Source organism: Triticum urartu, chromosome 5A, assembly GCF_056163025.1.
Source record: "Triticum urartu cultivar PI428250 chromosome 5A, HENAU_Tu73, whole genome shotgun sequence".
Taxonomy (NCBI): Eukaryota; Viridiplantae; Streptophyta; class Magnoliopsida; order Poales; family Poaceae; genus Triticum; species Triticum urartu.
Window position 1 is genome coordinate 362,029,015 of NC_141877.1, and position 72,089 is coordinate 362,101,103.

Here is a 72,089-nt window from a genome sequence, read left to right on the forward strand (position 1 = left end):
ATATGATCTATGAATCATTGAGATGCATTAACAGTTACTTATTTCTCTTCGCTCAGTGTTTACAAGTTACTGATCGACCACTAGCTAGCCTACAAATGCGCTCCTGGCAGTTTTATTTGCGACGCAAGATGCGAAGTGGCAGTTTTTTGAATAAAAATGCCTTCCTATGAAGAAACTGACAAGCTACACTATCGATCCTACACGGATAAAAATGCCTACCTCTGAAGAAACTGACAAGCTACACTATCGATCCTACACGGATAAATAGCGGATCACGCACGTACTACCTCCTTTCCGGTTTGCAGGGCTCAATTCAAGAAACGACCTACTCGATCCTACACGAATAAATAGCAGATCACGCACGTACTAGTACCTCCTTTCCGGTTTGCAGGGCTTAATTCAAACCTCTCACCAACCAAGGTACTCCCTCCGTCCGGGTTTATTAGGCCCATGAGCAAAGCAGCAAGACCAAGGCATGGCAATAATTAACGGCATGCAGAAGTTTAAGCCTAATAAATTCCAGCGATTTAAGTGGCTGCATGCGTGCCCTCGGCATGCAGAAGTTTAAGCCTAATTAATTCCAGCGATTTAAGTGGCTGCATGCTGCTTCGCGTACTGCCTGTGAGCGATTCTGAGTGCTTGCATGCAGCCGGCCGTAATTAAGGCAGCTAACTGATGCGAAAAAAGATATGCTTTAAATCCATGGAATCATTATTGACAAGGAGGGAGATGATTCGAGTGCACTCGTTTGACCCAGACGGGACGGGACGACACAGTCATAATTTCAGTTTCTCTAGTTTTCCATGGCAAGCTGGCTCGCTAAGCCATTATGCATTGAATTCCGATGACCGTCGCGCTACCTTCCGCCTATAAGTACAGTTTTCTGGCCTTCTCAGGTGCCACCGTGACCCAACTCGCCATATCCTCATAAGCCCCCACTGGCCCGACGTCGCTCGCCACGTCCGCCATGCCCCCGCCCATCCGTGGTAGGCAACGCCGGAGGCAGTCACCGCCGGAACTAGTGTTTAGGTTTTCACCGGAAGGCAGACGGAGGGAGGAGGCATTCTATCTGTCTTTAGATGGCAATGCGGAGATCGAGGAGTTGTTGGAGCGCGACCGCATGGCGGAGGAGGAGTGTCTCGCCGATTTGCGCCGCCAGCGGGACATGGAGCAGCAGCGCACCGACGCTCTGAGTCGCGAGCAGAGCGCCCGCAACTAGGCCGACTACGTGGAGGCCGGCGCCCGGCAAATAGCCCTGGAGGCTGTCGGGCACGCACGTGTTCGCGACGCCGATTTTTACTACCAGCTCGTCAAGTGGGTTTCTCGCTTGGAAGCCGAAGCTTCAGTGGACCACGCCGGCATGGAAAGGGCCAACGCGCGCGAGCAACGCGCCCTATCGCACCTCTGGCAAGTCCGAGGCGAGGCGGAGGACGTCGGTGTCGGCATTTAGCATGGACAACAGATGGCGGCCGGCATCGTCTAGTTAGCTAAGAGTAAGTTAGTACTTGTACGCTACTAGAGTGTTACTGGGAGTAGATAGTTCACTTGGCTATGATGATTGTCAACGTGGAAGTTCAGTACTCTATATGTGGATCAGACCTGTTACTTTGCTCTGAATGTTGAACTTTTCGTTTGAACGTATGGAATGGGCTGTTATTTTTTTAAATGGGTTGTATTTGTCCTCCACGGTTTAGAGGCTGACTTGTGGGCCTAGCAAGTTGACGCGTACACAATCAGGAGATGATTGTACGAGGAGAGGATGGCAGCAGGGACCCGCCAAGGTCATGGCAGTACACAAGCAAGTGCCTCCTTATTTCAATCCAATAAAAAATGGCTCCTCCTAGTGGATTTCTGACATCTGGGTCCCATGCCATTGTCAACGTAGTTAATAAACGAGAGAATTGCACAACGAGCAGCTGACACCAGGGACCCAGCAGCTCGCCCAGTTATTTTTGTTTTGGGTTAATTTGATAAATGCCACTCCAAATCTGGTGTATCCGAGAAATGCCACTGCAATTTCCAAACTTTGAAAAATGCCATTTCATGCCATTTCTAGTGGCATTTTTCGAAGTCTGGAGTGGCGTTTTTCAAAGTTTGCAAACTGCAGTGGCGTTTTTCAAAGTTTGCAAAAATTGCAGTGGCATTTTTCAAAGTTTGGAAATTGCAGTGGCATTTTTATGAATCGTCATAATTGGAGTGGGATTTATCTAATTTATTTTTGAGACGGAAGCAGGGTGTCAACTGGGCTGTGCGGGACACTCTGGCCTGTCTAGACAGCCATTTCTTTTATGTTTACCACAGACCAGCCCAGTAGTTTTTTTTTCTTTCTGAAAATGGCTAGCCCAGTTTTTTTGTGATTTGTCAAGTAAGTCGCTTTATCAGGCCTGTTTGGCTGCAAATCTTTCAAGACGAGGAGAGTGGCCTATCAGTAATGAGAAATGGGCTGTACATTTTTAAAACACATCAAACCGGCAATTATTTTCAAATATCTTTTTTTTTCATTTCGAGATTTTAAATTGCATTCATTTTTATGCGTGGACAATTTATTGGATTTTATATTGATATACATTTATTTTTAAAATCAGTCTGAATGTGACTCGAAATTTCGGGATTAAAAACAGTTCAGACCGCACCGACATATGCAAAATTTCGTATAATTTTTTAACCGTGGCCACAATATGGGCTGTAATGCTAACATAAAGAATATGGGCTCCAAAAAAAACCCGTAAGAATTAGCAAATGGGCTGTAAATTATTTGAAATAATGGCAGATGGGCTGTATGCTGTTTTCCACATATTTGTGGCTTTCCACAGATGACCTGTATACTGTTGGATGTCCATCCAACGACCGTCGTGCTTCTTCAATCTCTGCTCTTCCTGCTCCAGCCGCTCAAACAAGCGCCGGCGGGACTGCCTGCTCCCTCCTCCCCACGGCCGGCTGTGCTGCCGTGCAGGCCTCACCGCCCCACCATACTCCCATCGCTGGCCTAGCCATCCCTCTACTCACCCACACCTGTTGTTATTCTCCAGCGACGGCAGACGAACTAGTAAACCCTCGTACAGTCGTACTCCCCTTCGCGTGGGAAACAAAAACAACGGCCGAGTCTTCTCTGCCTCTGTGTCGTTCCCTTCCTTGGCCTCGCCGTCGTCCACTGCCCTGGTGCTCTCGACGTGGCGTGGTCAGCGTGGTCAACGACCGACATGCATCTGAAGTGGATTGTACGTGGAGAGGCTGACAGCTGGGTCCACGGCCGCACGCAAGGAAATGCCTCCTTATTATGCGCAAAATAATGATTTCCTCCACCTGACATCTGGGACCCATCGAAACGGCCTCGGTATTTCGCGAAAAAAATGTTGTCGTCGCTGACAGCTTGGACCCACCAGCTATATCTTCGCACGCAAGGAACTGCCTCCTTATTACGCACAAAAAAATGAATACTCCCCCTGCTAGCTGGGACCCAGTATAGTGGGCCTACTAAGTTGACGGGGACGAAGGGCTTTGTCAACTTAGTCAATATGCACGATTCTAGCTCGACTGACCGTACGATGTCCATCCAATGGCCGTAGTGCTTCTTCAACCTCTGGTCTTCTTGCTCCAGCCGCCCAAACCAGCGCCGGTCGTGCCGCCTGCTCCTGCCTCCCGTGGCCGGCTGTGCTGCCACGGAGGCCTCACCGCCCCCATACTACTCCCACCGCTGGCCAGGCCATCCCTCTACTCCACTCACCACACCCCATGTTATTCTGCGGCGATGGCAGCGCAGCCGAACCAGTGAACCCTCGCACTCCTCTCCGCGTGGGCATCCACTGCCGCGTATTCCCCGGCTCTGCATCGTCCCCTTCCTAGGCCTCGCTGTCGTCCACCGCCGTGGTGCTGTCGGCGCGCCGTGGTCAATGTGGTCAACGACCGAATTCCATCAGAAGAATACTGTACATGGAGAGGCTGACAGCTGGGTTCACGGTAGCCGCAAGGAAGTGCCTCCTTATTACGCGGAAAATAATTATTCCTCCACCTGACAGCAGGGACCCACGGGACGGGCCACCAGTATTTTGCGAAAAAAAATCATTTCCCCTGACTGCTGGGTCCCACCGGACGGGCCACCGTATTTCGCAAAAAAAATGTTCCCCCCGCTGTCAGCTCGGACCCACCGGAAGTGCCTCCTTATTACGCACAAGAAAAATGAATACTCCCCCGGCTAGCTGGGACCAACCTTGGTGGGAGGCTGACTTGTGGGCCTACTAAGTTGAAGGGGACGTAGGGCTTTGTCAACTTAGTCAATATGAACGATTCTAGCTCCAGTGACCGTATGATGTCCATCCAATGGGCATAGTGCTTTTTCAACCTATGGTCTTCTTGCTCCAGCCGCCCAAAGCAGTGCCGGTCGTGCCGCATGCTCCTGCCTCCCGTGGCCAGCTGTGCTGCCGTGGAGGCCTCACCGCCCCCTACTATTCCCATCGCTGGCCAGGCCCTGCGGCGACGGCAGCCTCACACCGCAGCCGAACCAGTGAACCCTCGTACTCCTCTCCGCGCGCGCGGGCTTCCACTGCCGCGGGTTCCCCGGCTCCCCATCGTCCCCTTCCTAGGCCTCGCCATCGTCCACTGCCCTGGTGCTCTCGGCGCGGCGTGGTCAACGTGATCAAGGAACGACTTCATTGGACGTGGACTATACACGGAGAGGCTGATAGCTGGGTCCACGACCACAGCAAGGAAGTGCCTCCTTATTACGTGCAAAATAATTATTCCTCCACCTGACAGCGGGGACCCACCGGACGGGCCACCGTATTTCGCCCCCCTGACTGCTAGGACCCACCAGCTACATCTTCGCAGGCAAGGAAGTGCCTGACAGTCGGGACCCACCTGGTCAAAGCATACGTAGCGTTGTCATTCTGGTCGCGAACGTGTACGTACATATATACTGGTGGATGTAGAGGCGCGCACATGTCGTAGTAGAGGCGGCCAGGGTGCAAGAAAGAAAATACGGCCACGTATGTGTACATACGGGCGGGGTCTCGAACGCCTACTCGCGCATACATACGGCGAGGGCTCGTGTACATGGCTGGGTCGGAACGGAGAAACAACGTCATCGTCGTGTTCATGGGGAGGCAACGGAATGCGTGGTCGTGTTCATCGGGAGGGCTTGGATGGAAGAGGCGATGGAAACGAGGCCTGGCGTACCGCACAACGGAGGAAACGGACCTCCTACGGTCGAAAAGGGGGTCCTATTGATCGGGAGGGGTGTGGCGTACCGCAAAATGGAGGAAACGGACCTCCTACGGTCGAAACGGGGGTCCTGTAGATCGGGAGGGGTGTGGCGTACCGCAAAACGGAGGAAACGGACCTCCTAAGGTCGAAATGGGGGTCCTGTTGATCGGGAGGGGTGTGGCATACCGCAAAACAGAGGAAACGGACTTGTGTTGGAGCGCTACGGTCGAAACAGGGGTCCTGTTCATCGGGAGGGGTGTGGCGTACCGCAAAACGGGACTCCACGGGATACTGTTCATCTCCACCGTCGACCCCCTCCAGCCTCCACGAGCTACTGTTTATCCACCGTCGACCTCCTCCAGCCTCCATGGGTTCCTGTTTATCCAGCCTCCACCGTGCGCTACTCCACCGGCTACTGTTCAACCACCCCTCCACCGTCTACTGTTCATCCAGCCCTCCACACCACGGGGTCCTGTTCAACCACCCCTCCACGGGCACCCCTCCACCGTCTACTGTTCATCCTTCCCTCCACACCACGGGGTCCTGTTCATCCACCCCTCCATGGGCACCCCTCCACCGTCTACTGTTCATCCAGCCCTCCACCACACCACAGGGTCCTGTTCATCCAGAGGCAACGCCACCGCTCACTGTTCATCCAACCCCCTCCCCCCGCAACACTCACTGTTCATCCCATCGATCGGCTTCAGTTAGCACCCATAGCCAAGGAATCGCTCGATCGGGTTCAGTTAACAGCCATCGATCGATCGCTCGGGTTCAGTAACGCGTAGCCTGCAGTGAAATCGCTCGGGTTCAGTTAGAGCCCAACGCCTCGCTCGGGTTCAGTTAGAGCCAACGCCTCGCACACACGCGCATACGTGTACGAGAGAAACGCGCATCGCTCGGCCCCCGACCTCCCACCGTAACCGGGAACTCCCCGAAATTTTCCTCCCCCTCGCTTCTACCACGGTTTTTTCCGTCATGGACGGACCAAAGAATGTCATGCAGCCGCGTCTCCGGCCCGCCCAGGACGAAAAGCCCATTTTCTGTCATGATTTTTTGTCATAGAAGTAGGAGCCCACCACATCTACGATGATACTGGGTTTTGTCACAATTATCGTCATAGAAGTGTCATATGTATGACAGAAAAAAATTTCGTTCGGCCCAAAATGTCACGGATGTGTCTTTTTTTGTAGTGACTTGACTTGTTGTGAAGCTCTTCTTTATCCTTGAGTGACATCTCATGAGGAACAATTCTATCAATGACTTCTGTTGGCTTGAGATCTTTGTAATTGGGCATCATTTGGATCAATGTGCACACGGTATAATATTTTCCATCCAAGGCTCTTAGGATGTTCTTGATGATGAATCTGTCGGTCATCTCTTCACTTCCTAAGCCGGCAATCTCATTTCTGATGAGAGCAAGACTAGAGTACATTTCAGCGACACCTTCACCATCCTTCATTTTGAACTTGTCAAGCTGACTTTCAAGCACATCCAATTTGGATTCCTTGACAGAGTCGGTACCCTCGTGCATATCAATCAAAGTGTCCTGAATTTCCTTTGCATTCTCAAGATGGCTGATTTTGTTGAATCCTTCGGGGCACAATCCATTGAAGAGGATATCGTAAGCTTGAGCATTATATTGCAACATCTTCAATTCTTCCATAGTAGCTTCACGATTCGTTCTCTCCCATCAAAGAATTCACCTTGCAAGCCAATACACACAATAGCCCAAATGGCGGGGTTATGTCTAAGAATATGCATTTTCATCTTATGCTTCCAACTAGCAAAATTAGTACCATCAAAGTAAGGAGCTCTACGGTGGTAATTTCCCTTGCTAGACGCCATACTCTCCTAGGTTGTGAAACCAAGGCTATGATCACCAAAGCTATGGAAATCATGGCAAATGGAGAACAAAACTCTTATACCACTTGTAGGATCGAAAGTATGTCTAGAGAGGGGGTGATTATTCTACTTGACCAAATAAAAATCTAGCCTTTTCCCAATTTGATATCTTCGCAGATTTTAGCAACTTATCACAAGTCAAGCAATCAACCTACACATCCAAATCTAAGAGTATAGCAGCGGAATGTAAATCATTGCATATGAAGGTAAAGGGGAGGAGTTTGGAGAGATCAACGCAATGTAGACACGAAGATTTTTGGCATGGTTCCGATAGGTGTTGCTATCGTACATCCACGTTGATGGAGACTTGAACCCACGAAGGGTAACGGTTGCGCGAGTCCACGGAGGGCTCCACCCATGAAAAAGCAACCTTGCGCTACAAAAAAAGACACATCCGTGACATTTTGGGCCGAACAAATTTTTTTCTGGCATGCTTATGACACTTCTATGATGATAATTGTGACAAAACCCGGTATCATCATAGATCTGGTGGGCTCCTACTTCTATGACCAAAAATCATGACATAAAATGGGATTTTTGTCCTGGGCAAGCCAGAGACACAGCTGCATGACATTCTTTGGGCTGTCCATGACGGAAAAAACTATGGTAGAAGCGAGGGCGACGAAAGTATCGGGGAGTTCCCGCTTACGGTGGGTGGTTGGGGACCGAGTGATGCACATTTCTCTCGTACATGTACACGCGTGGGTGCGAGGCATTGGGCTCTAACCGAACCCGAGCGAGGCATTCGCCTACTGAACCCGAGCGATTGCACTACAGGCTACGCGTTACTGAACTCGAGCGATCGATCGATGGCTGTTAACTGAACCTGACCGAGCAATTCCTTCACTACTGCTGCTAACTGAAGCCGACTGAACCTGCTGCCTCTTGATGAACAGTGAGTGTTGTTGGGGGGGGGGGGTGGATGAACAGTTCCCGGTGGGGTATTGGATGAACAGGACCTCGTGGTAGTAGAGGGCGTTGCCGCTGGATGAACAAGAACCCGATCGAGCCGGTTGGGGGTGGATGAACAGGACCCCGTGGATGGCTGGATGAACAGGACCCCGTGGAGGGCTAGTTGAACAGTAGCCGGTGGAGGGCTGGATGAACAGTAGCCCATGGAGGAGTGGTTGAACAAGACCCCGGGGAGAGGGCTGGTGGAATAGTAACCGGTGGAGTAGCGGTGGAGGCTGGATGAATAGGAGCCCATGGATGAAAAGTCGTAGGTGGAGGCTGGAGGAGGTCGACGATGGATGAACAGTAGCCCGTGGAGGCATTCGATGGTGGAGATGAACAGTATCCCGTGGAGTCCCATTTTGCGGTACGCCACACCCCTCCCGATGACCAGGACCTTTTGACCGTAGAGCTCCAACACAAGTCCGTTTCCTCCATTTTTCGGTACGCCACACCCCAACCGATCAACAGGGCCCCGCTTCGATCGTAGGAGGTCCAAGAGAAGTCTGTTTCCTCCGTTTTATGGTACGCCAGAACCCTCCTGATGAACAGGATCCCGCTTCGACCATGGCCGGTCGAACACAAGGCCGTTTCCTCCATTCTGCAGATCACCAGGCCTCGTTTTGATTGGCTGTTCCATCCAAGACGGTTGGATCCCGATGAACACGACATATTCTGCTACCTCCCGATGAATATCCCGATGAACACGACGACGACGTAGTTTCTCCATTCCGACCCAGCCATGTACGCGAGCCCTGGCCGTATGTATGTGCGAGTAGGCGTTCGAGACCCTGCCCATATGTACGTACGTGGCCATATTTACTTTCTTGCACCCTGGCCGTTGTATGTACGTGTACACGATATTAACGGGACTGCGTGACATGCTACGTGCGTCCCTCTACTACGACACGTGTGCTCCTCGACGTGCGCGCCTCTACTACGACACATGCCCTTCCTTACACGGCCACGGTTCATCGTTGTAGCATGCAGACAGACCGATCAACCAGTATGTACATACACGTTCGCGACAGAATGACAATGCTACGTACGCTTCGACCATGTGGGTCCCAACTGTCAACCACTTCCTTGTGTGCGAAGATGTAGCTGGTGGGTCCTAGCAGTCATGGGGGAAACATTTTTTTGCGAAATACGATGGCCCCTCCGGTGGGTCCCTACTGTCAGGTGGAGGAATCATCATTTTGCGCGTAATAAGGAGGCACTTCCTTACTGCGGCCATGGACCCGACTGTCAACCTCTCCACGTACAGTACTATTCCGATGGAAGTCGTTTGTTGACCACATTGACCACGCCACACTGAGAGCACCAAGGCGGTGGACGACGGCGAGGCCTAGGAAGGGGCCGACGCGGAGCCGGGGAAGACGCGGCAATGGGTTTGTTATCCCAACCATTCTTCCCAGCCCTGATACCGATCAGGAAAGGGGTAATTTCTAACAAAGTTTTTCTCTTGTTGATTCCTATTTCTAGGTGTAGTGCTTTTCTCCCCTATGCTGCATGAATATGGATAGAGGAAGGAAATAATGAAAAAAAATTCTAGTGCACTCCATATCTTTTTTACTATTCTTCTTTCCCCAGGGAGGGGGTATTTAAAAAGAAAAAATGGATAAAGGGTTAATTCGTTCTTGATAGCCATTTCCTTAACAAGTGAATGGGAACATACTCTGGATCGGAATCCGAAGAAAGTACTACTTGATAATTTCTACAAATTGCAAGTCCTTATTATGATTCCTTTTATGGGAAAAAATCTCTAATGTTTTAGATTTCTACCTTTTTGACAGCCCATCTTTTTGTCTCAGTAGAGTCTTTCAGTGGCATGTTTCAGTCCTATTGTTTATAGGTCTGGAGATAAAGTAGTGACTTCAGACATTAATGAACTTTATAAGAGAGTTATCCGTCAGAACAACAATCTTGCCTATCTATTAAAAAGAAGTGAATTAGCGCCAGCAGATTTAGCCGAAATTGGATTTCCTTTTCGTGCCATATGTCGCTTATACTTTACTTTTTCCCCTCCTCAGCCTGGGGTTCCGCCCGAAGAAGCAGGGGCTGCAGTAGCTGCCGAATCTTCTACTGGTACATGGACAACTGTTTGGACTAAGGAATCAAAAAAAAAGGAAAAAGGAATCAAAAAAAGGAAAAATTGGGTCTATGTTCAACGGAAAAAAATTCTCAAGAGCAAGGAAAACTATTTTGTTTCCGTTCGCCCTACAGTGGCATATGAAATGGACGAAGGAAGAAATTTAGCCCTACTTTTAGTAGATGGAGATGCGCACCTAGAAAAGACGGATGAAAGAGAACCTTCCCTTCTGACTTCTTCTCTTGTCTGTCCTTTACGCAAAGCGATCTATGGTCTCAACAAGCCCCGCATGGAGAGGAAAAAGGGGTATCTTGTAAATTCAAGGGTAGGGCTTGCATTCTGATAATACTGAATCAATTCAATATTACCCATCAAGTGCGGTGTTCAGTGAGTCAAGTTTCTGACAAGCTTTTTCCGGAGACCCGGGAGGTGAGATGGAAAGCAGATTTCTAGTGCTATAACAGAAACTGCCCTTAACGCGCAAATGAAAGCCCTCACAACACTCTTTACCTGCAACTGCTCCCGCTTATGGTAGTAGATAAACAGGTGGTGGACATGTATCTGCAGCCTCTGCTGCTCGAGGTTGAATCTAAAGGATCTACTGCTGGATAAATACCCTTGGAAGCTAATCCTCTGGAAAGTACGGTAGTAGCATCCAAATGTGCAAATGTTGTGGCAGGGGCAGGGTCGGTCAAATCCCAGGGCTCAACCCTGGACAGGCGGTGGAAACTACCAAGCTAGAGAATGGTACTCTGCTTCAACCACACGGTATGGCTCCCTCGTTTCAAACCAAGCTGTAGACCGAGTAGGAAACAGCTAAAGGTTCCGGTCCAAAGGTAAGAAGATCCATTGGTTGACCACATGGACAGGACTATGAGGGTTCACTGGTGCGGCTATGGTGTGAGGCTACCGTCACCGCAGAATAACAGGGGGGTGTGGGTGAGTAGAGGGATGGCCTGGCCAGCGGTGGGAGTAGTAGAGGGCGGTGAGGCCTCCACGGTAGCACAGCCGACCACGGGAGGCAGGAGCAGGTGGCACGACCGGTGCTGCTTTGGGCGGCCGGAGCAAGAAGACCAGAGGTTGAAGAAGCACTACGGCCGTTGGATGGACATCGTACGGTCACTGGAGCTAGAATCGTTCATATTGACTAAGTTGACAAAGCCCTCAGTCCGCGTCAACTTAGTAGGCCCACAAGTCAGCCTCCCATATGGTGGGTCCCAGCTGGCAGGGGGAGTATTTGTTTTTTTGTGCATAATAAGGAAGCACTTCCTTGCGTCCGAAGATATAGCTGGTGGGTCCGAGCTGTCAGCGGCGGGAACATTTTTTTCACGAAATACAGAGGCCCTTCCTGTGGGTCCCAGATGTCAGGTGGAGGAATCATTATTTTGTGTGTAATAAGGAGTCATTTCCTTGTGCGCGGCCGTGGACCCAGCTGTCAGCCTCTCCACCACAACTGCAGGATGCTACTAACGCGACACTACGATCAGAGGCCCTTTGAGAAACCGTGTGCGATGCAATAATCGCAAACGGTGCTATATGAAAACCGTTAGAAATGTATAAAACGTTTGCGATGATGGATGCATCAAACACGGTTCAGGTTTTAGTTGCGTGTGCGATGAAGGGCATATGGTTCAGTTCAATTAACTGTTTGCGATGAGGAGGAACAAAAGAAACGGGCAGCCAGATGAAGGCGTGTGCGATACACAACATATGATTCACTCGGATGAACTGTTTGTGATTAGGCAACACAAAAGAAACGGTCAGCCAGATCAAGGTGTGTGTGATTGAGGGCATACGCTTCAAAAGGATTAACTGTTTGCGATTAGGCAACAGAACAGAGACGGGTCAGCCAGATCAAAGTGTCTGCGATTGATGGCATACACTTCACATGGATGAACTATTTTTGATTAGCCACAACAAACTCAAATAGTTAGATAGATCAACGTGTGTGCGCTAGACGGGTACACACATTCTAATTAAAAAAATGTGTGTGATGGTGCTGACATTGCCTATTGCGGTGCACCCTATGGTGCAAACGCCACGTACGCGGCCGGGAAGGCGTACGTGCCCACATTACGCCTTCCGGGCATAGTACCACACTTATAACCGTCAGTAAATTTTGAGCATGTGTCCCGTCACATTCCAAATTTCAAACCTGTTCACACCGATCAAAACCTAAACGGTTTCCCACTTAGGAGCGTATTACTACGCGGTTATAAATACTACTACTCCAAGATGAATGCACATTCCTCCTCAACTCCTCATCCACAAAAAGTCAAAAACAAACAAGTCATTCATCATTGTTCCCTTGCGTCCGCCATGGCCAGCGTGAGTTCTGGGTCGAGAGATTGCCACTAGGGAGAGGCGATCCTGGAAGCGGGAGCACGAGAGATGTCCCGCCTCGCCATGAAAGCAGCCAACATGTCTCGCCGCACGACCGTAGCAGCAGAGAGGTCCCGCTGCACCGCTGAAGCAGCACGGAGGACCCACCGCACCGTCGATGCAGCAGACTGGTCCGGCCGTGCCGCGGAAGCAGAAGAGATGTCCCGCCGCGCCGCAAATGCAGCAGAGATGTCCTCCCACACCACGGCGGCCTGGGAAATTGCCTCGCGGGCAGGCGAGGACTCTTACAGGCGCATGCGTGCCCTCGTCCTTAGGCAGATGGATCAGATCTCCAGGTGGGTGAGGTTGCAGGATGACCTACAAGCCTTGTTTGGACAGTCTACCGACATCATCCAGCAACTAAATGAGAGCAATGCGAAGCTCTGGGCCGAGCGCGACCTACTGAGGGCGAAGATCGTCGGAAGTGCGGAGCAGCAGGAGCAGACCATTGCCTTGTTGAAGAGGACCGACGTCATCGTCGAGAAACTTATGGACGAGAATGCCATGCTGCGCATCAAGCGTAGAAGGCTGGTGGAGGAATCCGTGGATGCTCTCAACCAGCATCTTGAGGACAAGAAAGAGCTCGTGTTGTGGCTTCCTTCTTCTTTTGCCCTTGTGTATATCGGGCATTGCCGCATGTGGCTTTTTTGAATTATGTTTATAAATATGTAAGACAATTATTATCCAATGTCATCATCGTTATATTCATCATGCTTGCTATAAGTCGCAGTCGATGCTATATAGGTCCGTTGGATCTTACATCAAGATCCGTGCAAAACTTTCTTTTTCAGATTTTCATTTCTCTCTCTTAAATCTCAGTCGAGTGAGACATATAGCCATTCCGTAGAACAGGTGCTCGGGCGCCATTAATGGAGACATTGGGAGGGAGGTGCGTGGTGGGTAGCGGTCAAAAGGGCTCTCCTCCTGATGAGCACGCCCAGGGGTCTAATCGCGAGCCTCCGGTACTCAAATAGCTACCCCTCACGGCACCTCCTAGCCAATAAAAAATGGGATGCGTGGCCGCACATAATTGGTAAGTCGAACGCCCACGGTTTCAATAATACTTGCTTTTTCGGTTTGTAACGTGACAACACTTGTTCCAAAATGACTTTGTTGATTGTTAATGTGCGCGCCTTTGCAAATCGGACAAAAAAATTACCACAACATGTTGGTGCCATGTCATGAGACCATGCCAAGTTTCATGATTTTCAGGCGTGTTTCAGAATTACAGGAATTAAAAACCAAGTTTCTCAATCTTTTCGGCCGAGCCATGACGCCCAGATGTTTGAATTTCACTCCCATCTCTTGCATGGGACCTAAAAATTCACCCAAGGATACACATGTGATTTTTCAAACAACTTTGGTGCACTGGAGCATGTGCTTGTAGTCCAAATTTGAATTATGCACATTAAATACCCAGAAACTCAATTAATGTATTTAAAATGCGAAACGAGCCCGCAATAATTCCAAAATTTAGCACGTTACTTCTATTTGGTCTAATCTGACTATGTAAAAAAATTAAGCTGGGAGAAAGTAGTGTACGTATGTCGTTTCGCACACGGAGGTGACATGTTCCCTCTCGGAACCTCAAGCCTTCTTGAGGGAAGCTCCGGTTTGCAAGAAGCTTACACCAAAGCTTGTCCCAATTCAGCCAAAAAAATTACCGCAGCATGTTGGTGCCATGTCATGACACCATGCCAAGTTTCATGATTTTTAGGCGTGTTTTGGAATTACAGGAATTAAAAGACCAAGTTTCTCAATCTTTCCGGTCAAGCCACGATGCCCAAATGTTTGAATTTCACTCCAGTCTCTTACATGGGACCTAGAAATTCACCCAAGGACACACATGTGATTTTTCAAACAACTTTGGTGCACTGGAGGTTGTGCTTGTAGTTCAAATTTGAATTATGCACATTAAATGCATAGAAACTCAATTAATGTATAAAAAAGGCGAAACGAGCCCAAAATAATTCCAAAATTTAGCTCGGTACTTCTATTTGGTCTAATCTGGCTGTGTAAAAAAATTAAGGTGGGAGAAGGCAATGTACGTATGTCGTTTTGCACACGGAGGTGACACGTTCCCTCTCGGAACCACGAGCCTTCGTGAGGGAAGCTCCGGTTTGCAAGAAGCTCATACCAAAGCTTGTCCCAATTCGGCCAAAAAAAATTACCGTAGCATGTTCATGCCATGTCATGACACCATGCCAAGTTTCATGATTTTCAGACGTGTTTTGGAATTATAGGAATTAAAAAAACCAAGTTTCTCAATCTTTCTGGCCGAGCCACGATGCCCAGATGTTTGAATTTCAGTCACATCTCTTGCATGGGACCTAAAAATTCACCAAAGGACACACATGTAATTTTTCAAACAACTTTGGTGCACTGGAGCCTGTGCTTGTAGTTCAAATTTGAATTATGCACATTAAATGCCCAAAAACTGAATTAATGTATAAGAAAGGCCAAACGAACCCGAAATAATTCCAAAATTTAGCCGGGGTACTTCTATCTGGTCTAATCTGGCTGTGTAAAAAAATTAAGGCGGGAGAAAGCAGTGTACGTATGTCGTTTCGCACACGGAGGTGACACGTTCCCTCTCGGAACCACGAGCCTTCTTGAGGGAAGCTCTGGTTTGCAAAAAGCCTACACCAATGCTTGCCCCAATTCAGCCAAAAAAATTACCGCAGCATGTTGGTGCCATGTCATGAGACCTTGCCAAGTTTCATGATTTTCAGGCTTGTTTTGGAATTACAGGAACTAAAAAACCAAGTTTCTCAATCTTTTCGGCCGAGCCACGACGCCCAGATGTTTGAATTTCACTCCCATCTCTTGCATCGGACCTAGAAATTCACCCAAGGACACACATGTGATTTTTCAAACAAGTTTGGTGCACTAGAGCACGTGCTTGTAGTTCAAATTTGAATTATACACATTAAATGTGCAAAAACTCAATTAATGTATAAAAAGGCCAAACGAACATGGAATAACTCCAAAATTTAGAACGGTACTTCTATTTGGTCTAATCTGCCTGTGTAAAAAAATTAAGGTGGGAGAAGGCAGTGTACGTATGTCGTTTCGCACACGGAGGTGACACGTTCCCTCTCGGAACCAGGAGCCTTCTTAAGGGAAGCCCCAGTTTGCAAGAAGCTTACACCAAAGCTTGTCCCAATTCGGCCAAAAAATTACTGCAGCATGTTGGAGCCATGTGATGACACCATGCCAAGTTTCATGATTTTCAGCCATGTTTTGGATTTATACAGGAATTAAAAACCAAGTTTCTCAATCATTCCGGCCGAGCCACGACACCCAGATGTTTGAATTTTATTTCCATTTCTTGCATAAATTCGCCCAAAGACACACATGTGATTTTTCAGCAAACTTTGGTGTATTGGAGCATGTGCTTGTAGTTGAAATTTGAATTATGCACACTAAATGCCCAGAAACTCAATTAATGAATAAAAATGCCAAACAAACCTGAAATAATTCCAAATTTAAAAACGACACTCATGTACTTGTTGCATGTTCACTATACGTAAATGTTCTAGCAATTCAAACACCATCCTGTCCCTCTATAACACCATTTTGTCTTTCAAAACATAATGAAAAAATCAGGTATACCACAAAAAGTTTACTAGAAAGAATCATGTGGGATGCGATATAAAATATCTTGGCGCACCGTCTTGTCTGGCTTACACAGGAAGCTTTGTCGTCTACAGTCCACCGCCCCTGCTTGAACCACACTTGCGCACCAGTTTCTCGCGATACCGAGCGAATTTTTTTGCCACCGCGGAAATATCTATCTCCCCGCCCCCTCCCTCCTACAAAAAGCCACATTTCCATTGTTCCTCCTTGCTTTCCAAGTTCAAACCTTCACTGCTGCTTACTGGCAGCTCAGCCTCCTCGTTGGTGACCCTTCTTATTGCAGCGCCTCCTCCTTGTCGGCTACCCTTCTTCTTGCAGTGTCGCCTCCTCGCCGGGGACCCTTCTTCTTGCAACGCCGCCTCCTCACCGGTGACCCTTCTTCTTGATGCGCGGCCTCCTCGCCGCCGACCCTTCTTCTTGCTGTGCGACCTCGTCGATATGGTCAGGTAATCCACACCCCACCCACACCATCCTCCTCCTTTCCCGTCTCACATGCCCCAACTGACGGAGCGACACCTTCCACCGAAATCACTGCCCCCTCCTCCAATTAAGCGCCGCCCACAGCCATTTTACACACAGTATAACATGGAGCTGATTAGCATGCGGCCGCACGCGCGAACGAGGTCGCTATGGCTGACATGCGTGTCGACTGCCAGATCTTGGAGGAGCACCTCGTCTTCGAGGCCACCGTCGACACCGCCGCGCGGTTGTCTACTTTAAAATATAGTTCGTGATGTTTTCTCGAGGCCACCGCCAGTGCCTTCTAGTGATTTGTCCTCTGTAATGTTAATATGCAATTTGATGTTCAGTTAACAGTTTGGTCCTCTAAAATGTAATGTTCAGTTGACACTTTGGTCCAACAATTGCTACATTTTGTAGTACTGTTCTCAAGCATTCTTTGTTTTGTTAACTGTCTTATCTTCTAGTACATGTTTCTATTCTGCAATGTCGTGCTTAGTTAACTATTTTGGTTCATTTGGTCAGCTGTCCATTTAACTGTTTGGTTCAGTTCTGCAATTTGATTTTCATTTGCTGTGGGTACAATTTTGTATTATTATCACTACTTCAGGATGCTGCTAACCGGCACTACGATCAGAGACCCTTCAAGAAACTGTGTGCAATGTAATAATCACAAACGGTGTTGTATGAAAACCATCAGAAATGTATAAAACGTTTGCGATGATTGATGCATCAAACACGGTTCAGGTTTTAGTTGCGTGTGCGATGGAGGGCATACGGTTCAGTTCAATTAACTATTTGCGATGAGGAGGAACAAAAGAAACGGGCAGCCAGATGAAGGCATGTGCAATACACAGCATACGCTTCACTCGGATGAACTGTTTGTGAGGCAACACAAAAGAAATGGTCAGGCAGATCAAGGTGTGTGCAATATACGACATGCGGTTCAATCGGATAAACTATTTTCTTTGAGCCAAGAGAACAAAAATGGTTCAATATAACAAGATGTGTGTTATACGCGGCAAAGAGGTCTGTAATCAGAAATGTGTGCGAAGACTGATAATAACATAGATGATTACTGCTAATAAGTCATGTGTGTTGTGGGCAAACACTTGGTGGTATACAATTGTTAGCGATTGATGAAATCATCACTGACGGGTTCCCCAGTATGCTCCTTGTGCGATGTCATTGCACAGAGAACAACAGCATATGTACTTATAACTTATAAGGACTTGATTCCATAAACAGATTGAACATCCAATTACATATGTGGCTAGTACACACATGACCTTTGCTCACACCAAAGTACGTTCCAAAATGCCTAGGAAACTCAAATAATGTATTAAAAGGCAAAACAAACTGTGAATAATTTCATATTTTAGGACGATGCTACTATAGTTGCATGTTGGCTCTGTAAAATAAATCAGCAGGAAGAGACAGCGTATGTCGTTTCACACACATAGGTGACAAGGTCCCTCTGGGAACCATGAGCCTTTTTGAGAGAAGCTCCGGTTTGTAAGAAGTTTGTACCAATTTTTTTCCCAAATTGGACTAATTTTTTACCACAGCATGATGGTGCTATGTCATAACACCATGCCAAGTTTCATAATTTTGAGGCGAGTTTTGGATTTATAGTAATTTTAAAACCAGGTTTCTCAATGTTTACTGTCGAGTCGGCACCGCCCTGGATAGGCTTTTTCCTTGTGGGTCCCAAATGACAAATCCAAATTTGTCACTACCATGCATCTTTTCTTATTAAGAATTATAGCCCACTTGGTGTGCTAGCTGAAAATAAGTTTGTGGGTGCTGGTGGGTGCTAAGAACTTGCGGTTCTGTAATGAACAAAGATCTCAAGGATCCTGCGAGAGTGGGGCTCTTTCCCTATGTTGTGAATGCTTATAATATTTATGTCTTAATTAAATAAATGGCAAGCCATTGGCCCAGTATGAAAGAAAATGTGGGTCAAACCCTACTTGAAAAGGGCAACAATGTGTAACTCCATCTTACAAAAGGTATGAAAGCACAAGGATTAATTGTTCATCAGGTTTACACATAACCCAAATTGAATTGGACAACGACAGCTAACTCAACCAAAGTTTTCGACAGTTACAATCAAATGGATCAGTCTGATCCATAAAATCAAGATCCCAATACAATAATTCTACTGCTCCATGATGACCACAAGCTGTTGTAAATAGAAGCCGAACACGATCAGAAGCCCTTAGGTCCACCTGAAACTTCTTTTTATGCTCTTCAACACTTGCAACCGTGAGTAATTTCTTGTTTAAAAACTTAATCCTCACGGACAATACTGCCCTCACATTCAACACGAAGAATCTGACAAAGCTAGTGTTTGCACTGTTGGATGAATATCGTTCCAGCATTACTGTCTTCAAATGAATGTCTTGATATCTGAGAAAATCCCCGTGCTTCATCAACCATTGATTGGTTATACCTTCTTCTCCATGTGTTGTTGCCTAAATAGAGATGAAGATTGAAAACAGTTAATGTCTAAAAAATATTATGTTGAAAGAGTGATAGCTGAACGATTAATTATAGTACATTATATATGGGCTTTCAATGTGCGTGAAATCATCACGTTTATATACAAATTCTCCAGACATGGAAAGCATTGCAGCAAGGAAATAATGATGTTGAGATCAAAACACCACATACTGGTATATAAGGTCTTGACAGAATCCACCACCACTGATAGGATGGACAAGCACTTCCTTGAGCATAGAACATAATATTAGCATGGAAAGTGTACTCCAAGATGATACTTAACTTATGCGCACAAATGAAAAAAAATGCAAATTACAAAAGTGTACTTGAATAATATACAGTACCTCAGTAGGTGTGGAGGCAAACACCATCTCGGACCATTTAAACGGATCACGAATTGCACCCAAGGTCTCCAGTTTAGGCGCAGAGACAACCTTTATTTGCTTAGGTTTATAACAACAATCAAGGACCAACCTTTGAAGTGAAGGGGCATCTTCGATGATGATCTCATGTCCTTCAAAACTAATTCCAATGCTTACAAGGTGAGGCGACTTTATTTTGAGACAAGGGATATCGATTCCTACTCCAAAGAAAAGCACCAAACGCTCCAGTGCAGGGCAGCTGGAGTGGATGATGTTGTGTAGTGAGGCCTCTGACAGATGAACCAACACAAACACAAGTTTTTTCAGGAGTGGAGTCGAAGCATTTATACCAGATTGTCTGCTAGATGGCACTGGGTCAAGGTGGTGGTGCAGAGAGAGGAGGAAAACCATGAGATGGGCATCAGTGGTGAGGGCACAGATGCAACTATTGGTGGTAACCTATCGCTGTAGTAATGGTAGAACTCAAGCTGCTAGAGTTTATCGAATTGACGGGATGTCAGCTAGGAGTCCACCGTGCAGGGTATGTCCAGCAGGTAGCATGCCGGATGCAGATGCATTGAACGGAGCCCCCGTGGGAGGAGATGATGGCGCTGGGGAGTTCAGAATCATCATCGATAGATAGCTGACGACAGTCGAGATTAAGTGGTGCGGTGCGCCACAGAGTGCGTCGCCGAGATGCAAGGACTTGTGTGCAACAGCCATCCTTGGTGGGGAGAAGGGAGATGATCTCTCCAAAGATGTCGTCCGGGAGATCGCTAATGCGGTCCGCCAGAGATTCTACTGGTTCCTCAGGTCCAGGGGGGCGCTTCTGGCCGCACAGCCGGGTCCAAGATCAACATCCAGCGGCGGCGCTAGACGGAGCCTCATCTGTGTACATACCAATCTGAAAGAAAAAAAATGGCATAACATGTAGGACATTCGAAATCAATTCTCAAGATCAGGAAGAAAAAAAAAGGCACAAACATATATGTAGGTGAATAACCGGTTTTCCGTCGGAGTCGTAGTTGTTGTCGGAGTTGCTGTTGACCTCCGGCTCCGGCTGGGGGGCACGACGGTGCCGACGAATTCAAGGTCATGCTGCTGCCTGCGCGACACCTCGTCGGTGGCGACGAAAACCTCTGTGGCTAGCTTGACGCGTTGTGCGGTTGCTTCACCAGCCCTGGCGTCGCCACTCCCTCCGATGGTGCGCTTCGGCTGCATCGTCATACACTCCGGAGTCCAGACGTCGGTGACCACTGTGGACCGGGGGTGTGGCCGCCTATTATGGCCGGCGGCTCGGGCGCGCAATTAATACAGACCAGTGGGAGCAGATCAGGCTGCGGTCAAAAGTTGTCTCGCCTTTGATATGCCTCCAACGTATCTATAATTTTTGATTGCTCCATGCTATATTATCTACTATTTTGGACATTATTGGGCTTTATTATCAACTTTTATATTATTTTTGGGACTAACCTATTAACCGGAGGCCCAGCCCAGAACTGCTGTTTTTTTTGCCTGTTTTAGGGTTTGGAAGAAAAGGAATATCAAACGGAGTCCAAACGGAATGAAACCTTCGGGAACGTGATTTTCTCACCGAATACAACTCAGGGGACTTGGACCCTATGTCAAGCCAACTAACAGGAGGCCACGAGGTAGGGGGCGCGCCTGCCCCCCCCCCCAGGCGCGCCCTCCACCCTCGTGGGCCCCCTGTTGCTCCACCGACGTACTTCTTCCTCCTATATATACCCACGTACCCCCAAACGATCAGATACGGAGCCAAAACCCTAATTCCACCGCCGTAACTTTCTGTATCCACGAGATCCCATCTTGGGGCCTGTTCCGAAGCTTCGCCAGAGGGGGCATCGATCACGGAGGGCCTCTACATCAATACCATAGCCTCTCCGATGAAGTGTGAGTAGTTTACTTCAGACCTACGGGTCCATAGTTAGTAGCTAGATGGCTTCTTCTCTCTTTTTGGATCTCAATACAATGTTCTCCCCCTCTCTTGTGGAGATCTATTCGATATAATCTTCTTTTTGCAGTGTGTTTGTTGAGATCGATGAATTGTGGGTTTACGATCAAGTCTATCTATGAATAATATTTGAATCTTCTCTGAATTCTTTTATGTATGATTGGTTATCTTTGCAAGTCTCTTCAAATTATCAGTTTGCTTTGGCCTACTAGATTGATCTTTCTTGCAATGGGAGAAGTGCTTAGCTTTGGGTTCAATCTTGCGGTGTCCTTTCCCGGTGACAGTAAGGGCAGCAAGGCACGTATTGTATTGTTTCCATCGAGGATAACAAGATGGGGTTTTCTTCATATTGCATGAGTCTATCCCTCTACATCTTGTCATCTTGCTTAAGGCGTTACTCTGTTTTTAACTTAATACTCTAGAGTCATATTTTGTTCTAAGTATCGAGTTGTAATTATTGAGTTATAAGAAAAATAAAAGTGTGATGATCATCATTATTAGAGCATTGTCCCAAGTGAGGAAAGGATGATGGAGACTATGATTCCCCCACAAGTCGGGATGAGACTCCGGACGAAAAATAAAAAAAGAGAAAGAAAAGAGGCAAAAAAAGAGAGAGAAAAGGCCCAAATAAAAAAATGAGAGAAAAAGAGAGAAGGGACAATGTTACTATCCTTTTACCACACCTGTGCTTCAAAGTAGCACCATGATCTTCATAGTAGAGAGTCTCTCATGTTATCACTTTCATATACTAGTGGGAATTTTTCATTATAGAACTTGGCTTGTATATTCCAATGACGGGCTTCCTCAAAATTTCCCTAGGTCTTCATAAGCAAGCAAGTTGGATGCACACCCATTTAGTTTCTTTTTGAGCTTTCATATACTTATAGCTCTAGTGCATCCGTTGCATGGCAATCCCTACTCACTCACATTGATATCTATTGATGGGCATCTCCATAGCCCGTTGATATGCCTAGTTGATGTGAGACTATCCTCCCCTTTTTGTCTTCTCCACAACCACCACTCTATTCCACCTATAGTGCTATATCCATGGCTCGCGCTCATGTATTGCGTGAAGATTGAAAAAGTTTTGAGAATGTCAAAAGTATGAAACAATTGCTTGGCTTGTCATCGAGGTTGTGCATGATTTAAATATTTTGTGCGGTGAAGATAGAGCATAGCCAGACTATATGATTTTGTAGGGATAACTTTCTTTAGCCATGTTATTTTGAGAAGACATAATTGCTTTGTTAGTATTATTATTTTCTATGTCAATATGAACGTTTGTCTTGAATCTTTTGGATCTGAATATTCATACCACAATTAAGAAGAATTACATTAAAATTATGCCAAGTAGCACTCCGCATCAAAAATTCTATTTTTTATCATTTACGTACTCGAGGACGAGCAGGAATTAAGCTTGGGGATGCTTGATACGTCTCCAACGTATCTATAATTTTTGGTTGCTCCATGCTATATTATCTACTGTTTTGGACATTATTGGGCTTTATTATCCACTTTTATATTATTTTTGGGACTAACCTATTAGCCGGAGGCCCAGCCCAGAATTGCTGTTTTTTGCCTGTTTTAGGGTTTCAAAGAAAAGGAATATCAAACAGAGTCCAAACGGAATGAAACCTTCGGGAACGTGATTTTCTCACCGAATACAACTCAGGAGACTTGGACCCTACGTCAAGCCTACTAACAGGAGGCCACGAGGTAGGGGGGCGCGCCTCCCCCCCAGGCACGCCCTCCACCCTCATGGGCCCCCTGTTGCTCCACTGACGTACTTCTTCCTCCTATATATACCCACGTACCCCCAACCGATCAGATACGGAGCCAAAACCCTAATTCCACCGCCGTAAATTTCTGTATCCACGAGATCCCCTCTTGGGGCCTCTTCCGGAGCTCCGCCGGAGGGGGCATCGATCACGGAGGGCTTCTACATCAACACCATAGCCTCTCCGAGGAAGTGCGAGTAGTTTACTTCAGACCTACGGGTCCATAGTTAGTAGCTAGATGGCTTCTTCTCTCTTTTTGGATCTCAATACAATGTTCTCCCCTCTCTTGTGGAGATCTATTCGATGTAATCTTCTTTTTGCGGTGTGTTTGTTGAGATCGATGAATTGTGGGTTTATGATCAAGTCTATCAATGAATAATATTTGAATCTTCTCTGAATTCTTTTATGTATGATTGGTTATCTTTGCAAGTCTCTTCGAATTATCAGTTTGGTTTGGCCTACTAGATTGATCTTTCTTGCAATGGGAGAAGTGCTTAGCTTTGGGTTCAACCTTGCGGTGTCCTTTCCCGGTGACAGTAAGGGCAGCAAGGCACGTATTGTATTTTTGCCATCGAGGATAACAAGATGGGGTTTTCATCATATTGCATGAGTTTATCCCTCTACATCATGTCATCTTGCTTAAGGCGTTACTCTGTTTTCATTAACTTAATACTCTAGATGCATGCTGGATAGCGGTCGATGAGTGGAGTAATAGTAGTAGATGCAGGCAGGAGTCGGTCTACTTGTCTCGGATGTGATGCCTATATACATGATCATACCTAGATATTCTCATAACTATGCTCAATTCTGTCAATTGCTCAACAGTAATTTGTTCACCCACCATAGAATACTTATGCTCTCGAGAGAAGCCACTAGTGAAACCTATGGCCCCGGGTCTATCTTTATCATATCAATCTCCTACTACTTAGTTATTTACTTTGCCTTTATTTTACTTTGCATCTTTATCATAAAAATACCATAAATATTATCTTTATCATATCTATCAGATCTCACTCTCGTAAGTGGCCCTATAGGGATTGACAACCCCTATTTGCGTTGGTTGGGAGGATTTATTTGTTTGTGCAGGTACGAGGAACTTGCGTGTAGCCTCCTACTGGATTGATACCTTGGTTCTCAAAAACTGAGGGAAATACTTACGCTACTTTGCTGCATCATCACTTCCTCTTCGGGGAAAACCAACGCAGTGCTAAAAGAGGTAGCAAGAAGGATTTCTGGCGCTGTTGCCGGGGAGGTCTACGCAAAAGTCAACATACCAAGTACCTATCACATACCCTTATCTCCCGCATTACATTATTTGCCATTTGCCTCTCGTTTTCCTCTCCCCCAATTCACCCTTGCCGTTTTATTCGCACTCTCTCTCTCTATCCTCCCTCTCTATTTGCCCTTTTTGTTCGCTTGCTTTTTGTTTGCTTGTGTGTTAGTTTGCTTGCTTGCCGTTATGGCTAGTCCCTTATCTTCTCCGTTGTCTCCCGAGAATGAAATTCTAAATTTTAAGCAAAGGGAGGGTGAAAATCTAAAAGATGCTTGGTATAGAATTTGCAATGCTCAAAATAAATCTGCTAGGAAGCAATCTACTACCATTCTCCTTCGCAATTTTTATGTAGGCATTACTCCTTGGCACCGTTATGTTCTTGATACTATTACCGGAGGGAATTTTTTGGGTAGCCATACTTTTGATTCTTATAATGTTATGTTAGATTTATTTGGCTCCCCCCTCTTTTGGTTAATGGAACAATATTAACTTTGGAGCATGTAATGCAAAGGCTTGAAATTATTGAAAATAAGGTTGCTACCGTAGAGTTAATTGAAAATTTGGATAAAAAGATGCACAACCGAATCTCTCAATATGGATCTAAAGTAGGAGTTACTTTGAAAGACATTAAAGAAAAGGAACCCATAGTTAATGAGAAAATAAATCACGATTCCGTTAGGATCGATAAACTTGAGAATATTATTACCAACTTGGGAACCGCTTTTTCTTCCGTAAAGAATACTCCAAGTCCTTCCACTAAATTTGCCAAGCTTATGTACGTTCCTAAAAATAAGGGTGAATCATCTAGTAAGGAAAATGCGGATCTCAAATCTATAAGTGTTCATCCCAATCTTTTTGCTATCATTAAGGAACCATTTGTTACAAATGAATTCTTCGATCTTGTGCCTAAAAGTTTGATAATTAATAAAAAGAAATAAATTCCTAAATATGGTAGATGCCTCATTGAAGAATTTCCTACCAAAGATGGCAATACCTAGATCCATTCTTGCTTGTTATGCCTAGCTAGGGGCGTTAAACGATAGCGGTTGTTGGGAGGCAACCCAATTTTATTTTTATTCATTTATTTTTTCTCCTGCTTAGTAATAAACAAATTATTTAGCTTCTGTTTTGGTTGTGTTTTTTGTGTTTAATTAGTATTTGTGCCAAGTAGAACCGTTGGGAAGACTTGGGGAAAGTCTTGTTGAACTTGCTGTAAAAAACAGAAACTTTAGCGCTCACGAGAACTGCTGTAATTTTTATTTGGAAAGTGATATTTAGTTAATTATTTTTTCGGATGATTAATAGATAAATTCTTCATGTCCAGAAATTTATTTTAGAATTTTTGGGGTTCCAGATCTTGCGCTAGCTACAGATTACTACAGACTGTTCTGTTTTTGACAGATTCTGTTTTTGTGTGTTGTTTGCTTATTTTGATGAATCTATGGCTAGTAAATTAGTTTATAAACCTTAGAGAAGTTGGAATACAGTAGTTATAACACCCATATAAATAAAGAATGAGTTCATTACAGTACCTTGAAGTGATCTTTTGTTTTCTTTCGCTAACGGAGCTCACGAGATTTTCTACTTTAAGTTTTGTGTTGTGAAGTTTTCAAGTTTTGGGTAAAGATTTGATGGATTATGGAACAAGGAGTGGCAAGAGCCTAAGCTTGGGGATGCCCATGGCACCCCCAAGATAATCTAAGGACACCTAAAAGCCAAAGCTTGGGGATGCCCCGGAAGGCATCCCCTCTTTCGTCTACTTCTATCGGTAACTTTACTTGGAGCTATATTTTTATTTACCACATGATATGTGTTTTGCTTGGAGCGTCTTGTATTATTTGAGTTTTTGCTTGTTAGTTTACCACAGTCATCCTTGCTGTACACACCTTTTGAGAGAGCCATATATGATTTGGAATTTGTTAGAATACTCTATGTGCTTTGCTTATATCTTTTGAGTTATATAATTTTACTCTAGTGCTTCACTTATATCTTTTAGAGCACGGTGGTGGATTTGTTTTATAGAAAGTATTGATCTCTCATGCTTCACTTAGATTATTTTGAGAGTCTTAAATAGCATGGTAATTTTCTTAAAATCCTAATATGCTTGGTATGCAAGATTAATAATAAAAATTCTCTTATTACTGTGTTGAATACTATGATAAGTTTGATACTTGATAATTGTTTTGAGACATGGAGATGGTGATATTAAAGTCATGCTAATTGAGTAGTTGTGAATTTGAGAAATACTTGTGTTGAAGCTTGTGATTCCCGTAGCATGCACGTATGGTGAACCGTTATGTGATGAAGTCGGAGCATGATTTATTTATTGATTGTCTTCCTTATGAGTGGTGGTCGGGGACGAGCGATGGTCTTTTCCTACCAATCTATCCCCCTAGGATCATGCACGTAATACTTTGCTTTGATAACTTGTAGATTTTTGCAATAAGTATATGAGTTCTTTATGACTAATGTTGAGTCCATGGATTATACGCACTCTCACCCTTCCACCTTTGCTAGCCTCTCTAATACCGCTCACCTTTCGCCGGTATCATACACCTACCATATACCTTCCTCAAAACAGCCACCATACCTACCTATTATGGCATTTCCATAGCCATTCCGAGATATATTGCCATGCAACTTTCCACCGTTCCGTTTATGACACACTCCATCATTGTCATATTGCTTAGCAATCATGTAGTTGACATAGTATTTGTGTCAAAGCCACCGTTCATAATTCTTTCATACTTGTCACTCATGCATCATTGCATATCCCGGTGCACCGCCGGAGGCATTCATATAGAGTCATATTTTGTTCTAAGTATCGAGTTGTAATTATTGAGTTGTAAGAAAAATAAAAGTGTGATGATCATCGTTATTAGAGCATTGTGCCAAGTGAGGAAAGGATGATGGAGACTATGATTCCCCCACAAGTCGGGATGAGACTCCGGACGAAAAATAAAAAAAGAGAAAGAAAAGAGGCAAAAAAAGAGAGAGAAAAGGCCCAAATAAAAAAATGAGAGAAAAAGAGAGAAGGGACAATGTTACTATCCTTTTACCACACCTGTGCTTCAAAGTAGCACCATGATCTTCATAGTAGAGAGTCTCTCATGTTATCACTTTCATATACTAGTGGGAATTTTTCATTATAGAACTTGGCTTGTATATTCCAATGACGGGCTTCCTCAAAATTTCCCTAGGTCTTCATGAGCAAGCAAGTTGGATGCACACCCATTTAGTTTCTTTTTGAGCTTTCATATACTTATAGCTCTAGTGCATCCATTGCATGGCAATCCCTACTCACTCACATTGATATCTATTGATGGGCATCTCCATAGCCCGTTGATACGCCTAGTTGATGTGAGACTATCCTCCCCTTTTTGTCTTCTCCACAACCACCACTCTATTCCACCTATAGTGCTATATCCATGGCTCGCGCTCATGTATTGCGTGAAGATTGAAAAGGTTTTGAGAATGTCAAAAGTATGAAACAATTGCTTGGCTTGTCATCGAGGTTGTGCATGATTTAAATATTTTGTGAGGTGAATATAGAGCATAGCCAGACTATATGATTTTGTAGGGATAACTTTCTTTAGCCATGTTATTTTGAGAAGACATAATTGCTTTGTTAGTATTATTATTTTCTATGTCAATATGTACGTTTGTCTTGAATCTTTTGGATCTGAATATTCATACCACAATTAAGAAGAATTACACTAAAGTTATGCCAAGTAGCACTCCGCATCAAAAATTCTATTTTTTATCATTTACGTACTCGAGGACGAGCAGGAATTAAGCTTGGGGATGCTTGATACGTCTCCAACGTATCTATAATTTTTGATTGCTCCATGCTATACTATCTATTGTTTTGGACATTATTGGGCTTTATTATCCACTTTTATATTATTTTTGGGACTAACCTATTAACCGGAGGCCCAGCCCAGAATTGTTGTTTTTTGCCTGTTTTAGGGTTTCAAAGAAAAGGAATATCAAACGGAGTCCAAACGGAATGAAACCTTCGGGAACGTGATTTTCTCACCGAATACAACTCAGGAGACTTGGACCCTACGTCAAGCCTACTAACAGGAGGCCACGAGGTAGGGGGCGCGCCTCCCCCCCAGGCACGCCCTCCACCCTCATGGGCCCCCTGTTGCTCCACCGACGTACTTCTTCCTCCTATATATACCCACGTACCCCCAACCGATCAGATACGGAGCCAAAACCCTAATTCCACCGTCGTAAATTTATGTATCCACGAGATCCCCTCTTGGGGCCTCTTCCGGAGCTCCGCCGGAGGGGGCATCGATCACGGAGGGCTTCTACATCAACACCATAGCCTCTCCGAGGAAGTGCGAGTAGTTTACTTCAGACCTACGGGTCCACAGTTAGTAGCTAGATGGCTTCTTCTCTCTTTTTGGATCTCAATACAATGTTCTCCCCCTCTCTTGTGGAGATCTATTCGATGTAATCTTCTTTTTGCGGTGTGTTTGTTGAGATCGATGAATTGTGGATTTATGATCAAGTCTATCTATGAATAATATTTGAATCTTCTCTGAATTCTTTTATGTATGATTGGTTATCTTTGCAAGTCTCTTCGAATTATCAGTTTGGTTTGGCCTACTAGATTGATCTTTCTTGCAATGGGAGAAGTGCTTAGCTTTGGGTTCAATCTTGCGGTGTCCTTTCCCGGTGACAGTAAGGGCAGCAAGGCACGTATTGTATTGTTGCCATCGAGGATAACAAGATGGGGTTTTCATCATATTGCATGAGTTTATCCCTCTACATCATGTCATCTTGCTTAAGGCGTTACTCTGTTTTCATTAACTTAATACTCTAGATGCATGCTGGATAGCGGTCGATGAGTGGAGTAATAGTAGTAGATGCAGGCAGGAGTCGATCTACTTGTCTCGGACGTGATGCCTATATACATGACCATACCTAGATATTCTCATAACTATGCTCAATTCTATAAATTGCTCAATAGTAATTTGTTCACCCACCGTAGAATACTTATGCTCTTGAGAGAAGCCACTAGTGAAACCTATGGCCCCGGGTCTATCTTTATCATATCAATCTCCTACTACTTAGTTATTCACTTTGCTATTTACTTTGCCTTTATTTTACTTTGCATCTTTATCATAAAAATACCAAAAATATTATCTTTATCATATCTATCAGATCTCACAGTCGTAAGTGGCCCTATAGGGATTGACAACCCCTATTTGCGTTGGTTGCGAGGATTTATTTGTTTGTGCAGGTACGAGGGACTTGCATGTAGCCTCCTACTGGATTGATACCTTGGTTCTCAAAAACTGAGGGAAATACTTATGCTACTTTGCTGCATCATCCCTTCCTCTTCGGGGAAAACCAACGCAGTGCTAAAAGAGGTAGCAGCCTCCCGATGAGCCTACAGGGCGGACGTCTGCCATTCCTACCATCATTTCACACAGTTACTCACACGCCTCCCCATCAATACACACACATGCACGCACGCCTCCCGGTATGCCTGCATGGCGGACTGCTCGCATGTGTCCCATCAACTAACGCCTGCTCGCACGACACACGGGGCGTGAGGCAGCACGTATATTTTTTGGTTTATTTTCTGCCGCTTTACTGCTTCACTGAACCGTTTGCGTTGAAGAGATGCACAAATCCTACATTGAACATCTCACACACTTCTCGGTGAACCTGCGCACTGGACGAGTTTTGGATTAACTAGAATTTAAAAACAAGGCATCTCAATGTTTTGCCGACAATCAACGGTGCCCCAGTGTTCGAAATTCATTCCCATTTCTTGCTGTCGTGCACTTCTGGATGGAGGTGAGTCCAAGAGTGCTAGTGCAATCCATCTTGCACTTGAAGTAGTTGTCGAACTCCCGGCTGGAATTCACAATCCTGAGGAAGAGCTTTCGGCTCATCCGATAATGGCGCCGAAATGTTTTGTCGCCTTGAAGTGGAGCATCGGCGAAGTAGTTGGAGTAGAGCATGCAGTAGCCTTCGAGACGATGCCGGTTCTTTGCTTTCACCCGCCCCGGCGCCGAGCCACCTCGCCGCGGCTTTTCATTGCTCGCCAGCAGCTGGGCAAGGGCGGCGAGCACCATGAGATGCTCTTCTTCCTGGACGTCGGCCGCGGCTTCCTCCTCCAGCAGCGCGGCGAGCTCTTCCTCGTCATCCGAGTCCATCGCCGAGTCAGGCAAAACGCCGAACACCTTGCGCTCGGTGGGCGTGTACCCGCCGCTAAATCACGCCTCCGCGGCCAGAAACGGCGGCCAGAAACGCCCAGCTGCTATGGGAGGGGCTGCCGCGGCGAAGCGCTGCTATTTTCCGGCGGGGAATGGCTATCTAGCGGAGTAGGGCAGCGGCCGTCACCGGGATATAGCTAGTGGTGGCCTAGGGCGCGGGGGGTGCGAGGCGAGTCGGGGGAAGAAAACCTTGACTTTTCCCCTGTCGGTGTGGGCCAGGCGTGCTTTTCCCTAGCGCCGGAGCCCCCAACTGCTCCCCAGCGCGCCGGGTTCGGCCTATGACCGCCGGGCGGAAAAAAGGTCCGAACCAGCGATTTTCGGCGTCCTGGGGGCGCGACTGGGCCGTTTTTTCGGCGCCGGCGCCGAAAAAGTGGCCTGGGGGGCCTGTTGGGGGCGCGGCTGGAGATGGCCTAAGCATGAACCCGAGGACACAGATTTGATTTTTCGACCAATTTATATGCACTGGAGCATGTACAAGTAGTTCAAATTAGAATTATGCACATAAAATGCATTGAAAACTCAGTTAATGCATAAAAATGTCCAAACGAACCCCAAAAAATCACAAAAATTCACACAACACTCCTGTTGTTCTATGTTGACACGTGAAATTTTTTTGAAAGCAATAAGAGGCAGTGGATATTGTTTCGTCCCCAAAGGTGGGACGTTCCCTACCGAAAACAATCATGCTTGTTGTGAGAAGCTCCGGTTTGTGAGAACCATATACCCAAACCTGCCCCAAATGGGACAAAATTTGTACCATGGCATGTTGATGCCGCTCCATGATACCATGCCAAGTTTCATGAATTTCAGACGAGTTTGGATTAACTAGAATTTAAAAACCAGGCATCTCAATGTTTTGCCCGCAATCAACGGTGCCCCGGTGTTTGAAATTCATTCCTATTTCTTGCATGGGACCTAAGCATGTACCCAAGGACACATATTTGATTTTTCAACCAATTTATATGCACTGGATCATGTGCATGTAGTTCAAATTTGAATTATGCACATACATGCATTCAAAACTCAGTTAATGCAAAAATATGTCCAAAAGAATCGCGAAAAATCACAAAAATTCACACAACACTCCTGTTGTTCTATGTTGACACGAGAAGAAAATTTCAAAGCAATAAGAGGCAATGGATATTGTTTCGTCCCCAAAGGTGGGACGTTCCCTACTGAAAACCATCATGCTTGTTGTGAGAAGCTTCGGTTTGTGAGAAGCATATACCCAAACCTGCACCAAATGGGACAAAATTTGTAGCACGGCATGTTGATGCCGCTCCATGATAGCATGCCAAGTTTCATGAATTTCAAACGAGTTTTGGATTAACTAGAATTTAAAAACCAGGCATCTCAATGTTTTGCCGGCAATCAACGATGCCCCGGTGTTTGAAATTCATTCCCATTTCTTGCATGGGACCTAAACATGCACCCAAGGGCACATATTTGTTTTTTCAACCAATTTATATGCACTGGAGTATGTGCATATAGTTCAAATTTGAATTATGCACATAAAATGCATTGAAAACTCAGTTAATGCATAAAAATGTCCAAACGAATCCCCAAAAATCACAAAAATTCACACAACACTCCTGTTGTTTTATTTTGACACGAGAAAAAAATTTGAAAGCAATAAGAGGCATTGGATATCGTTTCATCCCCAAAGGTGGCACGTTCCCTATAGAAAACCACCATGCTTGTTGTGAGAAGCTCCGGTTTGTGAGAAGCATATACCCAAACCTGCCCCAAATGGGACAAAATTTGTACCATGACATGTTGATTCCATGATAGCATGCCAAGTTTCATGAATTTCAGACAAGTTTTGAATTTACTAGAATTTAAAAACTAGGCATCTCAATGTTTTGCCGGCAATCAATGGTGCCCCGATGTTTGAAATTCATTCCCATTTCTTGCATGGGACCTAAGCATGCACCTAAGGACACATATTTGATTTTTCAACCAATTTATATGCACTGGAGCATGCGCATGTAGTTCAAATTTGAATTATGCACATAAATGCATTGAAAACTCAGTTAATGCATAAAAATGTCCAAACGAACCCCAAAAAATCACAAAAATTCACACAACATTCATGTTGTTCTATGTTGACATGAGAAAAAAACTTGAAAGCAATAAGAGGTAATGAATATTGTTTCGTCCCCAAAGGTGGTACGTTCCCAACCAAAAACCATCATGCTTGTTATGAGAAGCTCCGGTTTGTGAGAAGCAGATACCCAAACCTGCCCCAAATGGGACAAAATTTGTACCATGACATGTTGATGCCGCTCCATGATAGCATGCCAAGTTTCATGAATTTCAGACAAGTTTTGGATTTACTAGAATTTAAAAACCAGGCATCTCAATGTTTTGCCGGCAATCAACGGTGCCATGGTGTTTGAAATTCATTCCCATTTATTGCATGGGACCTAAGCATGCACCCAAGGACAAAGATTTGATTTTTCAATGAATTTATATGCACTGGAGCATGTGCATGTAGTTCAAATTGGAATTATGCACATAAATGCATTGAAAACTCACTTAATGCATAAAAATGTCGAAACGAACCATGAATAATTCCAATTCTTTTATGATCACTGCAGATAAAAGGTTTAGCAATTCAAACACCGTCCATGGCCGCTGTGACCCCATTATGTAATTCAAATCAAGATCAAAAATCAAGTAGATCCCACACGGTTTATTATAACCAACCGTGTGAGATGCAAGACAAAATATCTTCGGACCGTGTCTGAATAAGGGATTGTATCTGATGACACTTTGCGCGCCAGTTTTTTGTCTGAAGCGATTCCAAAATTTTGGCTTTCGCAGAAATATCTACCTCCCCGCCCCCTCCCCCTTACCAAAAGCCACATTTCCCCTCTTTCCGCCTTCCTATCCAAGTTGAAACCTTCACTCCTTGCTTGCAGCGCCGCCGCCTCCTCGCCGGCGACCCTCCTTCACGCTGCTCGGCCTCGCCTACCCTGGCAGGTAATTTATACCTCTCCAACGTATCAATAATTTTTGATTGCTCCATGCTATTATATTATCTATTTTGGATGTCAATGGCCTTTATTTTACACTTTTATATCATTTTTGGGACTAACCTACTAACCAGAGGCCTAGCCCAAATTGCTGTTTTTTTTGCCTATTTTAGGGTTTCGAAGAAAAGGAATATCAAACGGAGTCCAAACGGAATGAAACCTTCGGGAACGTGATTTTCTCAACAAACGTGATCCAGGAGACTTGGAGTGGGCGTCAAGAAACAACGGAGGAAGCCACGAGGCAGGGGGCGCGCCTACCCCCTAGGCGCGCCCTCCACCCTCGTGGGCCCCCCGTTGCTCCACCTACATACTTCTTCCTCCTATATATATCCACATACCCCCAAACATACAGGAGCACGACGAAAACCTAATTCCACCACCGCAACCTTCTGTACCCGAGAGATCCCATCTCGGGGCCTTTTTCGAAGCTCCGCCGGAGGGGGCATTGATCACGGAGGGCCTCTACATCAACTCCATGGCCTCTCCGGTGATGTGTGAGTAGTTTACTTCAGACCTACGGGTCCATAGTTATTAGCTAGATGGCTTCTTCTCTCTCTTTGGATCTCAATACAAAGTTCTCCTCGATCTTCTTGGAGATCTATTCGATGTAATCTTCTTTTGCGGTGTGTTTGTCGAGATCCGATGAATTGTGGGTTTATGATCTAGTTTATCTATGAACAATATTTGAATCTCATCTGAATTCTTTTATGTATGATTGGTTTATCTTTGCAAGTCTCTTTGAATTATCAGTTTGGTTTGCCCTACTAGATTGATCTTTCTTGCAATGGGAGAAGTGCTTAGCTTTGGGTTCAATCTTGCGATGTCCTTTCCCAGTGACAGCAGGGGCAGCAAGGCACGTATTGTATTGTTGACATCGAGGATAAAAAGATGGGGTTTATATCATATTGCATGAGTTTATCCCTCTACATCATGTCATCTTCCTTAAAGCATTACTCTGTTCTTATGAACTTAATACTCTAGATGCATGCTGGATAGCGGTCGATGTGTGGAGTAATAGTAGTAGATGCAGAATCGTTTCGGTCTACTTGTCGCGGACGTGATGCCTATATACATGATCATACCTAGATATTCTCATAACTATGCTCAATTCTATCAATTGCTCGACAGTAATTCATTTACCCACCATAATACGTATGCTCTTGAGAGAAGCCACTAGTGAAACCTATGGCCCCCGGGTCTATCTTCCATCATATTAATCTTCCAACACTTAGTTATTTCCTTTGCTGTTTATTTTACTTTGCATCTTTATTTCTCTTATCATAAAAATACCAAAAATATTATCTTATCATATCTATCAGATCTCACTCTCGTAAGTGACCATGAAGAGCTTGACAACCCCTTTATCGCGTTGGTTGCGAGGTTCTTATTTTTTTGTGTAGGTGCGTGGGACTTAAGCGTGATCTCCTACTGGATTGATACCTTGGTTCTCAAAAACTGAGGGAAATACTTACGCTACTTTGCTGCATCACCCTTTCCTCTTCAAGGGAAAACCAACGCAGTGCTCAAGAGGTAGAAGTAATCCACACCCGACCCCCATCCTCCTCCTCCTTCGACATCCCACATGCCCCGACCGCCGACGCGAGCGCGACACCATGCATCCAAATCACCGACCCCTTGATAACCCACAAGTATAGGGGATCACAACAGTTTTTGAGGGTAGAGTATTCAACCCAAGTTTATTGATTCGACACAAGGGGGGCCAAAGAATAATCTCAAGTATTAGCAGCTGATTGTCAATTCAACCACACCTGGAAACTTAATATCTGCAACATAGTATTTAGTAGCAAAATAATATGATAGTAGTGGTAACGGTAGCTGATACGTCTCCAACGTATCTATAATTTTTGATTGCTCCATGCTATATTATCTACTGTTTTGGACAATATTGGGCTTTATTATCCACTTTTATATTATTTGTGGGACTAACCTATTAACCGGAGGCCTAGCCCAAAATTGATGTTTTTTGCCTATTTCAGTGTTTCAAAGAAAAGGAATATCAAACGGAGTCGAAACGGAATGAAACCAACTGGAGAAGTTATTTTTGGAAGGAAAGCTACCGAAAAAACTTGGAGTGCACGTCAGGAAAGGAACGAGGGAGCCACGAGGCAGGGGGCGCGCCCACCCCCCTAGGGCAAGCCCTCCACCCTTGTGGGCCCCTCGTGGCTCCGCCGACGTACTTCTTCCTCCTATATATCTGCATATACCCTAAAAACATCTGAGAGCACAATAGATCGGGAGTTCCGCCGCCAGAAGCCTCTGTAGCCACCAAAAGCCAATCTAGACCCGTTCCGGCACCCTGCCGTAGGGGGCAATCCCTCTCCGGTGGCTATCTTCATCATCCCGGTGCTCTCCATGACGAGGAGGGAGTAGTCCACCCTCGGGGCTGAGGGTATGTACCAGTAGCTATGTGTTTGATCTCTCTCTCTCTCTCTCGTGTTCTTGAGGTGATACGATCTTGATGTATCGTGAGCTTTGCTATTATAGTTGGATCTTATGATGTTTTCTTCCCCCTCTACTCTCTTGTAATGGATTGAGTTTCCCCTTTGAAGTTGTCTTATCGGATTGAGTCTTTAAAGATTTGAGAACACTTGATGTATGTCTTGCCGTGCATGGTGACACTACAAAAAAAAGACACATCCATGACATTTTGGGCCAAACGGATTTTTTTTCTGTCATACATATGACACTTCTATGACGATAATTGTGACAAAACCTGGTATCATCATAGATGTGGTGAGCTCCTACTTCTATGACAAAAAATCATGACAGAAAATGGGTTTTTATCCTGGGCGGGCCGGAGGCGCAGCTGCATGACATTCTTTGGGCCGTCCATGACGGAAAAAACCGTGGTAGAAGCGAGGGGGAGGAAAATTTTGGGGAGTTCCCGGTTACGGTGGGAGGTCAGGGGCCGAGCGATGCGCGTTTCTCTCGTACACATACGCGCGTGTGTGCGAGGCGTTGGCTCTAACTGAACCCGAGCGATTGCACTGCAGGCTACGCGTTACTAATCCCGGGCGATCGATGGATGTTAACTGAACCCGATCGAGCGATTCCTTCGCTACTGCTACTAACTGAAGCCGATCGATGCTGCCTCTGGATGAACAGGACGCCGTGGTGTGGTGGAGGGCTGGATGAATAGTAGACGGTGGAGGGGTGCCCGTGGAGGGGTGGTTGAACAGGACCCCGTGGTGTGGAGGGTTGGATGAATAGTAGACGGTGGAGGGGTGGTTGAACAGTAGCCGGTGGAGTAGCGCGCGGTGGAGGTTGGATGAACAGGAGCCCGTGGAGGCTGGAGGAGGTCGACGGTAGCCCGTGGGGGCTGGAGGAGGTCGACGATGGAGATGAACAGTATCCCGTGGAGTCCCGTTTTGCGGTATGCCACACCCCTCCCGATGAACAGGACCCCGTTTCGACAGTAGCGCTCCAACACAAGTCCGTTTCATCCGTTTTGCGGTACGCCACACCCCTCCCGATCAACAGGACCCCCGTTTCGACCGTAGGAGGTCCGTTTCCTCCGTTTTGCAGTACGCCAGACCCCTCCCGATCAACAGGACCCTGTTCCAAACGTAGGAGGTCCGTTTCCTCCATTGTGCGGTATGCCAGGCCTCGTTTCCATCGCCTGTTCCGTCCAAGCCCTCCCGATGAACACGACCACACATTCCGTTTCGACTCAGCCGGTTGGCTCCCACGCGTTTCGTTGCCTCCCGATGAACACGACGCATTCCGTTGCCTCCCCATGAACATGACGACGATGCTGTTTCTCCGTTCTGACCCAACCATGTACACGAGCCCTAGCCGTACGTATGCACGAGTAGGCGTTCGAGACCCTGCCCGTATGTATGTACGTGGCCATATTTTGTTTCTTGCACCCAGGCCGTTGTACGTACGTGTACATGCTACGTGCGCGCCTCTACTACGACACGTATGCGCCTCTAATACGACACGTGCGCGCCTCTACATCGACCAGTATATATGTACGTACACGTTCGCGACCAGAATGACAATGCTACGTACGCTTCAACCAGGTGGGTCCCGACTGTCAGGCACTTCCTTGCGTGCGAAGATGTAGCTGGTGGGTCCCAGCAGTCAGGGGTGAATCGTTTTTTTTCGGACGCACTTCCTTGCGGGCGAAGATGTAGCTGGTGGGTCCCAGCAGTCAGGGGGAAACGTTTTTTTCGTGAAATACGGTGGCCCGTCCGGTGGGTCCCCGCTGTCAGGTGGAGGAATAATTATTTTTTGCGTAATAAGGAGGCACTTCCTTGCTGCGGCCGTGGACCCAGCTGTCAGCCTCTCCACGTACAGTCCACGTCCGATGGAAGCCATTCCTTGACCACGTTGACCACGCTGCGTCGAGAGCACCAGGGCGGTGGACGACGGCGAGGCCTAGGAAGGGGACGACGCGGAAGCGGGGAAGACGCAGCAATGGATACCCACGCGTAGAGGAGTATGAGGGTTCAGTCGTTCGGCTGCAGTGTGAGGCTGCCGTCGCCGCAGAATAACAAGGGGTGTGGGTGCGTAGAGGGATGGCCTGGCAAGTGGTGGGAGTAGTAGGGGGCGGTGAGGCCTCCGCGGCATCACAGCCGGCCACGGGCGGCAGGAGCAGGCGGCACGACCGGCGCTGCTTTGGGCGGCTGGAGCAAGAAGACCAGAGGTTGAAGAAGCACTACGGCCGTTGGATGGACGTCGTACGGTCACTGGAGCTAGAATCGTTCATATATTGACTAAAGTTGACAAAGGCCTCCGTCCCAGTCAACTTAGTAGGCCCACAAGTCAGCCTCCCACCAAGGTTGGTCCCAGGTAGCAGGGGGTATTCATTTTTTTGTGCGTAATAAGGAGGCACTTCCGGTGGGTCCGAGCTGCCAGTGGGGGGAACGTTTTTTTGCGAAATACGGTGGCCCGTCCTGTTGGTCCCAACAGTCAGGGGGAAACGTTTTTTCGCGAAATACTGGTGGCCCATCCGGTGGGTCCCTGCTATCAGGTGGAGTAATAATTATTTTCCGCGTAATAAGGAGGCACTTCCTTGCGACTGCCGTGGACCCAACTGTCAGCCTCTCCACCTACAGTACTCTTCCGATGGAAGTCGGTCGTTGACCACATTGACCACGCCGCGCCGAGAGCACCACGGCGGTGGACGACGGCGAGGCCTAGGAAGGGGACGACACGGAGCCGGGGAAGACGCGGCAGTGGAAGCCAGCGCAGAGAGGAGTACGAGGGTTCATCGGTTCGGCTGCGGTTTGAGGCTGCCGTCTCCGCAGAATAACAGGGGGTGTGGGTTAGTACATGGATGCCCTGGCCAGCGGTATGAGTAGTAGGGGGCGCTGAGGCCTACGCGGCAGCACAGCCGGCCACGGGAGGCGGGAGGAGGCGGTCCCGCCGGCGCTGCTTTGGCGGCTGGTGCAAGAAGATCAGAGATTGAAGAAACACAACGGCCGTTGGATTGACATCCAACGGTTACGTCTGCTAGAATCGTTTGTTGACGTATATAATAACTAAAAAAATCTTGCATACGCGTCAACTAAACAGTCCCACATGTCAGACCACTCCCTCTTTTTTTAATAATTTATATATAGCTCATGGCAACTTCTTATGCAATTTATTGCAGTCGTTTTTTTGGTTGGCCAGGGCCAATTTCGCATATTTCTGTGGGTTCCAAACTATTTTTAATACCGAAATGTCGAGCCAGATTTAAAGTACTTTGAAGATATATTTAAATTAGGTTAATTCCCAGTGAAATAGGAATCTGAAAATGTGAAAAAATTCAGAAATTATAAAGTAATTGCCAATTTGTCATCTGTTTTTATATTTACAACCCATTTCATATTACTTTCAAGATTTGCAGGCGTCTTGAAAGAGTTGCAGCCCATCAGGGCGTAGAAAAATAAGTAGGCTTGGATTGGGTATTCTTCAGAAAAAATAAACTGGGCTCATTTTCAGAAAGAAAAAATAGCTGGGCTGGTCACATGGTGAACATAAAATATAAGCCTGGGCTAGACGGGCCACAGCCCAGTTCAAACCCTACTCCGTCTCAACAATACCAAACAAAAAAATACTGCTCGAGTAGCTACGTCCCAGGTGTCAACCGATCTTGTGCTGTTCTCTTGTCTATTGACTATATGCGCTCACAATGCTGTGGGTCCTAGATGTCAGGAAAATACTAGGAGGAAGCATTTTATTTTTCCATACGCTGACGTGGTGGGCCCCTACTGTCATCCTCTCCACGTACTTCTGCCGATTCCTGTTGTTTGTTGACCATGTTGACAACGCGAGAGGGTGGCGCCGCGGTGAGTGCACCAAAGCGCGTGGAGGACATCAGTGTTAACGATTTTGGAGACGGTGGGGCGGTGATGCGTGCGCTGAGGCGCAGCCAGCTGTGGGAAGCGGAAGTAGGCGGCCCCGCCGGCGCTGGTTTGGTTTTGGCGGCTAGAGGAAGACAGGACTGAAGAAACACGGCAGACTATAAAACCAGCAGGAGTACTTAACAACCTTAACTGAAACCAGCAGGGGCACTTAACAACCAAAGCTAAAAGCAGTATGAGTACTTAAACAGGTTCAATCGTACAAAGCACGCCTCGAACAGTGCTACTTTGCCTAAAGTTAACCAAGGGTGAGGCTGCCAAGCCCCAGGACAAGGCCCAGGCGCCACCCCCCGCATCCACAACCTTCTGAAAGCGGCTTCATCTCGCAACGTGGTCAATAAACAGGATATTTGCTTTAGAGCCATGGAAAAGCATGAACATAATCTTCTGTCCTATTCTCCAAGATGGACGTGCCTTCATTATTTGAGACCACCCATGAATAAGTATCTTTTCACCTCTAAGGGGAATTGAGTAGGTCGACATAAACATCATGTTGTGACCAAGCGCAAGTCTGACCCGACCATGGTCAGGCATCTGTATAGGAACAATAGAACTCGGCAGTTCCTGTTTCAAGAAGATCACAGCTGTAAAACTGTGTATAAGCAATAGTTTATGAACAACATATATAACAGAAAACAGCTCGTACCATAAGTTTCTCGACACAGTTGGACTTGTTCAACGAGTGCAACAGTGGCACACATATCCCACGTGGCCTTCCACCATTGAAACGCCCCACAAGGACCTCAAGACGATCAATAAAGTGTAGGAACTTGTGGATGTCGATCCAGTCAACTTCAGTGCCATTAGTAACAACCGAGTTATTACAGAGTAACAAACGAGCAGACTGCTTAACTCTGAAAAAACGTACACGTGCCACCAATTATAAGAAAATATTAGTTAGAAGTACCATCTTCGTGAGAGATTCGTTGCTACTTCTAAAGTTAAATTGTGATTAGTTATACAGAATAGGTGGATTAAGAAGTAATCGAGGCAACAAGCAAGAACCAGATTCAAAACTAACATGGATGAACAATTGGAACGACGTCGGGGTGGAAGATTGTAGTGAAGATGAGACCAGGTTCTGCTATTTCCATCAACATTCGTGTGCCAACTTTCAGTCCGTAACACTTGAGAAAGTTTATCCAAGTTCGGCCATAAAAAAGCAGCGATCTTCTTGGTTCATGAACCCAACTCGGAACTTATATCCATGGCTTGTCTTCACTTTAACCATTAAACTAGTGTATTCAGTTATGGCAAGGCCAAGCATCTTGAGTACATGTGTTCTGGCAGAGCAAATAATACACTGCATGAAAAATAATATGAGAACACAGCATGTTCAAAAAAACCCCACCCTCCCGGATAGAAAAGAGGATTCTAGGAACATACTATGCGCGTTTCAAAATGCTGTGTTAGGATGAGAAGGAACAAGTGTGGCATCTCGCCGAAGGCGTAGAAACCTGTAGGGTACTCGCACTTTGGGCACTGCAAATGAAACACACTAGATTCAGTAGGAAGAAAAATGCATCAACGGCGGCGGCTGCCATCCTAGGATTACCTGCGACCAAGGGACTTGGATTTATCGGGGATGGATGAAGAATTCGTACCTGGTTCTCCATGATAAGAACCCTATGCAATCACCGAGAGAGGGTTTTCTCTTAACAAGCAGACGAGGGAGAAGGGGATTCAGGCCTAGTGAAATATTGCCGCTTCGTCCATCCAGCTCACTGCTAAAGCTGGAAAGGGGGGTTGTGATTTGACGGCTCATTAGGCATTACTGCGGCGCTACGACCGGGGTGTGTCTACCGTGAAGTTGTGCACTCTAATTTGTGCATATGGCATGTGGACCCCATTGCCGGTTGCCCCACATATCAGCGAAAGGAAGTAGAAAGATAGGAGTAACTAGTTACACATAAATATTTTTTTGACAGAGAGATACTCCCTCTGTAAATAAATACACAAATCTTTTATATCACAGGCTCACCTTGCCGAACAATATACTCCCTCTGCAATGCACGGGCATTATGGGGGTTCAGCTTTTTTTATGGGGTTCAGCTGAGAATATAATACTCAGATAGGCTCAAGATTCTGGACATTGGGCCGCATGCCGACCCTGCATGTTTGGGGGCCCATGTGTTCTACCTCAGCGCTTTTCATATTGCAAGCGATCAGTACGGCGCTGGTTTCAGATGTTGTCGCAATGCGAATACACAAAATTGAATAAAGCACAGCAACTGTTGGAATGAAATCGAACGACAGTTCCTAACCAGCAATCAGAGTTGCAATTCTATCAATGATATACCATGTGATAAATAATATTGTCGTACTACTTATACACACAGGACACTTGTTTCACCATGCCAGATTATTACATCAAAATCTCTCGGAGGATAGATCAGTTCGGCAGTTGCGTGCTGCTACTAAAGAATTTCAAAGTTGATTTGGACCAGCTCTCCTTGCCGAGAAAGTTCGATTTTGACATCATCCCCTACCGCAAGACATGATTTAGATTTGAACCTTGACCATCCTTTAGCATCAATCATCATGCGACCATCCTACGCATGGTAAGAGAAACTTGGCCATGGTCGCCCGGATTGTTGAACGACTCCCTCGTTGCTCTAGGAATTCTCTGTTTGCAAACAAGAAGACATACCCAAACAGTTAGATCAACACAGTGAATCATGTGAAACAACATGGAAAGAAAAAAGAACGAAGCACTTGGGCGGCCAATGCTTACCAAGAAGGTGGACATGTCGGTTTTTGTAAGGACTTTGGTATATGAAGTGCGAACTGCAGCCCAGTCTTTTGCCGGTGCAACTGCACGGGCCGGAGCAGATGCAAGTGCAAGTGTTGGTGCAGGTGTTGAAGCCGCTGCTGCTGCCGGAGATGGTGCTCCTTGTAGAGCTGGTGCCGGTGTCGGAGCAGGTGCCCGTGTCGATGCCCGATCCTCAGATCAAACTGATCCACTGACGCGGTCGGTGCCCAATCCTCAGCTGGATCAGATTGAGTTGCTACCGCTGTCAGTGCTAGAGCAACTGCCGGTGCTCGATCTGTGCAAGATAGCGGCGATCGTGTCTAGTCTGCTATGATCAGCTTTCTAACTTTACTAGGATCCGTGACCGTGATCCAGTTCTTTTCTTCATTTCTTTTAAACGCGAGAAGGACTAATTGTGACGTTTTTGTTAAACCAAACTGCAGTTCATCATAGGGATTCAGCTTGTACTCAGACAACAGACTGATCCAATTTTTTCCAGTAATATAAGTGATGGACAATGGCTTCATTACTGACACGACATAAGAAGTGAAACCTACAAAAATAGCCATCGTAGAGCAAACCAAACGGTTTATTCTTTGATGAATGTCACATGGCAAAACCTGCATCGTAAAATTGCAGGAAAATAAAGAAAACATGACATTAAATCAATAAGATTTAGACAGTAAATCAATAAGATTTACTTGATGTGACACGAGTGAATCCTTACCAGGAAATCACTATGTTGAAGTACTAAACAGAAGATTGATCATCCAACTACGTGTAGCATGCAGGGGCCCCGCCTACTCCCACAAGCAGGACAGTCCAAAGGTCGTGACAAATCGTATGGACCGAACATCCATGGGACTGGAAATCCTGGTGGGTGCGATAAACCCTGCAATGCATACAGATATTGGAGTGTAACCATAATTGATAAACCGTCCTCACAAAAAATATGATCTGGATACTTCAAAATATACAGACTGAATTGAGTGGACAGACATTAACATAGACCATTCTCAGGACTGACCACACACCAAAAGCGGCAGTACTAATAAAAAATACAGGGTTCACAAACACAAATCAAGTACTGAACAATAGTACTTACTACAGACAAGCAAAGTTGCACTAACTAAACTCTGTAGACTATTTCTTGCCATCGACCTACGGGATGAACCCCGCATAACTGACTAGGCCATGGACTTCGTGTGAGATGTCTACATGCACCATCACCATCTTGTCAACCTTGGAGAACCTAACAGAGTGGTCTTTCCACTCATAAACATGATGATGAAGACAGGCCGGATCAGATTTGTTGGGAAGCTTTACAAGAACGACACCATTCGTAATCGAAGGCACAACCAGGAAATTGTTGTGGTCAAGTACAGCCTCAAGAACACGCCTGACAACAATGCTACAGGAAAACACTAGTTCAGGACACGTGGCGACAAGGACACAGCAGCTGGATAGTTCAGAAGTAGAACTCATCATCATGTCTTCTAGTTCACACGGCATGACTTTGAGAACTTCATCTCCACCACGGACCTGGTTCTAATTCAAACAGAAACCATATTTTATTACTACCTCCGTTCAGAAATATAAGATGATTTTCGATATTATACTCCATATATGACTACATATACGCACAGAAATGAGTGAACAAAGACACTAGAACATGTCTTCAAAGGCATGAGAGCAGAGGGATTACATGCAATATCCATAACACAAGTTACTGAGGCAAATATACCCTCTTAAAAGGTAGCATTGATGTTCATAAAGTACTCCCTCCGTCCCAAAATTCTTGTCATAGATTTGTCTAGATACGGATGTATCAAGTCACATTTTAGTATTAGATACATCCGTATCTAGACAAATCTAAGACAAGAAATTTGGGACAGAGGGAGTAGTTGAAAGTAGTCTATAAGAAATCAGTGTCAACCTCTCGCATGTTTTGGTCAAAAGAGGAATTTAGAACCGTCATTTGGCACACTAAAATCACATGCAAGATCACCCAGAAAGTTGTACTACCAGTACTAGTACTACGTGTTAGATGAAAAAACACGATCAAGATCGAGAAAAAGATCGTCAACAAGAGATATTACCTGGACTTGCTTAATTAGGGATCCCGGAGAGGGGGGCTTGGATAGGGCGATGGCTTTGAGCTTGTCTTCGGTAGTCTTGGCGGGGTGCTTGCGCTTCTCCGTACCATGAGCCTCGACGGTTTTGCCAGAGCCATAGACATGACGTCGGCCGGTGCTCCAGCGTTCATCCAAGAGAGGAAGCTGAGAGAGAAGAGTGAAAGGAGGAACGGGATGAGGGAGAAGCGAAGCGAGTGGGGGTTTTCTTCAAGAGAGGAAGCTGAGAGAGAAGAGTGAAATGATGGTTGCTTCGTCCGTCCAACTTACTATTGGAAAGGAGGGGGTTTTGTGATTTGACGGCTCATTGGGCATTATTGCGGCAGTTCGATCGGGGTAGTCTACCATCACTGTACTACGGAGTAATTTAGTGCATGGCTGGTGGATCCAGGTGCTGGCTATCCCACACGTCGGTGAAAGTGAGTAATTTAGTGCATGGCTGGAGGAGGATCCGCACGGTAGAGTGTGTCCACTGTTTTTCTGAAGAAAAAAATGATTACAACAAGCGTTTCCACTCTTACGACAGAGGAGTGCGAAACACGGCAGCCACTTGAACATACACAGTGTTCCTACTACTAGGCATGTGCAGTGGTTCATACGCCAGTACTACACAATCTTGTTGCTAGTGTAGTAAGATATGACGATAACAAATGATGTTGTGCGCATGTCAACTACTCCTATATGTAACATAGTACCGCTTTTTCGACTGTTCGGTCGAGAATGAATAGTGAGATCAATGTTAACAGAACTAGGTCCACAGTGCACGGAGAGTACGGTGCTACAGTACTCCACGAAACATGAACCATATGAAGCACGAATAGTGTTAGGCAGGGTGTATGAAGGGTGCACGGGATGGGAGCAAAAGTTCCCTTCTCGGCCCACTTTTGGGTGTTTGGCAGAGTGCATGAAGGGTGCATGAGTCCACACTAGTAGGTTGACAAAAATACACGAAGAGGAAACAACTATATTGAGATGAGAATGCAACCAAACACACCCACACGCTTTGTGCTACAGTGACTGATCTGCACCGTCTGAGTTTGATCCAACGGTCATGTTGCATCGAGACATGGACATGCCCATGCAGAGGGTGCCTAAACACCACCGAAGTCCCTCTGCTTCTCGAGGCGCACGACGTTGGTGATGCAGGGTGCAACCGCACACTCCCGGTCGACGGGAGCCAGTGTCAGGCACCTCACCTCGGACTCCGTGATCTGCTGTGCCGCCATGGCACCAGGTAGAAGCAATGGGGAGAGGAAGCAAAGGGGGCAAAACGGCTGAAAGGCAATGCAATCTACGGGAAGGCGGAGGGAGCGGGGAATCTTTTGGTTTTCACCACGGTAAAACACCAGTCGATGACTTCTTACATCAGGGAGCAGTGGGTTTTTACAGGCGGAGTCATCATGACTAATTGCTGCCGCACCTGCTCCCGTCAATCAAAAAAATAAAAATCCTGCTACGCCTGCTCCTGTCAATCAAAAAATTAAAAATCCTGCCGCACCCAAACACCAGAGCAACGCCGTGGTGGATATTTAAATTTACCTGCCGGAAAGTAGATAAAAAAAGGGGTGAAAAAACAAATGTGGCGGCGGCCTAGCTAATCGGTCGAACTAGCCCAACTAGCTAGCCACCGTGCTTCACTCATGTACTCGGTGGGAAAGGTGGTCTTTCGTGATTTGACGACTCATTTACTTGCTTCGGCGCTACGACCGGGGAGGACCCAGAAAACACGCGGTAGGGCGTCCCACGTCAGGAAGAATATATGAGTGCACCACCCAGGAGGACCCCGAAACCGCGCGGTAGGGTGTGCCACGTCTCGGCACGGAGGAAAAATGTGCGTGTAAAAATATATTGTATCAGACATAGTACCTATGGTTCGACCTCGGGACCCAGCCAGTTGGTCGAAAACACCCCACTAGCCACACAGCTTCATCATGCAAATGTGGCACGGAGGATAGATGTGGTTAGCTCCATCTCGACCAGCCACAACATCTCTTGTTCTAGGCGATTGTTCTATTTTCCACGCTTTTTTTGTTGTAATAACACCACGGCAAGCTAGCGCCGCTCTTCGTGTGTGCCCGTGCAAAGGTTAGATGATGGAGAGAAGAGAGATTGAGATCACAGACCTGGGACCCACCAGTAAGTGAGACAACGGTCATGCACGTGCTGACGAGGCACTCCCTCTACTCTACTCAACACAAGTATTGTATAAAATCAAGTTATGGGACAAATCCAACAACCGTTCGTTTTTCAGGCTATCGACTTATGCTTTGTAGTCCAGGTTGCCAGTTCGAATCTCGTCTTTCAGATTTGTTAGTTTTAGGTCCAAATTTGATTAATGACAAGTGGGACCCCCGCGTGTTGTTCCGATATTTCAGTGTAGGATGGTTTTTTTGAACAAACACTTTGCGTGGTTAGACAAGTAACGGCACGAGTTACATGTATTTTGCAAGTTTACAAACAAAAAAGACAGCGACATAGAATATCACATCCACCCCGCAGCTTAGATACTATGGTGATACGAGTTTTTACACCGTTGGAAGTGAGATCCAATGGCTTGGGAGTAGTCTTTGTAATTATGCGCAATTTCCAAACTCTTCAAAGGTTTTTTTGCAAATAAAACATTCAGGCCTCGTGTGTGCCGCTGCATCTTCGATCCAACGGCTCCCCGGTGCTCATATTAGGTGCTCCCCGTAGCTTAATTACCCGCTACGATGATATGAGCATCTAGGTCGTATGATCAGTGATCAGATGGCACATGCGTAGTACTTGTACTTTCTGCGCATTTCCCAAACTCTATCAGCCGTATATTGCAAAAACATTCAAACCTCCTACTGTGGGCCATTAGATCTCAGTGAACTCGTATCACCATAGAATCTACGGTGCGGCAGCACCTCATACTCTCCCGTGCGAGAAAACATAAGGTGCTATCGCAGCTTGGATGCTACGGTGATACGAGCTTGGAGGTCGTTTGATCTGAGATCCAATGGCATCTGAGCAGTCTTTGTGCTTGTAAGCAGTGGCCGAACTCTTTTGGGGCTTTTCTGCAAAAAACCATTTGAACCACCGAGGAGGTGTTGGGTCACAAATCCAACGCCACCGAAGAGATTGTATCACCAAAGCTTCTAAGGTGTGGTAGCACATGATATTCTTACATACAGGAGAATATGATGTCCTCCTTCATCTTAGATGCTACGGTGATACGAGCTTCGAGGTCGTTGGATATGGGATCAAAGGGCATCTAAGTAGTTTTTGTACAAATTGTGTGCAATTCTCAAACTCATGAAGGTTTCCTGCAAAAATATTAAGACACATCATGTGAGCTGCTATATCTCAGATCTACAAGCTCCAAGCAACTCGTATCGGCATATAGCATCTAAGGTATGGGGGCACATGATATTCTCCCGGGGAGGAGGGGTGGGGGTGCACAACCAATCGGTGGTTGGGAGGATGGGGACAAATATAATCTAAACAACCCTAAACAGAGCTCCACAATTTTATCTAAGGTCGAGGGGTTGACCCCCGACAATCATACCTCCGCCTAAACACAACATTTGCATGTACTGTAGTACTAGACTTAATATTCATGTTTCAGTTTCATGTTCATTTTAAATATTGAACTGAGGACCATGGATGTCTTACATTTTACTCCCTTCGTTCCTAAATATTAGTCTTTTTAGAGGCTTCAAATGGACTGACACATACAGATGTATATAGACATATTTTAGAGTCTAGATTCACTCATTTTGCTCCGTATGTAGTCACTTGTTGAACTCTCTAAAAGACTAATATTTAGGAATAGAAGGAGTATTTTTGAATTCGTGTCATACATGCATGGTTTGGAAAAATAGATGCACTATACTTATTGGATTGTTGTTGTGTTCGTGCGTGTGTGTCTCTGTGTGTATGTGGCCATATGCTTGATACATACAAAGTTTTCTCACCTCCATATTGTTCATATTTTAAATTTGAATTTGCATTGGAAAACTTAATAGGGATACCATGAAATGTGAAATCCACGTTGAGATCACTATATCACAAACTCACTCTAATTCAACAACTTGTCATAAATCAATTACCACGTTGAGATTAGTATTTGTAAGGAAAATACGGGTATTGTAATACACATAGATTCGTTCGGCAATTTAAAAGGTTCCTTTCGTATTCTCGAATGGTAGGACCCAATGGCATACCAGCCAAACCTTGGCTCGTGTTGATCCTAAAAATAACGGGCTCGTGTCCTTCGGTGGCGTGCGTGGTACGCACATTAGGCAACCCCAACCAGTCGGCGTTTGAAGTCGAAATATCTGGCGGCCAGAATTCCAGCCCTAGGAAATTCCCCTCATGTCCCCGGTCCATAATGACTACCGATGAACAATGGAGGGATGCTTTAGTAACTAGACAACGTTACCTACCGTGCCGAGCACGGTTCAATTCCCTCGGTCGCCGCTCGTCAAGGCCACCCATCAACTGCATTGCCTACTACTACTACTACTACTACTACTACTACTACTACTACTACTACTACTACTACTACTACTACTACTACTACTACTACTACTACACCAGGATGAGCACAGAATTGAGCCCGTTTGTTTGTGCCTAGTACTTGAGTTAATATATCAGGCAATGCACTGGTACGGAGGGATTATCCTTTTACTCTGCATATATAACTTGTCTGAAGTCTAACTAAGCAAAATGTTTGACCAAATCCTTTCTTAAGAAATACAACATGATAGATGTACGGCTTGAAAATTTATTGCACGATGCAGGTTATGATATTGTTTCGAATCCTGGATCTTAAATTTCAGAAAATCCAAAAGTGAGCATAAATTCTTGAAACTAAGCATGGTCACGTGATATGGAACAAATATTACTTCGTAAGTTTTTTATTCAATTTGAGACAAGCTGCTTATGACAAGTTGCACAAATGAAGAGCCAATGTATTTTGGAACAAAGACCTGTCACGTTAAGGCGAACGCTTTCACTATTGAAACCGTGGGCGTTTATGTGCCGCCACGAGTCCCCGCTTCTCATCGGCAAGTGCTGTCCGAGCAAGCGTGTGAGTCGACGGGAGGCATGCGAGCAGACCGCTGCGCCGGCTGTCTAGGAGGCGTGCGAGCAGACCGCTGTGCAGGCTCACCAGGAGGCGAGCCCTTTGACTAGGCTTCGTCGCCCACCGTTGTCCCAACTGCTCCCACTTTTAATGTCAGTGGCGCCGTAGTCTAAAATCAACCCCGCACTACCCGGTATCGCTACAATCCTCTCTCTTCCTCTCAGATTCTCCTGTCGTCTACCTCCAACTAGCCTGACCTAAACATACGCCATGCCGCATCATGATGGTCTGCCCTTAGAGTTCCAGTTTCCTGAGGAAGACACCCAGCCGGAGTCTCAAGAACATAACGCGCTTTGGGACGAGCTTGAACTGGCCTTGCGGGAAGACGTCACGCCTGTCCCCGCTCCCGTTCCAGCTCCCATCACCCCGACTGCGCCAGCGCCCATCCCCGTGCACCTGCCAGCGCATGCGCCTGCGCGTGCACTGACACGCACGCCCGTGCCGGTGTCCGTGCACACGAATGTCTCCGCCGCACCGTTGACAGCGCCTATCCCCGCGTGGGTGCTAGTGCCCCCCTCAGCGGCATGGATGGCCGTTGTCGACCGCTTCCTTGCACCAACGCCAGTCGCCTCCTCCCGCCAGTTGACTCGCTTTGAAGTCCAGAACATTTTGGCCTTCCTTGAAGCTAGGCCAATGTCCAGGAGTACGCCAACAACGGCGCAAGACGCCGCCGTCGCCGTCGGTCAGTGGCCCAACGACAGACAGAGCACGGCAGAGGAGCCGCTTCCCACCGCGAGACGCCCCCGACGCCGCCGCGTAATCTAAATTTGCCATGAAAAACGTTCGGATTGCCATTCTTAAAATCCGAACATTTATCATTTCTGTTTATTTTATATCGATCGTCGTATAATTTGAAGTCGAAGTCAGACTGAACGAAATGTATGGTTTGATCAATTGAATGTTCTGCTAGAGCCGTATCAAATTAAATATAAAACGTCATCAAGCCACATGTATTCCTTGTCATCCAACGACCTAGACTACTTCAATGTCGAGCACTCAACACATTTAGCGTGCAGTTAATTTCATGCCAAAAATAGTGCTAATCACATGACAACACGCAAATAATATCCTAGTAGTTAATATCCGAATGCACTTAATATACTTCCAAATTAACCTACATTGCACGTACACACTGACTAGTGCTGCTAGTACGTGAAACTGGTGCCGTGACTTGTGAACGCGTCCAGATATGGTCAACGGCAACATCGCCCGCGAGCTCTTCCTGTTTGCCCGTGCGTCTAAACGCAGAAGTGGAGGAGAGAGGGAGCACACATGGAACCCACTAGTAAGTGAAGGCAAATAGTACTAAAAATAATATTACATGTTATCCATTAATTAGGCTGTGGTAATATAAAAACATTATGTGAACAAAGGGGGTACAACAAACATTGCTATTCTACGTATGTTGCCTATTGACGTGCGGCTTGAAGGCCCGGTCGCATGTTCGATCCTCGTCCTTTATTTTTTAATTTGTATATGGGTCCAAATTTGTTTCATGACATGTGGGCCCCTCGGTGTGTAGTTTGTAGCACTTTTATTTGTGGGTCGAAATTTGTTCGATTCCAAGTGGACCATCAGTGTGTAGTTTTGTAGCTTATTTATAATAATTAAAGAGAACAACATAGTTTTTTCAATAATACCATGGTGCGACGTTGAAGGCGAGAAAGGACATGCGAGAGAGCGATGACCAAGCCAAAGGGAAATCAACTAGGGGAGTTGCGTGGGTTGCAACGGTGTCTGGAGTAGTTGTGGGCCGAATGCTACGAAAATATAATCTAAACCGACCGGAACAAATGCCTACACAAATTAATCCAAGGTTGGAGTGCCCCTCGCAATGTAAATAGCTCCGGCTTTGCGAGGGATGGAGAGGTAGTAGCTTCAATGCGTGGAATATACGGTGTGAGAAAGCGAGGTCAATCGAGAGACATATAGATAGAGAGACAAAGTGAGTGTGGTATGACATTCATTGAACAAATATATATGCTCTGGAGAGATATTGTCCGATTGAGCTTTTTGGCAAGGGCGAGGGTTGTAAGATAGAGCTTGAGAGATGATCCAGTCACAGACGTGTAGATATATTTTGTGCGTGGGAGGAAGCAAGGTCAACCGATCACAGAGGGTCATCGTGCGACCGAAAGAGTGAGACGGGTTGGAGAGAGTGACCTAGATAGACGATGTGCGTGAGAGAGTATACAATGTGAATTGGTCGAATTGGGATCAAACATGGTGATATATCGTTTTTGTCCAAGAAAGAGCGAGGTCAATCGAGACATACGGAGAGAGAGAGAGATATTGAGTGAGCGTGGCCCACCATGAGGTCGAAAGAGTGGCAGCGGCTTGGATGGACTGACCTAGATAGACAATCTGCGTGAGAGAGTATAGAGTGTGTCGATCGAGGCCCGAACAGGGAGATATATCATTTGTGTGTGAAAGAAAACGAGGTTAAACGAGACTCAGATAAAGAGAGTGAGATTGAGCGAATGTGGCCCGCCATGCGGAAGAAAGAGTGAGACAGTCTCGAGGGAGTGACCTAGATATACAACGTGCGTGCGTGCGCACAAGAGGTTGGGGGGCTAGATAGGTAATGCATGTATTTAGCGCGAGAGGGTGAGAGGGAGAGGGGGGGGAGAGAGAGAGAGAGAGAGCTCGGCATGGGGTGCAATGGCGGGTGTGTGAGGTAAATACATTTGGTAACAGAGTGGAAAAAGGGGTTGTGTAGTTGAGAGACTTAGAGATCGAAACATGGAGAGAAAGAATGAACATGTGTTGGAAACCAATAGCTTCCTAAGGTGGTTAGGAGAGGAAGATTGACCGATACAGGAAGTATGTAGCGTTTGTGCGGGGGGGGGGTGTGGGGGCTAAAAACAACATTTGAATGTACATAGTACGAGACTTAATATCGATGTTTCAATTCGGTGTACATTGTAAGATTTGAACCGAGGACCAGGCATACGGGTAATTATTTAGAATTCGTGCCATACTAAGTTTCGAAAAGTTGACATTGACTCAGTTTGTTGTGCTATTTTGTAGGTCATATGTTTGAATCCATCCAAAAGTTTTCTCACTACCATGGTGTTCATCATATACATATGAATTTGTATTAAAAAGTAGCGTGGATACAGTGAAATGCGAAATCCACGTTAGAATTGGAGATCGCTACGTGACACACACTCTAATTCAAATAACTAACTACGTGACACACACTCTAATTCAAATAACTAATTATGTGACACACACTCTAATCCACGTTAGCATGGGTACCATTTCGAATTTTTTTCAAATAACTCCTCATTAATTAATATATAGTACTCCCTCTGTTCACTTTTATAAGACCTTGAAGACATTTCAGACAATGTGCAAAACAGTTCATTTTAAGTTGTCTGAAACGACTTACAAAAGTGAACGGATGGAGTATCTCATTTCGAATGACTAATTATTGCAAGGAAAACACGGGCATGGTAATACATACAGATTCGTTTGGAAATGAAAGAAGATTCGTTTGCATTCTCAAATGTAGGCGCACCAGGCAGACCAGGGTTGTGTCGGGGTGGACGCTGCTTCGGTGCCTTAAAGGCAACTGCCTTTGGGTCACTGACATGTGGGCCAGCCCCTGTTGGGCCCACATGTCATGGACACAAAGGCAGGTGCCTTAAGGCACCAAGCATAGTCCGAAACATGGAAGCGCGAACTTATATTGTCGTCATCCTTTTTGGGGGGAGGGGGGAGGCTGGGTGCTACGCGTCTGTCCGACACACGCGACCACCCCGACAAGACTATGCTTCGGCGCCATGACAACAATATAAGTTCGCGCTTCCACGTTTCGGATTGAAATATCTGGCGGCCCCAATTCCAGCCCTGCAAAATCTCTCTTCTCCATCGTCCCCTTCCGCGCCCAGATTGCTCAAATCCCTAATTCGCCACCAACCCTCGAATCGCCCCTCGTCTCGTCTCTTTCCCCACCGTTCCCCACCTCTGTGCCGGACGACGATGACGAAGACGACGGTCGCGCTTCACCACCGCACCGGAGCTACCTCATCTACGTCCTTGTCCACCGCATTGGGTGGTCCACCGACAACATCGGTTGCTGCAACCGACGTGCCTCATAGACACCGAGTTCCACCGCATCAGGTGCGCTTCACCGACGTCGTCTCCCAGCTCACCGGGCCTACTTCACCGAGCACATCGTCGCACCTCCGCCCCCGAGGCTGTTGGGGCTTCACCAACGGTCTCGTCCACCACATCGTAGCGCTCCATTGCCACTCAAGATCTGCATCCATGAGCGGCCAGCCAACGCCAGCGCATCACCCTCAACGGCTCTGAAGTGACCCGCACTCTAGCTAGGCGAGCATGCCCAAACGCCGGCCCGAACTAGGTATCCACACATCACTCCCTTGTGCACTGTTCCGACGATGTTTGGATATCCTTTCACTATTCTCTTAGCTTACACGCCTATGCAACTCTGACTTTAACTCTTATTTCTTCTGGAGATATCATCTGAAACAAGCAAATCCATTTTTAGCGAAGCATGACGGCGCTACGGGATCTGGTACACATCCTGCACACCCGTATAACCTTGTAAGTATTTGTCCTCTGGTACAACATCAAGATCGATTCCTCTTATTTCATCAACCATTCGCCGTGTCAAAAATGCAGAGGTGGATGCAAGGAGCACAAGGCCTGCACATCCAAGCAAGTGGTAACATGGACTTGTACATGGAACATTCCAAGTGCAAGCAGAGTTGCAGTGAGCATGTACAACGAGCTAGCGTAAGTCCCTGCATTTCATTTAATTCGTATTGGCATTCGTGTATGATTTGTGTGCAGTGGCTGAGCCATGAATTCAAGTTACCAGGGGCGAACATTTAACTTAAAAAATACGAAGGCACTTGCACTCCGGAAATCAACATAACTTGAGAAATGTGAAGCTACATGCACTTTGAAAACCAGCTAATGATCCAAAGTAGTTCAGATTATAAACACTAAATTATACAAGCACCAAAAAACACAAAATGCAACATGGTGTACAAGGACTACAAACATGGTATGTACCTGCTTGAATTATTCGTTCTCTGGCTGAAAACATCAAAGTGTAATTGCACGTATAACCAGTGCGCAAACTGCATATCAATATATCTATCCTGCACAAGTATGCCAATAGTTTCAAACAACAGATTAGAAAAGTATTTATGCTATGTTGTCATGATACGGGGACTTTTTGGTAGATGGCCTCGACGTTTCCTCAAGCTATGAAAATGCACTATAATTTGCTTGTCATCAATGCCTGCAAATCTCTGTCTCTCTCAACATAGTAGATCATCATTAGACACTAAATCCTTCAATGAGCTTGCAAAATGCTTGCATTAGATCCCTCATTAGACACTATATGTTCATCACCAGGAGCATGTAAAATGTTTGCATCAAATCCTTCATTAGCAGTCTATTCATTAGACACTTCAGGCTCAAGAACAACATGAGCTTGTATGTTTGCACCGGAAACTTGATTAGATACATCAGATTCAGTCAGTTCAGTATTGATTGGGGGAGTTATAAAATAATTAGAAATTGGTTTCATTTTCTCATAGATTCCCTACATACAATCAGTTTTACAACACCGTCAGGTTTAACTATTGTTCAGAAATTGAAGAGTTGAATTAGATATAATCAGGGATGTGATGTACCTGCTCGTTGCGCATGCTACTCTTGCAAGTTGCGACTGTCCGTTTGCGCAAGCTTGATGACATGCCCGTGCTGCCGCCACTGCCTCCCATGCAGGCTACACCCAGGGTTGGATCTTCATCTTCTTGTCCTTCCGTTCGCTTGAAGCCCGGCGACCGCCCTCCAACGAGGGCGCGAGGAAGTGTTGTGTCGGTCTGTCCAGCGACGACTAGGTTAGGAGTGAACCAGACTGGAGGCTAGAGCGAATGAATTGGGATTTTTTCCTGCTGTCGATCGATATGGGAGGCGCTCGTTTGGGCCGCGAGCCTGCTATAGGGCCTGCCTTGCACTTATGTTATTGGCCCATCCAAATTGAAACATTTTTCTTCATTTTTTACATTGCCTGCTCGTGCGTTGGGACGAACAAAACTAGCGTGGGCCAACCTGGACGACTCAAACTAGGTGCACACTTTCCAGCCACCTGAGGTAGCCGCCCATACCAGCCCCTATGGTGGCGTCGCCCCTTTTTGCGGGTATGATTTGATAGTGAAAAATATTCCAGTGGCGCTTTTGATTTACCCACAAAATGGTTGAATTGCTTGTTTCTATGAACTGAGTTCGCCAATAATGTGAAGGATGCCAGTCTTTTCATCCTATTGTAGATTGCTTAGATCTCGATATGCCAAAAGTAATCGCATGAAATATATAGTAAAAGCCAGTGTGATGTGTTTGGCTACAACTAGTATGACTACACGTCCTCATATAACATATCAAGGATGCACCATCTTACCAGATTAACCAATCGACTTACCCATGTAGTGTGGGAAGAAAGAAGTATTGGGACTGCGTATTCAAGCAATTGATGCCATGGACTCCTTCGTACAACCTTGTAAGCGAAAAAGAAGTTGCAGTGTGCCTGTACAAAGAACTAGCGTAAGTTCAGTTACCTGCTTCTCGGAATTTTAGTTAGCCACTTATTGCAAAATTGTTCAATTACGTTGCTTGGCTTAATTTAGTTTGCTACTAATTACATAATGGCACAGCCTATTAATCATATTGTAGACTGTGCCTATCTATGTGTTTGATACTTACTGTTAAGAATTACCTGTTTGCCTTAACTTAAATATCTACTTGTTTGTTTAACTGCTTTGCTGCTGCAACAACGGGTTACAATGATGATAATAACTACTTTTCAGCATCCAATTGAAACTCTTTAATTCCTTGTTTGTTTAACTGGTTTGCTGTTATATCTCCCGGTTGAGATGTTTTGCTAACTTCAACTTTTCTGAATCCTATCGGAACTTTAATGGCAAAACAGGTTAGCCCAAGATCAAAGAGCGAGGTCCACATGGACGTTGCATCATCCCACAGCAGTGGCACCGGCCCAATCGTGCATTATGAATTGCCAACTGCTAATGCTCTAGAGGCTAAACTAGTGGTAGAAAGAGATTCTGCTTCTGCACTTAGAGATGAAGTTGACATGTTGAGGAAGCAAACAGCACAATCACAAGCAGTACTCAAGACAACCATTAAATATTTGGTGGATTTCAAAACAAAGCAAGCTAAGACTGACCAGATTGTTAAGGTCCTGAAGAAAAAAAGGAAATTAAATTCCTATTTGGTAAATCATAGGTGAAATGTTCTTTCCATAGTTGAATAACCTTTGTGTTGTCTGTTCATGTAATCAATCAAACCATTTGTTTTAGAGATCATGTAATAACTTTTTTTTGTTTGTAATTTTATTTGAGCACAAGTCTGTACTAATTGATAAGACTCGGAGACATTCATTTGGGTTGCTACCCCAGACCTACAAATATGCCAATCGGGCTGAATGTGCATTCAGCAATAATAGTAGTATAGATGGACCATAAGTGGCACGCATCGGAAAGGGCCAAGATGCTGGCTAAAAAAAGGATGCGGTTGTAGCCAAAAAAAGTACAATGGCCTGGCTTATGTATGTTAGTTGATATTATTGATCCATATACTCTATAAGTGTTTATATGTCTGTTAGTTCTATACATTCTTGGTTGATTGACTCGGTATTTGAATCTTGATACATCGCTTGTGTACATATCTAAATGGGAGTACACATTATGATGCATGTGACATTTGAGTTGGACATGAAGTGTTCCATATATTCGAATTCACCTTAAACTGGATTCTAGTTTCTGAACTTGAGTATCGGCATTTGTAAACCATATTCATATATGACAGTGGAATACATCTTTGTCGTCCTTTTGAAGATATATAAAAACACATAGAATGATTTACAAAGATTCATATAGGAATACAAAATGGATTCGAATTTAGTTGCCAGAGTAAACGTGGATGCTTATTGTCCCAAAATCCGAAAGAAGCAGAAAAATGTCCACTCCCACGTCGGCTGCCCGAAGCCAAGTGTTTGGGAGATGGAAATTACTGTCTACCCATTACACACACAATCCATCGGCCCGATTTCCACTGCTCTAAATAGCGGTAGGTTAGTAACTTCAATTAGACGTGACACGACCGCCTCTTAGCCCATTCCGACACAGTGGGCGTCAAACATGGGCGGCAAAACTCATTTGATTCAAGCTCATCCGAAAGACCTCTGTTGCTCCCTCCATTCCCCATTCATACACGGTGGGCGGCAAAACAAACTCGACTCGGCCGACATCGATGTAGGCAAATATTTTCAATAGGGGCAGGTTTCTAACTTCACTCAGACGTGACACAACCGCCCTACCTGTCAACCCCGTTCATACACCATGGGCGCCAACCATGGGCGCCAACCACCCTCTCCTCGCTCGAAATCGCTTTGGGCAAATATTGGCGAGATGCGAGATTACCGTCCTATCCCCAACCGACGAGACGTCCAAATTTTAAACGGGGGCTAAGTTCATAACTTTCCCATATTTCAGACAGGCGCGTCCCAAAAACATGGTTCCCCATACCTCTCCCTCCATTTTCCCATTCATACACCGTCCGTGCTAGAACACCCCATCCCCACACCAGCCTCTGTCCGCCACCCCATCCATGGCCGCCGTCCTCCACCACATCCATCGCCGTCGTCCTCCACCATGCCGTAGCGCCTACCAAGACCGTGTCGTCCACTGCTAAAGATGGACGTTTCTCATCCACGACGACGGACCAATAGCCTTGCATCGCATCCTCTCGCTTCATTGGCGCCGTCGTCCTATTTATCGGGGCCTCTCACACGACCTTCTCTTCCACCGCAACGGGACTTATCCCCCGATGCACCCGTCTACCGTCGCAGATCTGCTTCAACGCCACCGACAGCCATCGCACCCCCAATGCCTACATGGCGCCGCAAGAGAGGTGGTACTTCATAAATCCTCAACTTTTTGATCTCAACCAGAAAATAGATCTTAACTTGGTTACTCTACTTTCTTTTCAGCTCTTAGAATTTAGTTCTTAGTTCGAAGCAAGCAATGGATGCTAAATATCATTTCTCCGGTTTGCAGCTTCAAATCTGCCATGGCACAACCATAATACGATTTAATTGATCATGCTTAGGGATTAATTGATCATGTTGGTTCCGTGGTGGTTTGTTTAATAGAAATCGGAGGGGAAACCCTCTTTTGCTAAAAAAAATATGCTTAGAGTTTCCCCCTTTTATGATCACTATACGATCAGAATACGTGCTTCGTGTCATAATAACACTGCTCCACCCATCAAGCTAAACAAGCTTAATTGTTCAAATACGAATCTGATATTATTAAAATAGAGTTGTTTAATTGGTCAGCTAAATGTTCCTAAATTAGTTTCAAAAATGCATGTTCGTCGCTCGGGTGTGTATCTCTACAGGGTGCCCATGGTGGGCCAGCCCACCCTGGGATTTTGGGTTGTCCCAGGCCCCGATTCCCCTCTGTTCTGCTGCGCGCTTCCGATCTCCACTCGCCCCCAGCCGCCTGCCTCGCCGGCGACTTGCCGTCCCCGGACAACATGGCTCTAGGAGGAGACGCCGGACTAACAGGAGGCCAGGAGCCGCTCACCCAACAGCATCACCGCTGCCCGGGCGCGCCGTCGTGCCTACCTTCCCAGTCCGTTCGGGGCTCAGGCGTGCAGCACCCACCAAGCCAACCCGATTTATCCTGAGATACGTCCTCAACACTCAGCAGCCACTCCTCATCACCCATTTTCTAATTGATTCATTACTCATTAGGCAGGACTGTCATTAGGGTTTGTTGTGTGCTCAGTGCTACCTACACTTAATGGTTCAGATGTATTTCGGTAATCTTTAGTACCTCTAAAGTTCACAGGGTTTTCAAAATTCCGGCCCTCGGAACAGAAACTAGTCATTTTGGATTGTTGGTCATAGTGACATTAACCCAGATTACTACTGCAAGCCAGGTTTGTTGACAATTTTACTTGTCTTTCTTACTCATTCGATATAATATCCAATTATTCACGTCCTTTAGTTACAAACAATAAGTGCTAGACAAACTTCTTCATTCAGATTTTGGACGGTCTCTTACTGCAGTTACAATTCTGCATACTTGTCCTAGTAAGATCACAAGTAAATGATTGATTCACTACATCTATGCTTGCCTTGTCATATTTGTTGTAAATATTCTTTTAGGGTGGACCAACCTGTTTCTAAATACTGGAACCGCAGACACGAGTGAATAGTATTTCTCTATGTGATCTCTTCCATCATGTGTGGGTAACGAACACTGCATTGTATAGAAAGAAAGTGTAGTTTCCAGCTTTTACATAGGTTTTGATCTTTTACATGGAATACAATCTGCCTACTTGCTTTGTGTCGCACTACCAACACTCCACCCTTAAAGCTAAACATTACGCCACTCACAATTGCTTAGTTTATTTGTTCAAATACGAATTTCATATGATTCTAATGTTCCTACTTCAGTTTTCAAATGTGTGCCTGCCTGTTATAGAGACATAAGGGGTTTGTATTTCTATGTGTGGTCTGGTCAGCACGGTTGGGGAGGTGAACTTTGCATATGCAGGGGTTTATAGGGAGACACTCTCCGAGTTGAATCCGCAATGCATTCCATAGATAATATGACTACTTTTTATGTTTTCATGAATCTCAGATTCTGAACAACATCATAATGATTATGAGCTTGCGCGCATGAAAAGAATAAAGCAGAACAATGCCATGGCTGTCAAACTTGGCATTAAGGGACTGAAATCAAGTCTGGATGCAATGCAATGCAAACGCTCTCCACCTACAGATTCATGCTCAGAATATGATCCTAACAGTGATTCTGAGATAGAGGGAGACCTAAGTCAATGTAGCTCCCTAGTGGAGGAGTCAGAGGAAGATGCCCTATCTTATTCACCCATCAAGGTACTTGCTCTAGCTTTCCAAGGTTATATTGCTCGCACATATCTTGCAACTAATGCTTTGCATTGCTTCTACTTTGTTGAACTTTCATTAGCTTAGTTTACACATCGTGTATGTGAATACGCCCTACCTATCCATTTTCAGTACATATTCCATCTGTCATCATACCATATTTATCCATTCAAATGATGTTCTTGTGTATCAGACATTCAAAAGGAAGAGGGTGATTGCTGATCGTGGAGGAGCACAAGCAAAGTATTTGGAAAAGGTAGTGGCACCTGATAAATCAAATAGCCCATTAGGTGTAGTTGCAATATCACCTGACCCAAAAAATACCCCAACTCTAGCAGACTCTAGCCCTACTACACTGGTCATTTCTGATGCCCAACTCAGCAGAACCCAACTACAGCAAACAGTATGATTATGCCAGTTGACATAGCACCAGCTGTACGACGCAAAACCCCCATTCCAGCAAAGAGTACATCAAATCCAGTTGCCAAATCCCTTTTCGAACCAGAGAGAGCCCCAATTGCAGAAAATAGGACCCCTGTTCCATTTCTTCCCAGTTTAGAAGACGAAGCTTATGTTGTTCTCAGGAACTTTGTGCGCATCTTTCCTTCATGGAAAGATTATACCGCAGACACAGAACAATTTCCAGTCTTCCTCCGCAACTTACGCATAAGTAATGTACTAATGTTATTCATGGTCATTACTGCATATGTTTCTGCTGACAGAAGACACAAGATTTCATTCTTTTAAATAGGCGAGGAGCAAACTGGATTGTGATGACGAGAAAGGATTGGTTGCGCTTTTCAAGCACTCGTTGATGAAGTATCGTTCCTACCTGAGGCAAGCGCACTTCGATGGCAAGCCTCTGAACGAAATTTCTGTAAAGTCTTCGGTGCTATATTTATCCGACGGTGACTAGAATAATCTTGTTACACATTGGTCTCGGCTGCAGCGTAAGGTACTGCCTATGATATCACATCACAATTTGAACTACATTTCTGCATTTGCCTTAATGTCTCACTTGTACAAAAACTGTTAGCAGAAGAACATTCGTTCTCAAGGGACCACAGAATCTCGCAACTATACTGCACACTGCATTGCTCTTGTGAGTACCTCTTGCCCTGTATGACCATACTTACTTTCATAGTTGTTTGATTATGTAGCATCACTGCACATGTTAGCCTCGTAATCATCCATTTGGTGGACATTATAAGATCTGTATGGACTCTTACATAAATTTAGAATCAACCCAATGCTTTTGAAGAGGTTTAGCTCTGCAGTCCTCTTGTAAGGACTGGACGTGGTCTATCACTGTACTTACATTAACAGCTACTCCCTCCGTCCCATAATATAAGTACGTTTTGTACAGTACACCAGTGTTCAAAACACTCTTGTATTATGGGAAGAGGGATTGGTTCATTTTGTAGCATTCTGCATCTTATCTCCCTCGCCCACCATTTACTAAAAAAGATCAGATCTATATTTAATCTTACCAACAAGTAGAATACACAGACAATGCCAGTGCAGAAGTGTAGCCCATTGCTCTTGTCAGTACATTTTGTCATGTAACGCTTGTACTTCCAGGGATTGGTAGTTGATTATGTAGCATCAATCTGCATCTTATCTTCATTATCCTCTATCCCTTCCAGTATTATCATATCTATAATTACTCTCCACAAAATGTAGAGTACAGGCAATGCTTATGAAGAAGATTATGTGCTGAAATTCTTGAGTTATCCTTCCCTTGACATGGAGAAGGGCATTATAAAGCCGGTGTTAACTGTTAATGTAAGTCAGTCCTTCTAAAGCCTTTATCCTCAACTGCTGTTTAATTTGCTCATACTCCCTATCGTTTACTGCTGTTTAGTTTGCTGTTTCTACCAAAATGCATGTTCGTAAGAACCGTAAGTTCTAAGTTTTACTTGTAAAACCAAATTCCTTATTCATACCATGCACATTACTTAATACTCCCTATATGTATGCTTGTTTTGTGGATCTATAATCCAGTGTGTGGTGAAGCAGCCCACGTTTGCACCTTGTCATCTCCTGTTTTATCTTACTGATGTGGCTGATGATATGAACAACATGCCATGCACATTATCCAAAATAGATACAATGATTTTCTTTGCCCTTCATCTATGCTTGTTACGTCGACATGGTAATCCAGTAGTGTGGTGAATCTCCCCGCATTATGAACAATGCCAAATTATGCTATTGATATTTTGAACTTACTCTTTATTTTCTAATTTGAAATTGGATAGAATTGACAGAACAGTTATCATCTTTGTTTATACACATGCAAAACCTGTCATCTCTTTGCTTTGTTTCAGGGTGATATGCCTGATGACATGCAAAAGTCTGCTGAAGGCTGTGAGACAAACCCAACATATATTGCAGCAAAGAAGGCAAAACATCTTCAAGATAGCGAGACAACCCCAAAGTCTTGTCTTGATGCAGTGTTCAAGTTACTTAAGACTAACAGTCAGACAAGCTCACAGAATTTGTTGTCTGAATCAGTTCGACTTCTTCAGTCCCAAGTTCTAGCAGAAAGGCATTCTGCAACTCAACTTCGACTTGAGGTCCTATCTCTAAGAAATATTGCGGAGAACACCAATGAGAACCTCATCGCTAAACAGCTACACCTGGAAGCTATGACCGACATGCTAGGACGGTCTCACAGCCTTGCTCAGCAGCTTGCGCAGCAGTTCCCCCGCAAGGCTAACCTTTCTTGAACTATCTTGGAAGTGGTCTCGGTTCAGTATTATTTTGTTACGCTGCAATGGTGCCCAGTTTTTGTAATCTGCTTCTTCATTGCACTTTATGATCACTGGTGGCGAACTTCGATGCCTAGTGGATGTAATATACCTTAAATCATTTATTATATAATGTAGTTTTATCCTTAGTTACTATGCCGTAATTTCTTTATTATATAGAGTAGGTTTGTTCTTAATTCCTACTAGTTACTGCCATCATTCGCTATCTGGAAAAAAAATCAGATGTAGTCGACCGGACCGAAACATTCGACTCTAACAGGCCAGGTTTTTAGCGGGCCACAATTGGGCCAGCCTGCGTCTTTCTTGGGCCCGAATGATTGGGGCCTTCACACATTGCGCCAGGCCCAACTTACACCGGCCTATATTTTAGTTGGGCCTTTTGTCGACCCAGCGCTTAGTTTGGCCCAGGTAGCGTTGGGCCATTAACAGGCTGAATATTGTACTGGCCTGTTACGGCCGAGATGAAACCACGGGCCTTTAGCAGGCCAAAATGCATGTTGGGCCTCAATTTTCACTAGTCGTCGACGGGCCTTCAGCAGGCCGAAATGTAGACCGGGCCGTTTTGGGCCCAGTTAGCTCAAAACATATCTCGGGCCTTAGTTGGCCCACTGATATCATGGGCCTTTAAGAGGCCAAAAGCTTAGCACAGGCATCAACGGGCCGAATTACGCGACAGGCCTTTAACAGGCCCAAAGTCACGTTGGGCTTAACTGTTTCCACCTTTAGCACAGGCCGTTAGTGGGCCCGATGTCCCGTCGGACCATATATGGCCCATGGGCATCACGTGCCATTCCCAGGTCGAAAGTCACACCGGGCTGAAATGGGCCCATGTCTACATCAGGCCTCTAACAGGCCGAAAGTCACTGGGTTGTAGTTGGGCCCAAATATTCGGCGAACAATTAACGGGCCAGATCTGGCTTCGGGCCGCAAATGGGCCCAAATATTGGGCGAACAATTAATGGGTCAGATCTGGTTTCAGGTCATAAATGGGCCTTTATTAAGCAAGTCGTTATTGGGCTGGCCCACTAGTACCTGATTAAGTTCTACGGGCCTTTGACTGGGCCGGCCTTTTTAACCTATATGGGCCTCTGTTGGGCCCAGTCACGTGTCGACGTATCATAGGCAGGTCTGCTCCAATGGACGGGCGACATCTGGCCCACTAACGAGCTGACAGGTGTTCCCTTCGGCCAATCAGAATTTTACATGTGGAAATTTCCCATTGGTCAGGGCTGTTAACGGGTTATCGGATCCAAAATCCGACCCGGTAGCTTAATGGCGTTACGTTACGGTGGATGCCACATGTCGGTCACCCTTGACGAAAGCACTTCTGTGACGCGTGATTTATCATCATGGAAGTGGACACTTCCGTGATGATAATTTTGGTAATGTCATGGAACACTTCTACGACAGCACAGGTATGACTATCTTGATTCTGTCATAAAATCGTCATGGATGTACATGCATGACAAAAAACGCAACCTACTGTTACAAACACATATCATCAAGTTGGAATATAGTAGGTTTAACACCAATATAAATAAAGAATGAGTTCATTACAGTACCTAAGTGGTGATTTATTTTCTTATACTAACGGAGCTTACGAGTTTTCTGTTAAGCTTTGTGTTGTGAAGTTTTCAAGTTTTGGGTAAAGATTCGATGGACTATGGAATAAGGAGTGGAAAGAGCCTAAGCTTGGGGATGCCCAAGGCACCCCAAGGAAATATTCAAGGACAACCAAGAGCCTAAGCTTGGGGATGCCCCGGAAGGCATCCCCTCTTTCGTCCTCGTTCATCGGTAACTTTATTTGGAGCTATATTTTTATTTACCACATGATATGTGTTTTGCTTGGAGCATCAATTTATTTTGTTAGGATTTGCTTGCTTTTATTTAGAACAATGTTTTGCATCTTTTATTTCAATAAAAGTGGCATTGATAGCCTTTACTATGCCCATTTTAGAAGTCCACATGTTGATGTTTGAAAACAGAAAGTTTACCGCTGTTGCAATAATTCCCTAGAAAATTCAGAATGTGATAAAATGTTGAAACCTTTTGCATATTAAGCTCTGATAAATTTACTACAGTGGTAATTTTCTTTCATAATTTTTGGAGCTACGGAAGTATGGATGTTGCTGCATTCTTTACAGACTATCCTGTTTAGGCAGATTGCTGTTATGTTTGCATTGTTTGCATATGTTTGCTTCTTTAATGATTCTATTTGAGGATAGGACTATTAAATATGCAGAGGCATTTGGTATGCAATGTTGAATAATAATTTTAGTGATTTTCTACAGTAGAGTATGATAAGGTTTTGGCAATGGTTTATACTAACTTATCTCAAGAGTCCTTGTTGAGTTTTGTGTGGATGAAGCTTTTGAGATTTAGGGAGACCGTGATATGAGAGGAATTAAGGAGACACAAAATCTCAAGCTTGGGGATGCCCAAGGCATCCCAAGATAATATTTCAAAGAAGTCTCAAGCATCTAAGCTTGGGGATGCCCCGGTTGGCATCCCACCTTTCTTCTTCAACAACTATCGGTTAGTTTCGGTTGATCCTAAGTTTTTGCTTATTCACATGATGTTTGCCATTCTTAGAATGTCATTTTCTTTTGCTTTGCTTGCTGTTTGAATAAAATACCAAGATCTAGAATTATTAAATGTTAGAGAGTCTTCACATAGTTGCATAATTATTCGACTACTCATTGAACTTCACTTAGATCTTTCGGAGTAGTTTGTCATTTGCTCTAGTACTTCACTTATATCTTTTAGAGCATGGTGGTAGTTTTATTTCTAAGAAATAGATGAACTCTCATGCTTCACTTAGATTATTTTGAGAGTCTTAAATAGCATGGTAATTTGCTTAAATAATCCTAATATGCTAGGCATCCAAGGATAATAAAAACATTCATATAGAGTGCATTGAATACTAAGAGAAGTTTGATACTAGATGATTGTTTTGAGATATGGAGGTAATAATATCAAAGTCGTGCTAGTTGTGAATTTGAGAAATGCTTGTGTTGAAGTTTGCAAGTCCCGTAGCATGCACGTATGGTAAACGTTGTGTAACAAATTTGAAACATGAGGTGTTATTTGATTGTCTTCCTTATGAGTGGCGGTTGGGGACGAGCGATGGTCTTTTCCTACCAATCTATCCCCCTAGGAGCATGCGCGTAGTGCCGATGTTTTTGATGACTTGTAGATTTTTGCAATAAGTATGTGAGTTGTTTATGACTAATGTTGAGTCCATGGATTATACGCACTCTTACCCTTCCATCCTTGCTAGCCTCTTCGGTATCGTGCATTGCCCTTTCTCACATTGAGAGTTGGTGCAAACTTCGCCGGTGCATCCAAACCCCGTGATATGATACGCTCTATCACACATAAACCTCCTTATATCTTCCTCAAAACAGCCACCATACCTACCTATTATGGCATTTCCATAGCCATTCCGAGATATATTGCCATGCAACTTTCCACCATTTCGTTTATCATGACACATTCATCATTGTCATATTGCTTTGCATGATCATGTAGTTGAAATCGTATTTGTGGCAAAGCCACCGTTCATAATTCTTTCATACATGTCACTCTTGATTCATTGCATATCCTGGTACATCACCGAAGGCATTCATATAGAGTCATCTTTTGTTCTAGTATCGAGTTGTAATCATTGAGTTGTAAATAGATAGAAGTGTGATGATCATCATTTTCTAGAGCATTGTCACAAGTGAGGAATAAAAAAAAGAAGAGAAAGGCCATAAAAAGAGAAGGCCCCAAAAAAGAGAAAGGCCATAAAAAGGAGAAGGCCCAAAAAATGAGAGAAAAAGAGAGAAGGGACAATGCTACTATCCTTTGCCACACTTGTGCTTCAAAGTAGCACCACAATCCTCATGATAGAGAGTCTCTTGTTTTGTCACTTTCATATACTAGTGGGAATTTTTCATTATAGAACTTGGCTTGTACATTCCAACAATGGTCCTCGTCAAGTGCCCTAGGTCTTCGTGAGCAAGCAAGTTGGATGCACAACCACTTAGTTTCTTTTGTTGAGCTTTCATACATTTATAGCTCTAGTGCATCCGTTGCATGGCAATCCCTACTCCTTGCATTAACATCAATCGATGGGCATCTCCATAGCTCATTGATTAGCCTCGTTGATGTGAGACTTTCTCCTTTTTTGTCTTCTCCACATAACCCCCATCATCATATTCTATTCCACCCATAGTGCTATGTCCATGGCTCGCGCTCATATATTGCGTGAATGTTTATAGGTTTGAGATTACGAAAGTATGAAACAATTGCTTGGATTTTCAACCGGGTTGTACCTGATGAGAGCATTCTTGTGTGACGAAAATGGAGCATGACTAAACTATATGATTTTGAAGGGATAAACTTTCTTTGGCCATGTTATTTTGAGAGGACATAATTGCTTAGTTAGTATGCTTGAAGTATTATTGTTTCTATGTCAATATTAAACTTTTGTCTTGAATCTTATGGATCTGAATATTCATACCACAATTAAGAAGAATTACATTGAAATTATGCCAAGTAGCACTCCGCATCAAAAATTCCTTTTTATCATTTACCTACTCGAGGACGAGCAGGAATTAAGCTTGGAGATGCTTGATACGTCTCCAACGTATCTATAATTTTTGATTGCTCCATGCTATATTATCTACTGTTTTGGACAATATTGGGCTTTATTATCCACTTTTATATTATTTTTTGGACTAACCTATTAACCGGAGGCCCAGCCCAGAATTGTTGTTTTTGCCTATTTCAGTGTTTCGAAGAAAAGGAATATCAGACGGAGTCGAAACAGAATGAAACCAACTGGAGAAGTTATTTTTGGAAGGAAAGCTACCGGAAAAACTTGGAGTGCATGTTAGGAAAGGAACGAGGGAGCCACGAGGCAGGGGGCGCGCCCACCCCCCTAGGGCGCGCCCTCCACCCTCGTGGGCCCCTCGTGGCTCCCCTAACGTACTTCTTCCACCTATATATCTGCATATACCCTAAAAACATTCGAGAGCACAATAGATCGGGAGGTCTGCCGCCAGAAGCCTCCGTAGCCACTGAAAGCCAATCTAGACCCGTTCCGGCACCCTGCCGGAGGGGGCAATCCCTCTCCGGTGGCTATCTTCATCATCCCGGTGCTCTCCATGACAAGGAGGGAGTAGTCCACCCTCGGGGCTGAGGGTATGTACCAGTAGCTATGTGTTTGATCTCTCTCTCTCTCTCTCTCGTGTTCTTGAGGTGATACGATCTTGATGTATCGTGAGCTTTGCTATTATAGTTGGATATTATGATGTTTTCTTCCCCCTCTACTCTCTTGTAATGGATTGAGTTTCCCCTTTGAAGTTAACTTATCGGATTGAGTCTTTAAAGATTTGAGAACACTTGATGTATGTCTTGCCGTGCGTATCTGTGGTGACATTGGGATACCACGCGATTCACTTGATGTATGTTTTGGTGATCAACTTGTGGGTTCCGCCCATGAACCTATGCATAGGGGTTGGCACACGTTTTCGTCGTGATTCTCCGGTAGGAACTTTGGGGCACTCTTTGAGGTTCTATGTGTTGGTTGAATAGATGAATCTGAGATTGTGTGATGCATATCGTATAATCATACCCATGGATACTTGAGGTGACATTGGAGTATCTAGGTGACATTAGGGATTTGGTTGATTTGTGTCTTAAGGTGTTATTCTAGTACGAACTCTAGGGCTGTTTGTGACACTTATAGGAATAGCCCAACGGATTGATTGGAAAGAATAACTTTGAGGTGGTTTCGTACCCTACCATAATCTCTTCGTTTGTTCTCCGCTATTAGTGACTTTGGAGTGACTCTTTGTTGCATGTTGAGGGATAGTTATGTGATCCAATTATGTTATTATTGTTGAGGGAACTTACAGTAGCGAAAGTATGAACCCTAGGCCTTGTTTCCTAGCATTGCAATACCGTTTACGCTCACTTTTATCATTAGTTACCTTGCTGTTTTTATAATTTCAGATTACAAAAACTATTATCTACTATCCATATACCACTTGTATCACCATCTCTTCGCCGAACTAGTGCACCTATACAATTTACCATTGTATTGGGTGTGTTGGGGACACAAGAGACTCTTTGTTATTTGGTTGCAGGGTTGCTTGAGAGAGACCATCTTCATCCTACGCCTCCTACGGATTGATAAACCTTAGGTCATCCACTTGAGGGAAATTTGCTACTGTCCTACAAACCTCTGCACTTGGAGGCCCAACAACGTCTACAAGAAGAAGGTTGTGTAGTAGACATCAGTAGCAAAAGTAATATTTTTGGTTTTATAGTGATTGTAACAGTAGCAACGGAAAAGTAAATGAGCGAAGAACAATATATGAAAAGCTCGTAGGCAATGGATCAGTGATGGATAATTATGTCGGATGTGATTCCTCATGCAATATTATAACATAGGGTGACACAGAACTAGCTCCAGTTCATCAATGTAATGTAGGCATGTATTCCGAATATAGTCATATGTGCTTATGGAAAAGAACTTGCATGACATCTTTTGTCCTACCCTCCCGTGGCAGCGGGGTCCTATTGGAAACTAAGGGATATTAAGGCCGCCTTTTAATAGAGTACCGGACCAAAGCATTAACACATAGTGAATACATGAACTCCTCAAACTACGATCATCACCGGTAAGTATCCCGATTATTGTCACTTCGGGGTTAACGAATCACACATAATAGGTGACTATAGACTTGCAAGATAGGATCAAGAACTCACATATATTCATGAAAACATAATAGATTCAGATCTGAAATCATGGCACTCGGGCCCTAGTGACAAGCATTAAGCATAGCAAAGTCATAGCAACATCAATCTTAGAACATAGTGGATACTAGGGATCAAACCCTAACAAAACTAACTCGATTACATAATAAATATCATCCAACCAATCACCGTCCAGCAAGCCTATGATGGAATTACTAACGCACGGCGGTGAGCATCATGAAATTGGTGATGGAGGAAGGTTGATGATGACGATGGCGACGGATTCCCCTCTCCGCAGCCCCAAACGGACTCCAGATCAGCCCTCCCGAGAGAGATTAGGGCTTGGCAGCGGCTCCGTATCGTAAAACACGATGAATCCTTCTCCTTGATTTTTTTCTCCCCAAACATGAATTGGAGTTGAGGTCGAAGGAGCACCAGGGGGGCCACGAGGCAGGGGGCGCACCCAGGGGGTAGGCGCGCCCCCACCCTCGTGGACAGGGTGTGGGCCCCTGGCCTTGATTCTTTCGCTAGTATTTTTTATATATTCCAAAAATAATCTCCGTTGATTTTCAGGTCATTCCAAGAACTTTTATTTCTGCACAAAAATAACACCATGGCAATTCTGCTAAAAACAGCATCAGTCCGGGTTAGTTCCATTCAAATCATGCAAGTTAGAGTCCAAAACAAGGGCAAAAGTGTTTGGAAAAGTAGATACGTTGGAGACGTATCGACTCCCCCAAGCTTAAACCTTTGCTTGTCCTCAATCAATAACAGCCCATGCAGTATTCAAAAAGGGTCTACCAAGGATAATCGACATACTATCATCCTCGGGAATATCAAGAATAACAAAGTCCGTTAGAATAGTAATGTTTGCAACCACAACAGGCACATCCTCACAAATACCTACAGGTATAGCAGTTGATTTATCAGCCATTTGCAAAGATATTTCAGTAGGTGTCAACTTATTCAAATCAAGTCTACAATATAAAGAGAGGCATAACACTAACACCGGCTCCAAGATCACATAAAGAAGTTTTAACATAGTTTCTTTCAATGGAGCATGGTATAGTTGGTACTCCTGGATCTCCAAGTTTCTTTGGTATTCCACCCTTAAAAGTGTAATTAGCAAGAATGGTGGAAATTTCAGCTTCCGGTATCTTTCTTTTATTAGTAACAATATCTTTCATATACTTAGCATAAGGATTCATTTTAAGCATATCAGTCAAACGCATACGCAAAAAGATAGGTCTAATCATTTTAGCAAAGCGCTCAAAATCCTCATCATCCTTTTTCTTGGATGGTTTAGGAGGAAAAGGCATGGGTTTCTGAACCCATGGTTCTCTTTCCTTACCGTGCTTCCTAGCAACAAAGTCTCTCTTATCATAATGCTGATTCTTTTATTGTGGATTATCAAGA